The following is a 72,089-nucleotide window of genomic DNA, read 5'->3' on the forward strand; positions in this document are numbered from 1 at the left end:
TATGATCAAAGTCAAATAACAAATCGTTTGAAATGATTGGTTTTATCGAAATGACAACATCCTCGACTGGCTTCTGTACATCGCCTTAATTCTGGATATATTCATATTGGGTGGTATTCGGTCATTTTCAGCAGGTTTACTGGTATCAATCTGACACCGGAAATACCCATATTGGGAGGTATTTAGTTATTTTGGTTGTTTTCCAGAAGCTTGAAGTGATCGTCTTTAAATTCAAAATGGTGTCGAGGGTCAATGTTTGGTTTCTATGCATCATCTCGATTACGGAAATATCCATTTTTAGTATTATTCAGTCATTTTCGACTGTTTCCTAGAAGTTGCTACTAAGCCATTCAAAACGGTGCCTGAGGGTAATTGTTAGCTCATTGCATCATTCTGGTTACAGAGATACTCATATTATATGGTACTCGGTTATTTTAGGCTGATTTTCACAAACCGTAAATCGCCATCTTGGATTTCAAAATGGTATTTAAGATAATTTCTGGCCTCTGAGCGTCATTCTGGTTGAAGAAACACCCATATTGGGTGTTATTTGACCATTTTCGGCTGTTTCCCAGGAACCGGAAGTCGCCAACCTAGAATCTAAAATGGGGTCTGTGGTCGATTTCAGCTGCTGTGTATCATTCTAGATCCGGAGATACTCATGTTAGACGGAAATCGGCTATTTTTGGCTGTTTTCCAGAAACCAGAAGTTGCCATCCTACAATTCATAATGGTGTCTGAGCCTTAGTAACAATATTGGTTTTATCAAAGTTTTATAGCGCTTATTACAGCAAAAACAACGCTATAAAACTTTGATAAAACCAGTTTTGTTGCTTGGGAGGTCAATTGTTAGCTTCTTGCAACATTCTGGCTCCGGAGATACTCATATTGGGTGGTATTTGGTCACTTTCTGTCATGTTCTGTTCTGTCAATTAGGAAGAAAAAATTTGATAGTAGAAGCACAGACTAACAGACGTAACACTGGAACCTAGCTCCATCGCCACAAAAAACGTTCATTTCAAATTTTCAATCGAATAACAGTCATCGCGCGAAAACGTCGTCTGGGGCGCTGTTATGCAATCTCATACATATTTTGTAGTTCACCATTTGACACATGCAGTAGCGCTGGCGCTGATGTCGAAATACATGACGCAGCGCGAACACGACAGCAGATGGTGCTAGTGTTACTAACGTAAAGTACTGGAATCATCCAAACGATGATTTTATTGAATATTTGTTCGACGTGTTATGTCTGTTAGTCTGTGGTAGAAGTATGCTTTATTGAACATAAAATAATAAATAAGAATTGAGTGTTATTCGCCTATATATTGCAATTTTAATTTGTTTTATTTTCATTGACCTGCAGAAGTTGTTAAAAATAATCAGTCTGGCATCAACGGTATGGAACGTTCAAAAAAATTTCGACGGGGATGACGGCCGTTACGAAAAGAAAAATAAGAAGCCAGCTGTCGCGTCTTGTCTTAGGTCTTGGGTAAAGAGTTCTCCAGGTGCGTTTGTATTAGTGCGATGTTTACGATTTATTTTTTGTTAGCTGTAAGAATTTTTTGTCACCTGTGAGAGCGGTCATCTGAAAGAGAGCATAAAAAACTACCGAGTTTGATTCACACTCTCACAAATTTCAATATACAGTGTAAAGCGGGCCGTGTCGTAGTGTTTGTGTGTTTTCCCTTGGAGAACTCTATACAGGACAATTGCGGGGCTAACGCTGTGATTCTATTAATACTAACAGCACAGACTAACAGACGTAACGGAACTAGCTCCATCGCCACAAAAAACGTTCATTTCAAATTTTCAATCGAATAACAGTCGCCGCGCGAAAACGTCGTCTGGGGCGCTGTCATACAATCTCATACATATTTTGCTAAGACAAGACGCGACAGCTGGCTTATTTTTCTTTTCGTAACGGCCGGCATCCCCGTTGAAATTTTTTTGAACGTTCCACACCGTTGATGCCAGAATGATTATTTTTAACAACTTTTGCAGGTCAATGAAAATAAAACAAATTTAAAATGTAATATATATATAGGCGAATAATACTCAATTTTTATTTATTATTTTATGTTCAATAAAGCATACTTCTACTATCAATTTTTTTCTTCCTAAGTCTCTTGGTACCCAAATTTTTTCTTCCGAAGTTTCTTGGACTTCAACCGAAATAGTAAAGAACGATTAATCAATGTATTTTTAAAGTTATAACAGTGAAATACATTACTCGGTTATATCATGTACCTTGCATACTTTTGCATCATTATTTATGAACAATTATAATAGCTAAATTATGACTCTCCAGCAACACTGCTTTACAGTGAAAAGTAACCTCGTTTTATTTTCTACGTGACGATTGCGTTATCGGATTCAGCCAATCAGCAGCCGGTTCAAATTGGTTGAATGTAACGGTGACCAGCTGTCGCGTCTTGTCTTAGATATTTTGTAGTTCCCCATTTGACACATGCAGTAACGCTGCCGCTGATGTCTAAAAACATGACGCAGCGCGAACACGACAGCAGATGGTGCTAGTGTTACTAACGTAAAGTACTGGAATCGTCCGAACGATGATTTTATTAAAAATTTATTCGACGTGTTATTTTTGTTAGTCTGTGCTAACAGTCTCTTCCAGGTTGGGTTTTGAAGCTTTGACAACCTGCTTGTTAGGCCAGTATCGTACCTCGTGACAAGCTAGGAGATCTTAGGCTTAGATCAAATTTGTGCCGAAAAAGAATGTCCTGACTCTACCTTCGACCAGATGGTATCCCTGCTGATATGGCAGGATTCCTTCTAAAGTACTGTTTTTAAATCACTTTGATTGTAGCAAACTCCGATGATTTAGTTCCATTTTTTACATTGCTAGTTCTAAAAACGTTTAAGTAAATGAAACGTGATACAGAATGACAAATGGGATTTTCATTCCATCTCAAATTAAAATGGGTAATAATTGTTACATTTTTTCTAAATATTTGTATCGGATCTTAAATATTACACCATAACTAATTCAATGGTGAATCACTGAGTCGCAGAGACAGCTGTTGAAGACATATTCGCAGATGCCTGATCGTTCAGATGCTTTTCAACCTAGAAAAAAGGACATGTTTGATAACAATACAACTAATGTGTGACACTCACTATTTTTTTGACATATTTTAACTGTCTAGAATCAGGAGAACCGTTAACATTTTCTACAGCATATGGGGGTGTTATAGTGACATCTTGAAACACGACGATATTAGGTCCAGACCATGACACCTTAAGAGAAAAAAAATATTATAGTCAAGTAAAATTTTTTGGGATTTGAGCGTGAACCTGATTGATAGTTCGAGCTATTGCCAAGAAGAGTTTTTGTCCTTCTTGACTGACTCCAGCTGCTAGGGCTGACACTTGCCGTTTCTTTCTTTCCACTTGATTTCTAACTCGAGTACTTAGCTGTAATTAATCGCAACATTAACCATTCTAGCTCCAAAAGAATTACCGGATATTTACGCGCTGCAAATTAAGTGATTGAGGAGGTTCTGGTATCGAATTTACTTCTCTTTTAACTTGAACATCGCTACAGAGAGCTAGATTAACAATGTACACATCATTAAGTTTTGAGGTACTGCTAGCCGTATCGCATTCTGCGGAAATGTATGGGTTAAGGAAAATCATTTGATTTACGTAAACTTAGTAGTACAACGTTAAGTGAAGAATTTTATATTTATAAAACGGTGTCGTTCATATTTGTTTTCACTTTTGCTCCAATAAAAATTATAATTAGAGATTTGTTTGTTTGTAAGTAACCCGTTGTCTAAATGAATAAAACTAATAACTTTGCTATTGTTTATCACAAAATGAAAAATAAAATAAATAATAACGTACTTCTAGGAAACGGAGCACAAACAAACTCACGTAAAAAACAGTTGAAAATAGTTTATAAATTTTATTAAAGGATACTCAAAATCAACATTTTTGTTTGTTGGTCGAACGCAAGCACTTCTCCTTCAATGTTCTGATCGTAACATGTTATACATGCAACAGTACTTCCGATTGAAAAACAATCCTGCACTATACCAGCCATTTTCACTGCAATTTTTCCAGCGTAGAAACCAAACTTTAGAAAACCGTCTTATAGCGATTTTTTTTATTCTGCCCTAGGACAGGATGTGACAAGAGAAACCAAAAATCTCGCTGAACATGTGAAAAGGGCCCAAGTGCCATATGTAAACAAGCCACAATTTCACGTTTTTCAATGAATACAAGCTTAATCTACTCGTACAAATAAGATTGTTTGATTAAGAGTAAATTCTTTTATCAATAAATCTTATTGGTAAGAGCAGATTTCGCTTGTATTGATAAAAAAAACGAGAAAATTTGGCTTGTTTACATATGGCACATGGGCCCTTTTCACATGTTTGGCGAGAAATCACCAAAAGTTCTGTCAAAGTAAAAGCCCTCTCTGATTGGTCGATTTTATTTAGCGCACTGTTGAGTTTTAGTATTAGTCGGTATGGTTGGCCGCAGGGCTGCCAAGAAAACAGATTTTTCTGTATTACACAGATTTTTTGACCACGATACAGAAATGATACAGAATTCATACAGAATTTTGATTTTTAATACAGATTTGTACAGAATTTTAGCAATCGATTTTTTTTTTTATTCTTGCTTATTTTCCGTCGATCTGGTTTCGCCACTGGTGAAGGCGACTCCACCCAGGACCCTAACTTACGACCCGTTGTTCAACGTACCGGCGCCAACGGCTTTACTTCCTTATGCGATGGAATGCGTGATCCCAGAGATTTCTCGCCTCAGAAAATCTCCCGGTGTCGGCTAGGACTAAACCTAGACCAGTTGGGATGGTTATGGGTGTATATCGCCACCCCACAACCATCGACACTAGAGATCCTCAAGGAGAGATAAACGATGAAAACAGTTAAAGAGGTCGTTTATGAGACACGACCGCAGAATTAACGTAGAATACGACAGCCTGTCTTATGTCAATGTATTTCTTGGAATAGGTTTGGGAATATACTCAATTAGGGTTAACTAGATGAACGTTCCCGGCGATGCTCGGGATCAAAAGTTTAAAAATTCAGGAATCATTTTTTATAATTCATTGCATTATAAGCACAACTTCAAAAATATTTCCATCATCATTTTAAGTACTTTAACATTCTGAGAACGCACAGAATTGGATTCCATTTTGTAATTTGGGGATGTTTTACAAAAACTGGAAGTCGCCATTTTGGATTTCGGAAGTTTCGGAAGTATTGAAATGGTTGGCTACTTTAGATTATTTTCCTGAAACCAGAAGTCGTTATTTTAGGAAATGTTATGTGGGGTCATCCTAGTTCCGAATATACCACACTCGTGTGATAAGCGGACATTCGTCAATCGTTCACAGTAAAACCTCTTTTTATGTAACTTTCAGAAGAAATAAATCAAAGTAAGAAGAATTTAGCGTGACCATTCATGCTTAGTTCTCCTCTATAATCACATCTAAAAAGATAACATCTGAATTTTTATAACGAAAATGTTTGTTGGTGTCCAAGGAACACGTATGAGAAGAGTTAACGTTTTGATCCACATAACTACGTAGAAATTAAAAAAAAGATTAAACCAATTAAATGCGGCCTTTCCTCCAGCCAAATGTCCCAAGATCTAGTTTTGGTAAAAGTAAAAAAGTATTTCGAATCCCGTAATGTGTTACCACAGACTAACAGACGTAACACTGGAACCTAGCTCCATCACCACAAAAAACGTTCATTTCAAATTTTCAATCGAATAACAGTCATCGCGCGAAAACGTCGTCTGGAGCGCTGTCATGCAATCTTATACATATTTTGTAGTTCCTCATTTGACACATGCAGTAACGCTGGCGCTGATGTCGAAATACATGACGCAGCGCGAACACGACAGCAGATGGTGCTAGTGTTACTAACGTAAAGTACTGGAATCATCCAAACGATGATTTTATTGAAAATTTGTTCGACGTGTTATGTCTGTTAGTCTGTGGTAAAATGTAGATGTTGTGATTTCAGCCAACAAAGTAATGGGACATCTCTGACGAGTGCAATTTCCACTGTCGGAACCGCTGCAACGGCAACTTTCAACAGCAGCAGCAGTACCTAACAATATAACTACGGGAACTGGAACATAAGAGGCAATCAGTGTTTTCGCAATGGATTCCGCTGGTCGCTTTTGGAAGCGATTTCAACCGTAACAACGGTGGTGGACTCAAAGAATCGCTTCTTGCGTTATGGCACTTTCGGAAATAGTGGAAATAGTTATAGTGTTCTGCAATAAATCAGCCAGCTTCGGTGATTATAAAGACCTAAATAAATGTTTTAACGAATAGTTTATTTCATTAAACGAATTGTTTATTTTATTAAGTTTTTTCCTCTGGCTTTTCGAGTAGTGGTTCACATAGTTTTTCTCTATAATATCAAACTTTCGATTCATTCTCGGCTACGGCAAAATAGCTTAGCATATCGTAGCGGCCAAGATAACTGGCCAACGAATGTTAGCGATGATTTTGAGCTTTCCATACTTGTTCGTGTTTAGTCCCGATATACTTTCTCTGCATGTACTCTAATTAGATATTGTAACGGTCATTCATATTTACTCGATAGTGGCTGAAAAGACTTGAATTCCAGGATCAGGCTCGTTCCAGAGGTTCGGAGCAAGAACTGTGAATGCTTATGCAACCGATTTAACGGTGAACATAATTTCAGATGTTTTTTTCACTGAATGGTTTTATACTGCCCTTACGTTTGTTCAATTTGGCTATTATAGACGTAAAGAGGTACATTAGTGAGTAAAATGTTACTTAACAGAAAGGCACAATGTCCCAGTGAAAAAATGTTACATTCGTTTTTTCATATTTGTAAACCGGGGAACATTTCAAAGGCGTGCGAGATACTTTTGATAAATGTGGGACATTTCGTGGGACGTTTTTCTAAGTAGGACATTTTTTTAAGCAGCGGGACTGTCTCGCGAAATGCGGGACGTCCGGTCGTTTAATTTAACAACACATGCGCTTCGATTTTGATAATTTAGAGGAATTGGTACAGAAGGATCTGCAATTAAGGGCAACGAAAAAGCTTTTTAGTAGCAGTTGCATTATCTGGCCCGGGAACAACGAATGTGTACGGGTGATAAAATGATACGGATGAGTGTTAGATAGGATTCTCGGATTGGTATTCGAAAATCAGCGAGTGATGGTCACGGTCATAGTTTACTGTTTGCCCGAAAAGGGTTACAATCCAGATTATAGTGCGTTTTTATATTGGGAATTCTACTGATGGAGGAGTAGACTTAGTATCTCGAGGTTTTCATTAAATTCGTCCTAGTTTTAAGCTGAAAGAATTTAAGGATAGTTTGCCACTATTTCTGAAACATTTTCTGAAAAGAGGAAATACAGTCGCAGCAGCAACGAATCAGTCTTCCTGAACGGATGCTGGATACCTCCAAATCGAGAGTTAAGTTTTAGCAAAGATAACTCTAGTCATCTTTGGTTTTAGTCTCGTTATTTTACTTACTTATTCAGTAGACATATGTATTCCATGTGAGTTTCACGTAGAATTTAACTACCGGTAAAGTGAAAAGCATTTGATTGCCTGATAGGTTCTTCGTTTTATACAACGTATAATTTTCAATTGTGGTTTCCCAAATTCTTGAGAGACTAGGACAAGTTTTCAAAAATTATCCAAATATGTTGCTCTATAAGTCGAACGGGCATGCAAAATCGCCAATTCGTAAATGAATTAAACGACATACAAAATGGCAAAATGATATTGCAACATTCGCTGGCGATAATCACTGTTAGCTGCAACTGTTTATATTCAGGAAATTCCTCGCAATTTGAACTGAATCTGTGTAAAATCTCGATGTTGGATTCTTATGGTTTTTCTAAAGCTTATTGGTAAATCATCGAGGAATTCCTTTCATGTTCAAAGACAACATCAGACAACAGCTTCGCCATTTTGATTTCTGTGTATTTTTGCACGGAAAGTTCACGCGATACTTCATTCTGTTTGACGTTGCCAAGTTGACGTAGGGGTAAACAGGGTGAGACCGCCCTGCGGGGTAAGACCGCCCACCGTAGTTTTACTACCAAGTTATAAAATAATTGAAAAATTTCTTTAACGTGTCTATTACAGTATAATTACATAAAATTTTGCACGTTTTTCTGTTTTGATAGTGCACGAACGGTCGCAGAAATAATCAAAAACAACCTTTCAGCTGGCAACCAGTCAATGCGCTATTGTTTTGCGGCAACGGGACTTAAGGTTTTTCAGTCTAAAAATCTATTGTTTTGTTCGTGAATATACGTTTAATCGCTTGCCTGAATCCATCTTCTTTCGGAAATATCGAAGGCCGTGAGTAATCTTGTAATTTTGACTACTTTTTCGGTCAAATATGAAAATGTTCCACTGGGGGTAAAGTCGCCTACTATACAAGGGGTAAAACCGCCACGAATCCAACTGCTTGTTGTTTTACTTCAAGACCCAAATGCCACGACACTACAAAAGGAATATTTACAGGATCAGTAAAGCAACTTCAAGCCACATAAGACATCGATGTTAATCGACCATTTTCGATTTGGTTTAAGCTTTTCTAGTAATATATTTTAACAAGACTTATTTTTGAAAAAAGTATACCTGTGTGAAAATGGTGTTAATGAACCAAAAAAATTTTAGAGCCAGGACGGTGTGTTTGATAGGTATGACGTCTCAGGCAGAATTGAAAATAGTAGTTTTTTACTTTCGAAAAAAGTACACACTCTAAAAAAATTTAAAGAAAAAATATTGAAATAGAATTAAAAATATATTTTTTTCAAATTTTTTTGAAAAAAACATGTTTTTGCCTGTAAAATCTACAAAAGGTAAGCTAAAATTTTATGGTTGTTGGATCATGGAGTAATAGAAATATTAATAGCTCAATTTTTGGGAGATTTTTTTTTTACGGTTTATTTGGTGTATAAAGTCGTTGGTAATTTTGTTCTTAAAAAAAAACGTAGAAAATTGAAAAAAAAAAAAAAGAAATAATAATTATGAGTATTTTTCTATACATAATAAGTCTTCAAAAGAATCATACAGATAGGTTTAATGAGTTTTAATTTTTAGCTTAAAGTTAGGTATATTATGAATTCAATATCTTGAAAAACTAAGGAAAATCTATTTATTTTGAAAACCAAAAAAGTTACCTAAACATTGATTTGAACTTGAATAATCAGAAAACAAAATAAGTTAAAACTTAGAAAAAATTTTTTTTCAGATTTTTCACAGTGTATATTTTATTTAAAAAGAAAAATAAAAACCATCTACAACTTTGCCAGAGACACTATACCGATAGAATCAACCGTTTCGGCCCTAAAAATATTGTTTATCCTCAAAAAATGGTGGGCGATCTTACCCCGCTGGTGGGCGGGCTTACCCCGCATGAAAAAGATCTGCACATTTTCAATGAATTTTTAAAATTTACAAAAAAGCTGGAAAATAAACAAAAATATTTCAGTTCTTATTTTTTAAATGCGGGTATTGAATAGAAGAACCTCTTAGCGAAGAAAAAATGAAATTGCAGCCGCAACTTTTTTTTCTATAAACAGAATTGCTTAAGGGGGCGGTTTCACCCCGCTTACCCCTAGATGCTACGTGATAAAACATAGAATGCATGTGATTTTCACGTAGATTTTATGTTTGTCACATAAATCATGCAAAATGACAGAAAATTAATAAGTACGTAACAATGACGAAATAACGGGAATTTTTTTCTATTGTAAACTTATAAAACATACTTTCCTGATTTGTGAGAAATACATAAACATGCTGGAATTTAGGTAACATATGATGTTTCTCATCGTGTTGCCGGTAACCTTTTTACATTTATTGCACTTTTCGTTTTTTTCTTGTACTCTAATAGCGCTTCTAAATAGAGTCGCTTATGTTTCATACAGTAACAAAAGTCATGAGCTATGACAATGACTAAGACTAAGCTCCAACTATTAGAAATATAGCATTTTTATATATTTTATTTCGACATATTGTCGCAATTTTTCACACTAAATCTAAAATAATAACAATTTCTAGTGTGCTTCAACTGGAGATTCACTCTCCAACCAAAAAAAAACAAATATAAAACAATATAAAACGAGAAATTTCCAAAAATGTTCGAATTCCATACAAACCGCGAAAATTTTCATAACGAGATTTGTTTGTGTGCGTGGATAGACAAAAATGTAGCATACCTTTTAGAACTGTCATTTATACATTTATACCTGGGTATATTACTATCACTCACACACACGTACCTAGAGAGTTCTCCTGGGCGGATGTGCGGAGTATCCGCCGATCTCGCACTGGCGAGATGATACTTGAGCTCCGGAAGGACGCCAAGAACAAGGGGGCTACCTACAAAACGGTAGCTGAAAAGGTCCTAGGGGAGGAGGTGCAAGTGCGGGCACTCACCTCAGAAGTGACTCTCCAGCTTAAAAACCTGGACGAAATCACTGAGGGGTGCGACATTGCACAAGCCCTAAAAGCGAAGTGCGGGGTGGAGGTGGCTAAGGAGTCAATCCGCCTCCGCAAAGGTCCGGCGGGGACCCAGATAGCTACCTTCCGACTACCGTCGGCGGACGCTAACCTGGCCCTGAAAGAGGGCAAGTTGAAGGTCGGCTGGTCTGTATGTCCTCTGGGCATACTACAGCAACCAGACATTTGCTTCCGGTGCTTTGAGGGCGGACATAAGTCCTGGACCTGCAAGGGGCCCGATAGGAGCCAGCTGTGCAGGCGATGTGGAGGTGCAGGCCATAAAGCAAAGGACTGTGTGGAGTCTCCCAAGTGCATGGTATGTTCCGGGAAACGGGACGCCAAACACCTTATGGGAGGCCCCAGGTGCCCAGCCGGTAAGCCGGCTGCGAAACCACGGGCGTAAGGGTGACGCAACTGAACCTGAACCATTGCTTCGCGGCTCAGCAGCTGCTACACCAAGCAGCCACTGAGTCGTTGTCGGACATCGCCGTCATATCGGATCCCTACCGCATCCCTCCCGGAAACGGTAACTGGGTTGCGGATAAGTCCAGTTTGGCGGCCATATGTACGACGAGCAAGTTCCCGGTTCAGGAGGTTGTCTCAACCTCAGAAGAAGGGTACGTAGTTGCTAAGGTAAACGGAGTGTTCTACTGCAGTTGCTATGCTCCGCCACGTTGGTCTACCGAAAGGTTCACCCAGATGGTCGACCTCCTATCCATGGAGCTAACGGGCCTAACGCCGTTGGTGGTGGCGGGCGACTTCAACGCTTGGGCTGTTGAGTGGGGAAGTCGCTTCACGAACCAGAGGGGCCAGATCCTGTTGGGGGCTTTTGCAAAGCTCAACCTAGATCTGGCCAACGTTGGGAACAAAAGTACATTTAGCAGAAATGGTGCGGAGTCGATCATCGACGTGACGTTCTCCAGCCCAGGACTGATCAAGAACTGGAGGGTAGACGATGGCTACACTAATAGCGACCACCAGGCGGTCTGTTATAGTGTAGACAACAACGAGAGGCGGCAAGCGACGGGTAGAGCTAACACTCCGACCGTTCGCGGGTGGAAGACATCGCACTTTGATGCCGAGGTATTCGAAGAGGCAATGAGAAGGGAGCGCGAGGGGGGCAGTTGGATCCGCCCGACTGCTGACCAACTAGTTGCTATGCTATCGCGGGCGTGCGACGCCACCATGCCTAGGACTCGCCAACCTAGGAATGGAAAGCCACCGGTTTACTGGTGGACGGACGCGATAGCCGACCTTCGCAGTGCGTGCCTCCGTGCAAGACGGAGGATGCAGCGTGCGCGAAACGAAGAAGAGAGGACAGAGCGCCGCGCAGCATTCAGTTCGGCAAGATCGATGCTAAAGAGTGCGATAAAGGCCAGCAAGAGGGCCTGCTTCGATAGGCTATGTGCGAGTGCCAATACAAATCCGTGGGGTGACGCCTACAGGATCGTAATGGCCAAGACTAAAGGCGCGCTGGCGCCTGCAGAGCGATCACCAGTGATGCTGGAGCGTATCATCGAGGGACTCTTTCCACGCCACGAGCCAAGTCCTTGGCCTCCGGCAGTCGAGTCTCACGTCCGACGTTCCAGTATCTCAGACATAGACCAGAGATGGTCGGCCAACCTGCCGAGCATCCAATCCGTGAGCGACGACAGCCGTGTCGAGGCAGGGGAGGAGGCAAGGGTTACGAATGAGGAACTCATCGTGATCGCCAAATCCCTAAAGGTGAGCAAGGCACCGGGACCGGATGGTATCCCTAACCTGGCGATCAGGCTGGCGATAAAAACGGCCCCCGGGCTGTTCAGGGCAGTCATGCAGAGGTGCCTGGATGACTGTCTCTTTCCGGACAGGTGGAAGCGGCAGAGACTGGTCTTATTGCCGAAGGCTGGGAAACCGCCAGGGGACCCATCGGAATATAGGCCTATCTGCCTGCTGGACACCGCGGGCAAGGTGCTTGAGAGGATCATCCTCAACAGACTGGTGAGGTACACGGAGGGTGTACACGGTCTGGCAAGTAACCAGTTCGGCTTCCGGAAGGGCAGGTCCACGCTGGACGCAATCTCTTCCGTCATCAAGACGGCGGAGGTAGCAATCCAGCGCAAGAGAAGGGGAATACGCTACTGCGCAATCGTCACGCTCGACGTGAAGAATGCGTTCAATAGTGTCAGTTGGCACTCCATAGCGCTCGCGCTCAGGAGCATCCATGTACCGGTGTCGCTGTACAAGATTCTGGAAAATTATTTCCAGAATCGAGTACTTGTTTACGACACGGAGGAGGGTCAGAAGTGCGTCCCAATTACCGCAGGAGTTCCGCAAGGTTCTATCCTGGGCCCGGTGTTGTGGAATGTCATGTATGACGGAGTGTTGAAACTCAAGTTCCCTGTAGGGGTTGTGATCGTCGGCTTTGCAGACGACATAACGCTGGAGGTTTACGGCGAGTCTATCGAGGAGGTCGAGTTGACGGCCGCGCACTGTATACGCAAGGTCGAGGACTGGATGCGCTCCAGGAAACTGGAGCTCGCACATCATAAGACGGAGGTCACGGTTGTGAACAACCGTAAATCGGAGCAACAGGCGGTGGTCAGAGTCGGAGACTGCACCATCACCTCGAAGCGATCCCTGAAGCTCTTGGGGGTTATGGTGGACGACAAGCTCACGTTCGGGAGTCACGTCGACTATGCCTGTAAGAGGGCCTCATCGGCTATTGCAGCACTATCTCGTATGATGTCCAATAGCTCAGCAGTTTATGGCAGCAAGCGAAGACTTCTTGCCAGCGTGGTTTCGTCCATACTTAGGTATGGTGGGCCAGTGTGGTCCAGAGCGCTAGGTACTAACAGTTACCGTGGTAAACTGGAAAGTACCTACAGGCTCATGTGCATGAGAGTTGCGAGTGCGTATCGTACGGTGTCATACGATGCAATCTGTGTCTTGTCCGGCATGATGCCTATCAGCATCGCCATCAAGGAGGACAGAGAGTGTTTCGACCAACGTGACACAAGGGGCATACGAGGTACCAGAAGGTCATTCTCGATGCTCCGCTGGCAGCGGGAATGGTCCAACTCCACAAAGGGCAGATGGACGCACCGACTCATACCGGAGATATCCGGCTGGGTCGGGAGACGACATGGTGAAGTGAACTTCCACCTGACACAAATCCTGTCAGGCCATGGTTGTTTCAGGCAATATCTGCACAGGTTCGGACACGCGGTGTCCCCCATGTGTCCCGAGTGCGTGGAGGAGGAGGAGACTGCTGAGCATGTCTTCTTCGTATGCCCCCGTTTCGCAAGAGCGAGGAGCAACATGATGGCTGTGAGCGGGCCTGGCACTACTCCGGACAATCTAGTCCGGAGGATGTGCGACGACCCGGACATCTGGAACGCGGTCTGTGCGGCCGCCTCTCAGATTGTTCTGGAGCTGCAACGTGTGTGGCGGGTCAACCACCAACACGCCAGTGGTAGCTAATTACCAGTCTCCAGGTAGTTAGCTAGGAGGTTATAAGAGTAAAGAGGGTGCATCACGCACAAAAGCCACTCCCCGACGTAATACTTAACCGTCGTTCCGGGAAGACCAGGGCTGGAGACTGGAGGGGTTTTAGTGGGTCGGGACAGGGATCAGTAGGTGTCTGGGCGAGTGTAACTACCCCAGCATCTCTCCCCTAGTCTCATCCCCACACCCTGAGTTCTCTTCTCAGGTGTCTGTTTGCAGATTTCCCCGCCACCTTTAAAAAAAAAAAAAAAAAGAGAGTTCTCCTGGCGCGTTTGTAGGCATAGCAGCATGCCACCACGGGTTGACGTGTGGCGATCGTCGAGGACACACAATACATGTGCGACCACTGACAGTACCTAACAGTCCGGATCAGCAGCGGGAGGTAGCCTAGGGGTGGTGAGGGTCGAACCAGGGACAGTCGATTCCTCGCTAAAGCCACAAGTACCCGGAAGCACCTCTGACGGAACAAATAGAGCCGCTCTCATCACCCTAATGCACTCGCTCATTGGGACTGATACCAGTAAGGTCCCAATTATGGCAACTGGCAGCGTAGTTAATGTATATGAGTTGGATTTCGTAATGGTACCATGTCCTCGGGCTGGCACCTGCATCGAGCTCCCTTAGTAAAGTAGTGTGACACCAGCTTGAAACGGCGAGGTGGTACCCGGCGTAGGGGTCTCCGTCCCATAAAACTTGACAGGCCTTTCAGTACGTTCCGAGTCCATTGCCTGGTGGGAATCAGGCAGGAGTAGGATCAGATGGTTGTACCTGACTTACGCCGGTCGGTGGAGTCATAGTTGCCCATAAGGCGCTATGACTGCTTACCCTAGCCATGACCTCACTGCTTCGGCATAGCCCACCATGGGATCACTCCACCATGTACAAGGATAGCGGCTGGAAGGGGGACCCATTTAAACCAATAATGAATCCTAAAATAAAAGAGACGAGTGTGGAGGGACTACCAAATCCCTTCGCGCGAGGTGGCATCCAGCGGTCTCCGCAGAAAAAGGCGGACACGGATGCAATGAAACCTGGTGGCGCAAAGGCTAACACGCCAGTTTCCACACCGGATGGAACGGTCGATGGTCCTTCCGAAAAGAGCAGGGACAAGCGGCCTAGGGTGGCAGCGCTTTTCGAACAGCTCGATGATATGATAGAGTTCGCGGCGAATAGGAGCAATATGTCAAGGGATCTGAAGCAGGGCCTCCTGCTTCGGGCTACCATCGACGAAGCTCAAAAGGAGCACGCCGAACTTGTGGCTCGGGTTGAAGCCACCGAAAAGGGAGTGAGGACCAGAGGGCAACTGAATCTAAGCAGTTTCAGACTGATGCCCTCATTCGCCGCGATCTGCTCTACGGAGCTGGTCAGTAAGCGAACGAGGCAGTCCCCGGGGGAAGCGGCCCCCGATAATGTTAAGAAGCGGTTGGTAGAGCTAGCCTCACGATCTAGCACACCAACAGGCTCAAAGGCCGTCGACCGGAGCGGTGACTGCGCGAAATCCATGGGTTACCGTAGTATTATTATTATTATTTATTTTATTAAAGACACTTTACACTTATTGTGATCGGTCACCGTAGTAGGAAATAGGCGCAAGGAGGGTAAAAGTGCCAGGACGGAGCGGCGACAAAAAGTTCACCAAATGTCAAAAAGGCGAGGAGCAGGGGGGACGCCCTCATCCTCAAGACTGACGGGTCTAAGTACGCAGAAGTCTTGGAGAAAATGAAGAGTGAAACTCAGCTCAAGGATTAAGGGGCGGATGTGCGGACCATCCGTCGATCTCGCACTGGCGATGATTCTTGAGCTCCGAAAGAATGCGAAGAACAAGGGCGCATCCTACAAGGCGGTAGCCGAGCAGGTGCTTGGCAAAGAGGTGCAGATTCGGGCACTCACCTCGGAGGTGACTCTCCAGCTTGAAAACCTGGATGAAATCACCGAGGGGTGCGACGTTACACAAGCCCTCAAAGAGAAGTGCGGGGTGGAGGTGGTCACTGCGTCAACCCGCCTCCAAAAGGGTCCAGCAGGGACACAGGTGGCCACCTTCCGGTTAGCATCGGCAGATGCGAACCTAGCACCACAGACTAACATAGGTAACACTAGAACCTAGCTCCATCGTCACTAAAAAAAAACGATCATTTCAAATTCCCAATCCAATAACAGTCTTCGCGCGACAACGCTGCTTGGGGCGCTGTCATGCAATTCATACATATTTTGTGGTTCCCCATTTGACACATGCAGTAACGCTGATGTCGAAATACATGACGCAGTGCGAACACGACAGCAGATGACGCTAGTGTTACTAATGTAAAGTACTGGCATCATCCAAACGGTGATTTTATTGAAATTTTGTTCGACGTGTTTTTGTTCGACGACAGAGAACAGACGTTCATCTTCTTTTCAAAAGATGTGTAAAAAATTGCAACCGTCATTTACCACTAAGTGGTAATGCTCCCGCTATGTGGCGCTTTTGTCACTTACAAACCAAGCACTGATATCGATAAAATATCGATACAGCAATATTTATGCAGTGCAACTGGGGCACCACGAGACAGATTTCGTTAGTGTATTGACGTATTTTGATTCAAATTTTTACACACGATTTTCAAATTTCTTTATATGAACATGAATGTCTGTTCTCTGTGGTGTTATGTCTGTTAGTCTGTGCTAGCTCCATCGCCACAAAAAACGTTCATTTCAAATTTTCAATCGAATGACAGTCATCGCGCGAAAACGTCGTCTGGGGCGCTGTCAAGCAATCTCATACATATTTTGTAGTTCCCCATTTGACACATGCAGTAACGCTGGCGCTGATGTCGAAATACACGACGCAGCGCGAACACGAAAGCAGATGGTGCTAGTGTTACTAACGTAAAATACTGGGATCGTCCAAACGATGATTTTATTGAAAATTTGTTCGACGTGTTATGTCTGTTAGTCTGTGCTTATATGGTATGTAAATGGTTATGTTACTTTTTTATAAATGGTCAAGATACTATACGGGAAACAATTCGTGCATGGTATTTGTTTATGCGGGATGGAGCTAGGTTCCAGTGTTATGTCTGTTAGTCTATGCTAGCTCCATCGCCACAAAAAACGTTCATTTCAAACTTTCAATCGAATAACAGTCATCGCGCGAAATCGTCGCCTGGGGCGCTGTCATGCAATTTGTAGTTCCCCATTTGACACATGCAGTAACGCTGTCGCTGATGTCGAAATACATGACGCAGCGCGAACACGACAGCAGATGGTGCTAGTGTTACTAACGTAAACCAGACTCTATAGAGTTCTCCAAGCGAAAACACACGAACACTACGACACGTTCCGCTTTACACTAGAGATCCTCAGAGGGAGAGATAAACGATGAAAAAAACCCGCTGATTTGGCAACTAGGTTTCACATATTAGAGGTGCCAGATATCTTCTCAAAGCGCAATGTTCACTAACTTTTTATTCGGCTCGTATAACTGATGGTGACGGTGGAAGTCCTGGGGAATAATAAAGTGCATCCGTGAAAACCGTGAAGGTGTTAAATTTTATGTTTATGTTTAATTTTATATACTTTCATCATTATTCTGTAGACCATACAACGGGTTTGTGAACCACCAGGTAAAAATCACTGTGATGAAGCTACACACTCAATCAGATAATAAAAGCTCGGTAATTCTTATTACAATTTCGATCGGTAAGTTTGAGAAAATACAGAGTAGTTTGTAAAATTGTAATAACTTTACATATTTTCTGTATTCAGCAAATAATTTTACTGAATCCTGCTATACTTTCTGCTGAACTGTTCGGTAAATTAAACTTTTACCGAATATTGGTAAAAAACTACCGGACCAACCATAGAGCTGTCAAATTTTCTCCATTCGTTGTTCTCCTTCTGGTTGTCAGATCACATTCTCGGTTCGTTCGAACATTGAAGTTCCTGCAAAAAAAATGGAGGACGTTTTCCCACAACTTCAGCAAGAAGATGATCGCATAGAACAAATTTTTCGTAAGTATATGATGATAAAATTTGTAAATATTTTAGGCATCAAACCATCACATTATTTGTTTCTACTTCCGAGCATCTGTTGCATGCTAAGTAAATAGTTTACACCGCCATGTTAATGGACACATCTGGAAGATCCTCGGCACTCTGAGTACAACTGGCATGAAGTTCATGCACAGTCCACAGCAGTAAAAAACGTTTAATTGATTTTCACTCGCACAAATTTGGTGCGGCGAACGTCGATTTTTGATTTTTTTAGTTTTCAATAGTCAAATTTTTAATAATATTTGAATAAAAATATTAATATGAATTTACGTTAAATCATATTTCTGGTTTTCTTTAATAATTTATAGTGAACAAATAACAAACATCACAGATCTTTCGGTACTGTCTTACACATCTTACAGATTTGATCGGTGGTTTTGGCAACTAATTGCATTCGCCGTATTCACAAATTAGGTCGGTAATAATGACAGAAAGCAACAACAATTTGATTACTGATCGGTCGGTAGTGGTTTATATTACCGAACGTTTTACCGAGCGCTCAGCTGTTGAAAAGTCAGTGAAAAAAGAAACGAATTCGGTGATTGAATGTAAGTAAGTACTTTGGAGCATTCTCAATTCATGTTTTAGCAATAAAAGGTGAAAACGTGTAAAAATAAGTATACTCTTTATTGAACCTTATTGCAATACCTTTCAATGTGTTACCTTTCTTGTTCGTTTGGCTCGATTTTTGACATGTTCGTTTGGCTCACAACACTCTCTTCGCATATCTCTCCCTCTGAGTATTGCTACTTTACACTGTATATTGCAATTTGTGAGAGTGTGAATCAAGCTCGATAATTTTTTATTCTGTCTTTTAGATGACAGTTCTCACACCTGTGAGACAAAAAATTCTTACAGCTAACAAAGAAAAATCGAATACATCGCACTAATACAAACGCACCTGGAGAACGCTATGTGTATATAGAGTCGCGCAAAGAGAAAATCTATCGTTTCGGCAACACAGTTTTTGTGCCGTTTGTTGCCAAGAACTATACAGTTCTGTTTTTCCCCATGCATAAGCGAATATCATTTTTTGAAATTCTTCACAAATTACACAGTTTTGGTGATGCTTTGTTAAATTTAACTGAACCAGTGTACAGGTTTGATGTTGGATTAAAATGTGTAAGTAAAACTTCGGAAAAACACATATTCTTTATCACGCTTAATTAAAACACTTTTCATCCACTCCTAACATTATCACCTTGTTTATTTACATTGCTCGATTGGTACCCTCGTTTGACACTGATGCGGTTCCTTCGGTTTCAATTTTGCGCGACTCTATATTATAAACATAGACTCTGACGTAAAGTACTGAAATCATCCAAACGATGATTTTCTTGAAAATTTGTTCGACGTGTTATGTTTGTTAGTCTTTGCTATAACTATTAGTATAGAGCTAAGACAAGACGTGACAGCTGGTCACCGTTACATTCAACCAATTTGAACCGGCTGCTGATTGGCTGAGTTCGATAACGCAATCGTCACGTAGAAAATACAACGAGGTTACTTTTCACTGTAAAGCAGTGATGCTGGAGAGTCATAATTTAGCTATTATAATTGTTCATAAATAATGATGCAAAAGTATGCAAGGTACATGATATTACCGAGTAATGTATTTCACTGTTATAACTTTAAAAATGCATTGATTAATCGTATATTACTATTTCGGTTGAAGTCCAAGAAACTTAGAAAGAAAACACAATCGATGATTGGCGTCCGTCTGTCGATGTATTGCCTCCACAAGCTGCTTCTGTTGATGAAGCAGCTTCCGTACGTCAGCTTCCTTCCGGAGAATTTCTTGACATTCCGTACACAATGACGCCATATAAGATGTGATGAAAAGTTCGCGGTGTCGTTGTACGCCGATACACGCAGCATGGTAAGTTCTACTGCAGAACTCGCACTTCCAAAGAAAACGGTCGTCGTTTATGCTGCACGAATTTACACCGCACGGCATGGTTATTTACGTTAATACACTAAGCGGAAGAGTTACGACACGGATGGTCAGCAAAAACACGCGACGTTGTCGAGGTGTGAAAAAAAAAAACAAAAAAAAATGTATACTGTACAAGTTAATTACGGAGCGAAAAGCAAACGCCCGATGACTGTTCGAGGCGAAAAACTCCAACGATTGCTTCGAGTAGTGACACCAGATTGGGCCAGAGCACCACGTCTTCGCTCCTACGGTATTTCTTGATAAACGACGCAACTTTCGGCAGGCACTTCGTACTATAAATTTCCCCGTTCACGGCCAGTACGGAGCTTCTCGCTGATTGTCAGCCACAGCAGCACCTTCTTTGGGAACTTGGTGTTTGAAATGAATTTCACCTCGGAAGTCACTTCCTTCGTGGGAAAAGTAAAATATGGAGTGCCCTGCCAGTTGTTGTCATCCAGAGTGAGATAGGTCTCGGCGTGGACCACCATCATCTGACTCATGGGTTACTATGATTGATGCTTCATTGGTAGTTTCGTCAAAGCGTGTAAAGGTAAACTCATGAAAAATCGGCCTTTTTTGAGTATGTTTTTCAATGCTAACGTTAGGAATCAAAAATTTTGTCTTCTCGAAAAAGTTTCCATCGCAAAATTTGAGCTTCTGAGCGAACTTCTGAGAGGGTTTCACTTACAGTCGTGAAAGTCTTACATATTTGACCAACCTAAAAATGCACAAGAGTAGTTCTTGAAGTTTCAGAAATCGATTTTTTTATAGCAAATCTCTTAGAAATGCATGAAATGTCTAGAACTGATATTGTTTTATATAAGTTTGTTTTAAAAACAAAAATTTAATTTCAGGGACATGAAAACTTCTGCGTTGGGAGACTCAAGCTACACCAGAAAACACAAGAGACACTCCCAGCTCGAACATTTTCTTTATCGATCAAAAAACTGTAACTTTGACCGCTTGAGGCTCTACTTCCCAAAGTCCAATTGAGCTCAAATTTGGCATGGAAAATTTTTACGAGAAAACAAAACAAATCTATCGTATTTGAAATTTAGAACTCTATCGTAAATGAAACAATTAAAAAAATCCTTTTTTCTGAGTAACGTTACAACTGTACATAAGTCTGTAGATTTATAACCTCTCGCTCAACGATATCCATCGAAAAATTTGTCGCTCGCAACAGTACTTTTTTTTGGTTTTCTCCGATAGTTCCGTGTGGGTGAGTACCCACATAGATATTTTCCGAGTGGGTACTACTACCCATACTACCCACATGAAACGATTAACCTAATTCTTTATGAATCTTCGAGAAATTATTTTTCAGTTTCAATTACTTCTTCAGTTTTGCAATTGTGCATTCGTTTGCAAGTGATTTTGCTGTACGAAAAACTTTACACTAGATTTAAGTGATCGAATCCTATATCCTAAACATTAGGTAAACGATTCAATAAATAGGAACCACCATATAAATTTACTTGTTAAAGTTTGGAAAGCGAGAAAAGAAACATTTATTTCAAAAATGCTAAACATTCGAATGACAATGAATGGCGCTAGACACCCTGTGACGTGAGTAGGTGCCGTCAGTGGAACCATGCATCCTCTCCTATCGACTGTTAGATTAGGAACATTTCAAGGTGGGTTCTAGGGAGCCGATTTCGCAGTTTTGTAATCGTTTGACCGGCTTTGCTGAATAGACTTCTGAAGGAACGGGTGTTCCTAGAACTGGCATGTATTTCACCTCTGCGTGATGACAAAAGCAAAAATATTTCATTTCTTCATTTTCGCATGCAAAAACAAACAAAATATCAGCAACACCGTCAACGCGAATTCGTTCGGTTATTGCATGCGAAAAAGAGGGAAGGGAATATTTTAGCTCTGGCACTCACACATATTTTAACAATCGCTTATGTGAGTTCGCGTAAGTGCGAACAGCCCTTAAAAACTTTTTTAACTTCGTAGTCGCGACGCCGGTTGGCAAATGGCTGGACACGTGTAACTTGAGACCCTTATGCGGCCATTCACCTCTGTCCAGCAACTCCTATCCCAACCTACACGTGGTGCCGACCGGAATACGAGTAACCTTAGCGGAGATCGGGTAACCAACCCCGGTGGAAACTATGGTCGTATGCTGACTGGGAAGGGGGCCGTACGCGGCTGTATCCCCATAGGAGCGGCTTACAACAGCGTTTGACCCGGAGCGGGCGGCTGAATTATAGAATGCTGTACCCCGCCAGCTACACCTAAGATGGCAGCCCCATCAGCAGGATGTAGGTATCGCGACCCTGGTAAGGTAGCATACCGAAACCTTTCATCAACCACGAACAACGAATTTAGAAATACGGAACGGATCAATCGGCAAAGACCTAGGCTACGAACATGGAAAAAGATTAAGGTAAACGATTGGAAATTGGGTACTTGGAACGTCTGATCTCTCAATGAACCGGCGCGGGCTGGCTTGCTTGCTCGAGAACTACAGCGGCAGGGAGTCGAAATCGCAGCGATTCAAGAGGTTCGGTGGCCAAATTCCGGAGAAAGGGAATTCCGTGCAGTAAACCCTATTGCACGCACTTTTTTCAAGTACCACATCTACTACAGTGGCGACAAAGCAGCGGAACGGGGCGTCGGTTTCGTAGTGCTGGGAAATCAAAAAACAAGAGTCATCCGGTGGAGGCCCGTAGATGACCGTATATGCGTGTTGAGGATTAAGGGCAAAATCTTCAACTACAGTTCAATCAACACCTACGCACTGACAAACGACAAATCCGATGAAGTCAAAGATGAGTTCTATGACAAGCTTGAGCGAATCTATGACGAGTGCCCAAAACACGACGTAAAAGTCGTCATCGGAGACGCAAACGCACAGGTTGGGAGGGAGGAATTCTTCCGTCCGGTCATTGGAAGGCATAGCCTCCATTCTTCAACCAATGAAAACGGCCTGAGGCTGATAAACTTTGCCGCGGCCAGAAGAATGGCCATATGTAGGTCCTATTTTCCACGTTTGAATATTCGGAAACACACCTGGAGGCATCCAAATGGAGAAGCCTGCTCCCAGATCGATCACGTACTGATTGACGGTCGGCACTTTTCGGATGTTACTGATGTTAGGTCTTTTCGGGGACCAAACATTGACTCTGACCATTATCTCGTCGTTTGTAAGATCCATGCACGATTGTCGAACGTGCTGAAATCTCGCACAGAGAGGACGACACATTTCAACATTCAGCGGTTGAAAGCTGATGGCGTGGCAGCAGAATACGCCAGAGAGCTGGATCACCGGATCGCAGAACAGCAGGAGGAAGGAGTGGAAGACATAAATAGGCTGTGGAGCAGTATTCACGGCGCCATCGAAACGACTGCGAGAGAGGTGGTAGGACGACGCGTGGAAGACAGCCTAACGGCTGATTCGATGCCGAGTGCCAGAGAGCGACAGATGAGAAGAACCGTGCCAGGAGCCGCATGCTCACTGCGGCTACGCGTCAGAACAGAGAGAGGTACAGGGTGGCAAGAGCTGCCGAAAATAGAACCCACCGTCGGAAGAACGAGAGTACGAGGAACAGGTGCAGAGGACCTTGACCTTAGATGGCCGTACGTCCTAAGACATGGCCTGCATAACGTGGTTCCGCCCATTCACTCGGTCCATGGCTGCCTGCCTCCAGTTCCGCGGGCACCTGGTACTTTGCAGATCGTGCTCCATCTGGTCCACCCATCTCGCTCGTTGCGCCCCTCGCCTCCTCGTTCCCGCCGGATTTGAAGCGAACACCAATTTTGCAGGGTGGCTATCCGGCATTCTAGCTACATGCCCTGCCCAGCGTATCCTTCCAGCTCTAGCCACTTTCTGAATACTGGGTTCACCGTAGAGGCGCGCAAGCTCGTGGTTCATCCTACGCCTCCACACTCAGTTCTCCTGCACACCGCCAAAGATGGTTCTTAGCACCCGACGTTCAAAAACTCCGAGTGCTCGCAAGTCCTCCTCGAGCATTGTCCACGTCTCATGCCCGTAGAGAACGACTGGCCTCATTAGCGTTTTGTACAGGATACACTTGGTGCGAAGACTCAGATTATGCGACCTTCAGTCCGATCCTATCTGCTTCACGTTTCAGTCGGGTATACTGGTCTGCCACCGTCTCAAATTTTCTGCCGACAATATCCACGTCGTCCGCAAAGCAAATAAATTGACCTGATCTGTTGAAAATCGTGCCCCGCATGTCAAACCCCGCTCGTCTCATAACACCCTCTAGCGCGACGTTAAACAATAAGCAGGAGAGACCATCACCTTGTCGGAGCCCCCTGTGAGACTCGAATGGGTCCGACGTTCCACCCGAAATTCTCACACAACACTCCACATCCTCCATCGTAGCCTTAATCAGTCTTGTCAGCTTCCCCGGGAAGCCGTTTTCGTCTAGAAGTTTCCATAGCTCTTGTCGGTTTATTGAATCGTATGCGGCTTTAAAATCGACGAAAAGATGGTGTGTAGGGACTCTAAACTCACGGCACTTTTGGAGGATCTGCCGTAGTGTAAAGATTTGGTCAGTTGTAGACCGTCCTTCCATGAAGCCGGCCTGATAGCTTCCTACAAACCTGCTGGCTAATGGTGACAGGCGTTGGAAGATGACCTGGGAAAACACTTTGTAGGCGGCATTCAGGACTGTGATCGCTCGATAGTTCTCGCAGTCCAGTTTGTCGCCCTTTTTGTATATGGGGAAGATAACCTCTTCTTTCCACTCCTCCGGTAGCTGTTCTGTTTCCCAGATCTCGACGATCAGCCGATGCAGCGAGCTAGCCAGTTTGTCGGGGCCCAACTTAAAAAGCTCAGCTCCGATGCCGTCTTTTCCGGCCGCTTTGTTGTTCTTGAGCTGCCGGATTGCATCCTTAACTTCGCTTATTGTTGGGGGTGGCACATCTTCGTCGTTCGTTGCACCTACCACGTCTTCTCCGCTCCTGTTGTGGTCTCCTGCTTGCACGCCATTCAGGTGTTCATCGTAGTGCTGCTTCCACCTTTCGATCACCTCACGATCGTCCGTCAAAATGTCTCCATTCTTATCCCTACACATTTCGGCTCGTGGGACAAAGCCTCTGCGGGATCCGTTGAGTTTTTGGTAGAACTTTCGTGTTTCGTGTGTGCGGTGCAGCTGCTCGAGTTCTTCACATTCCTCCTCTTCTTGGCGACGCTTTTTTTCCTTGAAGAGTTGGACTTGCTGCCTCCGTTTCAGTCTATATCGCTCCACATTCTGACGGGTGGCTCTACGCAGCATTGTTGCCTGCGCTGCGTTCTTCTCGTCCAAAATCTGCCGACATTCTTCGTCAAACCACTCGTTACGTCGATTCGGTTGCACGTGTCCCAGGACTTCCACCGCAGCACTGCTGATAGCTGTTTTCACGGCATTCCAGCGATCCCCTAGAGGGGCTTCTTCAAGCTCTCCCTCTTCTGGCAGTGCAGCTTCGAGCGATGACGCGTACTGTGTTGCGATGTCGTGTTGCTTCAGTTGCGCGAGATTATACCGTGGCGGGTGACGATACCGTATGTTATTCACAACGGATAGTTTTTGGCGTATCTTAACCATCACTAGGTAGTGATCCGAATCGATGTTAGCGCCTCGATGTGATCTGACATCGATAATGTCCGAGAAGTGCCGACCATCTATCAAAACGTGGTCGATTTGTGTTTCTGTTCTATTCGGTGATCTCCAGGTGGGTCTATGGTGGAGGCTATGCTGAAAGAAGGTGCTACGTATGGCCATGTTCTTGGAGGTGGCGAAGTCGATTAGTCTGAGGCTATTTTCATTCATCAGCTGGTGTGCACTGAATCGTCCAATCACCGGTCTGTACTCCTCCTCCTGGCCAACCTGAGCGTTGTAATCCCCAACGATGATCTTGACATCATGTTTTGGGCAGCGGTCATATTCACTCTCCAACTGCGCGTAGAATTCGTCCTTGTCGTCATCGGTACTTCCGAGGTGTGGGCTATGCACGTTGATAATACTAATGTTGAAGAAACGGACTTTGATCCTCAACCTGCACATTCTAGGGCTGATTGGCCACCACCCGATCACCCGCTTCTGCATCTCTCCCATCACTATAAAAGCTGTTCCCAGCTCATGTGTGCTTCCACAGCTCTGGTAGATGGTGTGACCATCCCTGTACGTACGCACCATCGTCCCCTTCCAGCATACCTCCTGCAGCGCTACGATTTTGAACTTGCGGGCCTTCAGTTCCTCGGAAAGCACGCGGGTACTTCCTAGGAAGTAGAGAGGTCGGCAGTTCCATGTTCCGAGAATCCAATCGTTAGTCCGTTTTCGTTGCCTAGGTCCTAGCCGATTGTTCCGGTCCGTACTTAACGTTATTGCGTTCGTTGCTGTTGTTTTTTAATGGTGCGGGCTTGCAAGGCCAGCGACCAACCCCACTATGTCGCAGGAGGGCCATCGTAGTGCCATTGTTTAGAGTCCCGGGCACTACCAGGACTTGAGAAGGGCACTGCGTTACTTAGAACGCTTCTGTTGGTGTCGATCTCAGGAAACTCCCTTCTGAGGAAGGTAGCCCCGCCCCCTGTCAACATGCGAGCAGCAGTCCCACCAGGGTTGGTTACCCGATCTTTCCACTGGTTACTCGCACATCAGTTGGTACCACGAGAAGGTAGGGGTACGGTAGCTGGAAGGCTGAGGTTCACTAGTGGGAACTGTTATGCGCCTTTGGTCCAGTCATTAACCAACCAAGGTGCAGAGGACAGCTATGCTCAAAACGACGTGCGGAGATTCTATAGAACTGTCAACAGAGTCAGAAGCAGAAGCAGGAATTTCCCTGTGCCGGTCATGTGTAATGACAAGGACGGCAACCTGCTTACTGATAAACCGACGGTTGCAGCCAGGTGGAAGGAGCATTTACAGGCGCTATTGAACGGTGAGGAGCCGGATGAGCAGAGCAGGAACAGGATGACGATTATGAGTGACGAACAAGCTGTGGAGCCACCAACACAGGAGGAGGTGAAAAAGGCGATTAGTGAGCTGAAAAACGACAAGGCCGCTGGGAAGGACGGTATCCTAGTTTTCAGAGTGTTCGTGTCATCAGGAAAATTGTGGGAGAGTAAAATATCAAGTGATTATACATCACAAAAAAGAAAGCAAAATATACTTGAAAAATAAATATAATTTGACACCGTTCAGATAGAATGTAACCAAAGTTTTGTTTTGTTTCGACTGTTACCGGCACAAACATCCTCCTCTGCGCTAACATCGCATTTAAAACTGAGTGGTTTTCAATTCTTAAACTGAGTACTTTTGAATTTTGAAAATGGTTAGTTTTAAATTCAAAAATGAATATTCTTCTTTTCAAAAACTTGATAGTTTCAAAATCTAAAACTGTGTAGGTTTTAATTGTAAAACTGAGTAGTTTTAAATTCAATAAATACACACTTAAAACTGGATCTCGAGCTCGGCAAAAAAACATCCGAGTTCACTCGGCAACTTTGGATTCAACCGGTATTTCAGCAAAAAAATGCCGGTTGCCGACAGTTGTCAAATCATTTTGCCGAGACTTCGTCCAAAAAACTAAGCTTGACGAATCTCGTCTCTATTTTTTGCCGAATTTATCGTTAAACACTGTTGATGCCGAGGTCAGCAAAAACATTACTGGTATCTTGGCACAAATTTTACTCGTTGCCGTGTTTCGGCAATACAGCTGTCATTCTCATGAACGAGTTGCCGCCATTTTTCTTAGTGCAAATTTATGCGTGTTACGGGTGAGTAAACAGGAATCGGATACAAGTTTGGCTGAAATTTGTGCAAATAACAAGTGTTTACAATCCGGTAGCCGAAAAAAATGTAGTACAGTTTGGTGGGAAGTGGCTGGAACTCAAAAAGTGTTATTTCAAATCGTGTGAATACAATATTTTATTTGTTTTAGGGATAGGCATTAGACGTAATTTTAGATTAGATGTTTAGCTCAATGCCCTACTGGCGAGCAAGACAAAGATAAGTATTCAAGATTTAGTATGAATAAATTTCTTTACTTACTCAAACTCATCGAGCTTATAATTTATCTTTTGAAAGAAAACTACCTGATTCACAGCAAAACTATTTTCTGCGATTGGATTCCACTGAAAAAACGGCTCTTTACTGTGCCGAACATTCAGCTTATAAAACCGAAAGGTCGTTAGACTGGTTGCCGCTTCTCGGCTGGATTTGCCGAGAGCACAGTTAACTGTGTACCGCGATTCTCGGAATGAAATGACATCTGTCAAATATTGGTTTTCCGAGATTCTCGGCAAAAGAGATTCAGCCGAGATGGTTGCCGAGCACTCGGCTGTCCAAATCTCGGCACAAACAATGCCGAGATTCGGCGAAAATTTTTAAGTGTGTAGATAATTTTGTACACATAAACTGTTATTAAATGATACTAAATGAAATGATACTAAATGAGTTTTATTAAACACAAAAAAATGAGTCCAATTGTATACATCATTCTGAATAATAAATACACAGTATTTGCTTATGCTATGGTCACACATTTTGAATAACTACGGAGTTACTCAATTTTCGTGTTGGTCCACTTTTTATGGAAATGAATTGCTTTCTAATCGAATTTGAATTCATTTTAGGGAGCGTGAAGGACAGGACGTGACAAGTGATTTTTCGGCACGACGCTTGCCAGTGTTCCCAAAAATGTTAATTAAAGAAAATATCAATATCAAGGATTTCCCCCTTTCTGGATTTCAATTTTAATTAATTCATTTGATGATGCTAGTTCATTAAATCTTCAATTGATTTAAATATATATGTTAAATTTATTTGAACTAGCCATAATTTCAACTCATTTCGGATTCCTCTTGCTTTTCATGAAATGAATCTGCTATTGTTCATCATACGTAGTTTCAAAACATGAATAACATTCCGAATGTTGATTTTTATAGACATTACACAGTCTAGTGTATAAAAAAGTTTCAAAAAATTGTTAAACCAAAAGCTGTTTATTCACTTGGTAAGCAAAAACTGTGTAAACAAAAAATATCGATAGTTTTCGCAGCACGGCCAACCGTACCGACTAATAATAAAATTTAACGGTGCGCCTAATATAATCGACCAATCAGAGAGGGCTTTCGCTTAAACAGAACTTTGGGTGATTTTTGGTTTCTCTTGTCACGTCCTGTCCTACACTTAAAATAATTTTCACGTTATGATTACCGGAAAAGGTATGTGAATATTTTCCACTGTCATTTTCACGTAGATTTTACGTGATTGTCATTTGAGTTCATCATGATCTAGTGAGATGATTTATCCTGTGAATATTATTCAGTACACTTAAAATAATTTTCACGTTATGATTACCGGAAAAGGTATGTGAATATTTTCCACTGTCATTTTCACGTAGATTTTACGTGATTGTCATTTGAGTTCATCATGATCTAGTGAGATGATTTATCCTTTGAATATTATTCAGTAGACATATGCGTTTCATGTGATTTTCACGTAGAATTTAACTACCGGTAAAGTGAAAAGCATTTGAATAACGGATAGCTACTACGTTTTATTGAACGTATAAATTTCGATTGTGGTTTCCCAAATTCTTAAGAGAGAAATTAGATTTCAGAATTTTTTGAAATATGTTGCTAGATAAATCGCACGGGGATGCAAAATTTCCAATTTTATTACGTAGATACTACGTAATAAAACATAGTATGCATGTGATTTTCACGTAGATGTTATGTTTGTCACATAAATCATGAAAACTGACAGAAAATGAATAAGTACAGGAAATTTCACGTAACAATAACGTGAAAAATATTTTGAGTGTAGACATATGCGTTTCATGTGATTTTCACGTAGAATTTAACTACCGGTAAAGTGAAAAGCATTTGAATAACGGATAGCTACTACGTTTTATTGAACGTATAAATTTCGATTGTGGTTTCTCAAATTCTTAAGAGAGAAATTAGATTTCAGAATTTTTTGAAATATGTTGCTAGATAAATCGCACGGGAATGCAAAATTTCCAATTTTATTACGTAGATACTACGTAATAAAACATAGTATGCATGTGATTTTCACGTAGATGTTATGTTTGTCACATAAATCATGAAAAATGACAGAAAATGAATAAGTACAGGAAATTTCACGTAACAATAACGTGAAAAATATTTTGAGTGTAGGTGGCTTTTAGTTATTCTTCTTTTCGTTCAAATAATAGCCCTCATAAAACATACTATTATAATTTTTCGTCGCGACGCTCGTCAGTGTCGCCAAAAATATTTAAAAAGGGAAATTTCGATACCTACACGCTGCTTTATTTTAACTCTAATCTGATTAGGATCTACTCAGTTTGGTATTCTTATGCAAAATGTCAAAAAGTGAGTAATCGAGTACTGGACAATTTTCATAATTACCATGTTTACTCAGTTTTGAGTTATTATCCATGATGTTTACTCACCCTGAGTATATGTATATGTCAAAAGTTTTCAACAGCAATATTATCGGTTTCCGAAGAACAATTGGTGTCGCTTTTTATTCGTTGGCTAGCAGTAAGTATCTGATCTGTCATCAAATCAATAATTTCTTAATCAATTAATAATTTCAGCCCAACATCAGTATTGCAGAGGATTTGAAAACACCTAAAAGATCTCTTCAAAATGAACAACCGCAGGTTGTATGTTCTACGATGCCGTTTAAAGCCGGACTTTTATTCGTGATAACAAACGGAAACATTTGTATTGATGTACACTGCCGCTGTCCGCATATGAGTCCCATGTCGATTTTTGGCGTTTTCGTGATAAATATACGAATGGTCCTCATTTATAACGTACTTCGTAAAACTACATTAAAAATACTGGGTTTGTTTCTATAAAGTACAACAAAAAATACCAAGTCATGTTGGTCCCATATCGCATATACTCGCATAACAGTCCCATTTCTCGTACTTAAACAAATTAAGGCCTATTATTTATTATGTATGACACTTTTAATTTAGATTGTTTACATTCAGTTTATTATCAAATAGAGCCCACAGGGAGTACATATCAAATATTACTTATAATAAAAGCCTAAGTCAACGAGTTTGACTTGGTAGGCAAGTTCAGCCAAAACAGTTTCTGCTCTTCATCAATGAGTGGCAAAATTATACCTAATATGGTCTCCTTCCGGCTAACATCGATACCAGTTGGGTGCTATTGGTTCTTTAATGAGCTTACTAGATCGAATTCATCAGTAGTAACTAGTTTTAGCTGTTTTTTTGAGAACAAAGAAAAGCTTTGAACTCCTACTCCATTAGCGACAGAATCGCTAAATAGTAAGTCCAGACAACCTTTACGCACAATGATCCGTCTAATATTTTCAATGTAGGGCCGATTCTTACACTTGTTTAAAGTATATTGGCTTACGCTGAAACCAGGTTGTACGAAACTAGTTGCATCCATTTCCAACACGTTAACCCTTTTCTTTGCTTTAGTAACAACTTCCACAAACTCAGGGAATGTTACCGGTGGGTTTTTGCGCATGGATTTTTCCACCGCAGCATGGAAAGAATCTGCCGCCATAAAAGTGTGGCCAGACTCGAAGAACTTGAGAACGATTTCTTCAATCTGGTTTGCTGAAGAATTTACAAGCAAAACCAAATGAAGAAAAAGTCCACAGTTTTTGTTCTGCGCCGCGCAGTTGTCGAGCCAGAAAGTGATCCTACGAAAGTTTTCAAGATGCTGAATGACTTGGTGAAAGCAACTAATTATGTCATTCGCGGATCTACCAGCAACCGCTTCGTGCCACAAACAAGCTATCACTGAATGGGATTTCGCGTAGTTTCCGACTGGTGCGAAAGTTTCATTAAACGCCAAGAGACGCTGCGAAAAAACAATCGTTTTGAAACCGTCGAGGCGGGGCAGCTGAATGACCTATTGAAAAAATATATGGACAATTGTTTGTAAATGCATAGTGCCGTGTCAAATAAGTTAATTGAAAAAAAAAATTGAAAATTTCTAATTTAAAAATATCTTCTGCAGATCCACAGCTAATACAATTTCATTCGATTTAACTTCTTCGCAATCTGCGCGGTAGGCCTCACGTGATTGCTTCGCAAAATTCAAGTGATTTTCAGCTTTTTCACAATTGGGGCAATTATGCATTACGTTGTTATTCATGTGACCAAGCAAATTTCTATGCTTAGTAGCTGCAACGCAAGTTTCACATTCTTCATGACCGAGCTTTACCAGAGAAATGTTAAGCTCCCTTATCATTCTACAATAGAACGTATAGCTAACTTTCAGTTCCGGATGCATTTCTTGATACTGCTCGTGCATTCGCTTCTCGGTAAGATCCGACGGTAGATACAATCGATTCGGAGCGTGTTCACGACGGTAGTCTGAAATGGTTGGATTATAAAGGGCGATGTGAGCTTTTAAGGCATTTCTTTGGTCAGAGCTTCGATCATATTTTCCGCGTTTTTTTAGTTTCTCGTTGTTATTAAGACATCTATATATGATATTGCTGTGAACAAATGATATTATAATCATGTATCAACATATATTATCAGGAGCTAGTATTTCTTACCCACAGTGCTCCCCGTAGCCTATGGTGTTAAGGAAAAACTTCCGGCAAACCCGCACAACTCGTTTGTCGGTCATTTCAAATGAAAAATGGTATGAGTGAAGTTTACTTGGGTCTTTGAGTTCATGTCGATGGGTTTTTCTGAAGTTAATTGGCACCCGGCTAACTCTTTCACGGTAAAAAGCAGACTGGCCACTGACATCAAGCTTCCAAAATGACCGATGTATCAGTATACGGTCGTTTTTTGCGACTTTGTTGGAGCAATTTCTGCGACAGCAACAAGGGACGAGTTTCGGTGGATGGGAGATAAGACGATTTCTGGCCACAACACCTCTGCGCTGTTCCTTTTTTGTCTTCGTTTTACGTTTTGCTCGGTGCTCCATTTCGAAGTAGTTTCCTTCTGAATCAATAACCTGGTCTACACTACTGAACTCATCAGCGGAATTTTTACCATCAACGAAATACGGTTGCATTGCGCTGTCATCGGATTGTCCAAAAGTTTCTTTTCTTTCGAAATTCACGGGGCTAGATTCCGTACGGAATCTTTCCCAAGTATCACCTCCAAAACCGTAAAACTCGTCATCCGAACTTTCATCACTGCCGTAAACCTTAATTGCATCTAATGCTGACATATTTGCCTAAAAACCTTACAACTTTTCAACAAAACGACTTTACAACGCTCCGATTTACTTTAGATGACGATTAAACAAAAGTATACGTCAACAAACGAAAACAACGACGCGTGCGATGCTAATAAATGGGACTGGCAAGCGGGTATATGTGTGATTTTTCAGAATGTGTTCGCAAATGAGTCCCATTTTCTTCTGTCGTAATTTTCTTTGCCAAAACATAAAAATATGATCAAAATATTTTCACAACAGTATAATTATACTGCAATGAGTATATTTCGCCGAACTACGTGAGATATAATAGTGATAAACGTGAGAAATCATAAAATAATGTTAGAAACTTCAATCGTCTTTTTCTCAACATGTCAGTTTTCGTTATGGGACTGATATGCGGGCAGCGGCAGTACAGTGCTCAACAATCGATGCAATTTAAATCCTTCGCAGTATTAGGTGACGAATGATGACGGATTTTCTGGCACAAAAATGTAAATCACAGTTCACGGGCAACTGTCAATCGGTTGGGTGCCGTATTCAATGAAGACACAATAATTTTCACAGATCCGGTGTATGAAAATGTTTCGAAAAGTTGTTGAACGAAACACCCCGAAAAAAAATAACATCAAAAAAACCTTAAAAGTTGCTGTAATTGTACATAATTTTACCATAATTTAACTATGTTTTTCATTATCAATACATCATTTTTACATTAAATATGAACAATAAAAAACATTGTTTTCGAATTTTTTACCATGAAAAAAGGGGGTTGTTATATATCTTAACAGCATTTTTCCAGGCACTTTTCCCATACATTTAGAAGTCACTGACAATGTTTTTTATGGCAAAATTATTGTCGGTGGTGAATTCAACAACAAAAAACATTGTTAAAAGATGGTAATAACAAAAATCGTTTGCAAGGTTACAGTGAAAATACCACGTTTCTTATGGTTACAATAACAAATATGGTCTAGTTACTGTTCTCACCACAACATACATCGTAAATTTTTTTTCGGGACAGTTCATCCACTTGGTATGCAAAAACAGTGTAAACCAAAAATATCGAAAGTTTTTGCAGCACGGCCAACCAGAGCTGCCAAATTTTATTTTGAAAAATCTGTATGCACCCGTAAAAAAATCTGTATTTTTCTGTATTTTGTTCGTGTGCCTACAAGTGCTCTGGTTTTGGGGTAACTGGGCGTAGCATCCAACCTTAAACTTCGCCTGGAACCGTAAAAAGGTTGGGTAAAATTCCTGAAAGAAAACTCAGGTCTATAACCATGTTTTTTTTTTTGCTAGAGAGGCAATAGAATTCGGTATTTTTGTTTCAAAGCTTCCCCGCTTAGCCGAATAGAGCTTTCTACGCCAGATCTCACCAATACAGGCTTAGTCTGTATCCTAATAAAATCGATTTGTTTTCAACCAAAAAATCAGCTGATATTCAATTTCGAAAAATATTGCACTTATGAATCCTAGTTCATTAGTGTTACCTGTTTTAACAAACTTTGTTTTAGTGGAAAACCAGATGAAATAAAACTAAATATTGGCTTACAACTTGAATAAAAGCTCGGGGCAGCAGGAAATTTTTTGTTACTACCAGCGTGTTGATTATTTGCAACCAAAATTAAACTTGTATTAGTGAAATCGACCACTAATACTAGCGCAGATAGAAAGGTCTATGTCGAAAGTCCAGAAGAAATCAAACAGAAGGAATTTCTCGCTTAGTAAATGCCAGACGCCCAGCAGAACTCGAACAACCACGCTCGACGCCTGGGTTAGAATCCCAACGCCGACATAGGTGCCGATTAGCAATACTCAGAGGGAGAGATATGCGAAGAGAGTGTTGTGAGCCAAACGAACATGTCAAAATTCGAGCCAAACGAACAAGAAAGGTAACAAATTGCAATAAGGGTCGATAAAGAATATATTTATTTTTACACGTTTTTCATGTTTTATTGCTAAAACATGAATTGAGAATGCTCCAAATTTGCTTGATCACAGTGATTTTTAACTGGTGGTTCACAAACCCTTTGTATAGTCTACAAAATAATGCTGAAAGTATATAAAATAAACATAAACATAAAATTTAACACCTTCACGGTTTTTGTGATGCACTTTATTATTCCCCAGGACTTCCACCGTCACCATCAGTTAAGCCTGTAGTACACTTTTTGACTAATGGTCAAATATTTGACCTTCTGACATAATGGTCAAATTTTTTTGACATCATGGTTGTTGTTTGCCCGTGTTAAAATCGGAGAGTGACAAATAATTATCTTTGACCAAATTTTTATCTGTCAAAAAGAGACAAATATTTGACGCTCGGTCAAAGAGTGTACTACAGGCTTTATACGAGCCGAATAAAAAAGTTAGTGAACATTGCGCTCTGAGAAGAGATCTGGCACCTCTGATATGTGAAACCTTGTTGCCAAATCAGCGTTTTTTTTGACGTAGAATACGTCTTACGGCAACATATACAGGGACCAGGGTTGATATTTGTTGACACTCTTGAGTGAAAGTGAAAAAAAGCATCCATAAACGTTATTTTTTTAGAATCCTTTCAGAGTTCTTCCTTTCCGCTTTTTGCATGGAAGTGAACTGTCAAAACACCTTATTATATTTCATGCGATGGAAGCAAGACAACAAAATCAGTTTATCAGTTAACGAAGATTGTCAAGGCATCGGTCAGTGTCAGTGAAAAAGTGTTTTGGTGAGATTTATTTTGGTTGAGTGGGCTGTTTGTTTTTCTTTTTCGCTTTGAAATGAAGATCATTTGTTTGGATTTGTCGTCAAATTTTATTCCGTAACCGTGAACAATACGCGCGATCTATTTCATCTGAGTATAACAGCACGTTACTAGGACGAAAATCTAGTGTATCTGAGAGAGTGCTGCGATAATTGGAAGTGAAAATTGAAAATGATTGGCTGTAATTTTCGAAGAATTTTGCTGGGGAAAATGACTTTTATCAGCACTGACAGGGACCCAACTCCAATGCAGGGATCCAATTTCAAAACCGAAAACATCGAGAGCGTCACGAAAATTGTCCAATTTCAAATGTTTTAAACTCAGTCAGTTCTCAACCGATTTCTGTCATTTTTGCAGCAATCGATTGCAAAATCATTTAAGCACCCGTCCAAATGCAGAAAATTATAATCTGATTGTTCGAACTATGACATGTACTATTGAAAATTGTTGAACAATGTCGAAACGCAATTGTCGACTTTTGGTTGGTCGCTTGCTGCCTTTCCCTAAAAAGGACGACAGAATGGAGTACCTAGTTAGCCGGGAATGCACTCTTTGGGCTATATAAGAGACTGTTTCTCCCCAAGCAAATCAGTTTACTAGCAGCGGGCAGCAGCATCGGACAGAAGCAGTAATGGCAGTGCAGTGGGCGAAGACGGCGTGGAGCAGCAGCGGGGAACAGCGACGGTGATTCCTACTTCTTTCAGTTCGGCTTCTCTTCGATTTGAGTTGGACCTCACCAGCGGTAATCCAATTCAGATATCGTTGGGTGAATACAACCCGAAACTGGGAGAGACTCGCACCACCAGTTGGTTCGAGAAGCAACTATCAACCAGCGTATGTATATAGGGTGTGTGCACATAACGTGTGTGAATATCTATAGCGTGTGTCGCTAGCTGTATAAGGTGTGTGAATTGCTATATAGCGTGTGGCTCGCATGCGTGGCTTGCTATATAGCGTGTGTGGCTAACATGCGTGGCTTGCTATATAGCGTATGTGGCTAGCGTGTGTGTATGTTTATAGCGTATATGCATGTCTGTACCGAGTGTGTGCATGTTTATAGCGTGGGTGGCTTACTATATAGCATGTGTGGCTAGTAGTATAGAGATTAAAATTTTCATAAATAATTGCAAATGAATCACCTCATATTGAATTCAATTATCATTGTTAATTATTCAGAACTAAATAAAAAATTTGCCATGTTGAAAAACATTATTCAGTTGTCAATAATTGGCATTGAAAAACTCAATTAACTTGTTTTGACTTCAGCTAAGCCTCAAAGTTTATCTGAAAAATTTTTGAGCTAGTGAACCTGAATCACATAATTTGTTGCTCAAGTCTTACTATTTGCAGCAATCAGTTATAAAATTATTTACGCTATCGTAAAATGCAAAAAATTGTTATTTGATCTGTTATACTATAGAATGCACTATTGGTCCTCGTCTATAACCTCTTCGTAGCCACTGCCCAAATTAAGCTATCTCAGTGCAACTTGATACAAAAGACAGCCTCAAAACAATTCAATTTCTTTCTTGTTTTGAATACGGCAGCCTGTAAATCCGCATAGCTGCACATAACTTCTGCTGTTGTTCATTGTTGTTACCGGTACCGGCTATAGAAGTAAACGTCATCTGGAGCAGAGAGACCATTTAATTAATCTACTATATAAAAATGGACTTCCGTAACGCTTGATCTTATTGATATTATTCCCTCCGTCTCTGTGGTGTACAGTAATCATCATTTAAAATCGTTTAAATCAGAAAAATAAGCGGTGACATAAAGGTTTTTTAACCGGAGAATGTTCGCTGATGTTCAGGAGACATTTGGATCACTACAATTTGAGATATTATTCACAAAACTACGTAAAACATGCAAAATTATGACTTTTCAAGCTGAATTTGCCTCTAAATCAAAATTCAAAGCGGTGACATGTGATTCTTTTCTCATTAAAATGTTTGTTACGTTCAGGAAAGACATTCGAGGAAAAATAACGAGTATCTGATTGCTAAAACTTGAGATATTAATCACAAAACTACGTAAAACATGCAAAATTATGACTTTTCAAGCTGAATTTGCCTCCAAATCTAAATTCAAAGCGATGACATGTGTTTCTTTTTTCATTAAAATGTTTGTTAATGTTCAGGAAAGACATTTGAGGAAAAATAATTGGTATCTGATTTGACAATTTGACAATTTGAGATATTATTCACAAAACTACGAAGCAAAATTATGACTTTTTAAGCTGAATTTGCGTCTAAATAAAAATTCAAAGCAATGACATGTGATTTTTTATTCATTAAAATGTTTGTAATGTTAAGGGAAGACATTCGAGGAAAAAAAATTAGTATCTTATTACTAAAACTTGAGATATTATTTACAAAACTACGTAACACATGCAAAATTGTGACTTTTTGTGCTAAATTTACCTCTAAACCAAAAATCAAAGCGATGACATGAGATCCTTTTTTCATTAAAATATTTGTTAATGTTCAGAAAAGACATTTGAGGAAAAAAAATTAATAGCTAATAACTAAAACTTGAAATATAATTCACAAAACTATGTAAGACATGCAAAATTATGACTTTTTATACTCAATTCGTCTCCAAATCAAAACTCAAAGAGATGACATGTGTTGTTTTTTTATTTTTTCATTAAAAAGTTCGTTGATGTTCAAGAAAGACATTCGAGTAAAAATAACATGTATTTGATTACTAAAACTCGAGAAAATAATCACAAAACTACGTGAAACATGCGAAATCATGACTTTTCATACAGAATTTGCCTCTAAATCAAAATTCGAATCTATGATCTGTGATTTTTTTTAAGATGAAATTAAGGGAAAATAATAAGTACCTGATCATTTGAAATTTAAATAATTTTAATGAAACTACGTGAAAAATGCAAAACCAAGATTTTCAGGCTTAATTTGTCTCTAAATTATAATTCAAAGCGATGACTTGTGATTTTTTTCAATGAAATGTTCGTTCATGTTCAGGAATGACATTTTACATAGAAGAAATGATAGGTATCTGATTACTGAAAATGTAGATATTATTCACAAAACAAAGCTATGATATATGATTTTTTCCATTGAAATGTTTGTTTATGTTCAGGAAAGGCTTTTGAGTAAAAATAACAGATTTTTGATTACTGAAAATTGACAACAAATTCACAACATTACGTTAAACAAGTAAAATCATGAGTATTTTAACTCAATTTGCCTCTAAATCGAAATTCAAAGCTATGACATGTAATTGTTCTTCATTGAAATGTTTGTTAATGTTCAGGAAAGACATTTGAGGGAAAATAATAGGTATCCTATTGCTAAAAGTTGATAAAAGATGATTTTCTGCATACAGAAAAACACATCAAAATATTTTTTTTGAAATTTATATATATTATACATATAATACATGCAAAATTTTGACTTTTTGAGCATGAGCTCAATTCGCCTGTTAATTAATTATTTTTTTTCAATAAAATGTTCGTTGTTCCTTCAACATCTGCAAATATTTTCTTGCAGAAGAATTTATGTTTTAATTTGGTGTGAGTCGAGCAGAAAAAATTACATTTCTGATGGTTTCGTAGTTTCGTGAATAGTAACACCACAGACTAACAGACATAACACGTCGAACAAATTTTCAATAAAATCATCGTTTGGATGATTCCAGTACTTTACGATAGTAACACTAGCACCATCTGCTGTCGTGTTCGCGCTGCGTCATGTATTTCGACATCAGTGCCAGCGTTACTGCATGTGTCAAATGAGGAACTACAAAATATGTATGAGATTGCATGACAGCACTCCAGACGACGTTTTCGCGCGATGACTGTTATTCGATTGAAAATTTGAAATGAACGTTTTTTGTGGTGATGGAGCTAGGTTCCAGTGTTACGTCTGTTAGTCTGTGGTAACACATTACGGGATTCGAAATACTTTTTCACTTTTACCAAAACTAGATCTTGGGACATTTGGCTGGAGGAAAGGCCGCATTTAATTGGTTTAATCTTTTTTTTAATTTCTACGTAGTTATGTGGATCAAAACGTTAACTCTTCTCATACGTGTTCCTTGGACACCAACAAACATTTTCGTTTTAAAAATTCAGATGTTATCTTTTTAGATGTGATTATAGAGGAGAACTAAGCATGAATGGTCACGCTAAATTCTTCTTACTTTGATTTATTTCTTCTGAAAGTTACATAAAAAGAGGTTTTACTGTGAACGATTGACGAATGTCCGCTTATCACACGAGTGTGGTATATTCGGAACTGGGCTGACCCCACATAACATTTCCTAAAATAACGAGTTCTGGTTTCAGGAAAATAATCTAAAGTAGCCAACCATTTCAATACTTCCGAAACTTCCGAAATCCAAAATGGCGACTTCCAGTTTTTGTAAAACATCCCCAAATTACAAAATGGAATCCAATTCTGTGCGTTCTCAGAATGTTAAAGTACTTAAAATGATGATGGAAATATTTTTGAAGTTGTGCTTATAATGCAATGAATTATAAAAAATGATTCCTGAATTTTTAAACTTTTGATCCCGAGCACCGCCGGGAACGTTCATCTAGTTAACCCTAATTGAGTATATTCCCAAACCTATTCCAAGAAATACATTGACATAAGACAGGCTGTCGTATTCTACGTTAATTCTGCGGTCGTGTCTCATAAACGACCTCTTTAACTGTTTTCATCGTTTATCTCTCCTTGAGGATCTCTAGTGTCGATGGTTGTGGGGTGGCGATATACACCCATAACCATCCCAACTGGTCTAGGTTTAGTCCTAGCCAACACCGGGAGATTTTCTGAGGCGAGAAATCTCTGGGATCACGCATTCCATCGCATAAGGAAGTAAAGCCGTTGGCGCCGGTACGTTGAACAACGGGTCGTAAGTTAGGGTCCTGGGTGGAGTCGCCTTCACCAGTGGCGAAACCAGATCGACGGAAAATAGGCAAGAATAAAAAAAAAATCGATTGCTAAAATTCTGTACAAATCTGTATTAAAAATCAAAATTCTGTATGAATTCTGTATCATTTCTGTATCGTGGTCAAAAAATCTGTGTAATACAGAAAAATCTGTTTTCTTGGCAGCCCTGCGGCCAACCATACCGACTAATACTAAAACTCAACAGTGCGCTAAATAAAATCGACCAATCAGAGAGGGCTTTTACTTTGACAGAACTTTTGGTGATTTCTCGCCAAACATGTGAAAAGGGCCCATGTGCCATATGTAAACAAGCCAAATTTTCTCGTTTTTTGATCAATACAAGCGAAATCTGCTCTTACCAATAAGATTTATTGATAAAAGAATTTACTCTTAATCAAACAATCTTATTTGTACGAGTAGATTAAGCTTGTATTCATTGAAAAACGTGAAATTGTGGCTTGTTTACATATGGCACTTGGGCCCTTTTCACATGTTCAGCGAGATTTTTGGTTTCTCTTGTCACATCCTGTCCTAGGGCAGAATAAAAAAAATCGCTATAAGACGGTTTTCTAAAGTTTGGTTTCTACGCTGGAAAAATTGCAGTGAAAATGGCTGGTATAGTGCAGGATTGTTTTTCAATCGGAAGTACTGTTGCATATATAACATGTTACGATCAGAACATTGAAGGAGAAGTGCTTGCGTTCGACCAACAAACAAAAATGTTGATTTTGAGTATCCTTTAATAAAATTTATAAACTATTTTCAACTGTTCTTTACGTGAGTTTGTTTGTGCTCCGTTTCCTAGAAGTACGTTATTATTTATTTTATTTTTCATTTTGTGATAAACAATAGCAAAGTTATTAGTTTAATTCATTTAGACAACGGGTTACTTACAAACAAACAAATCTCTAATTATAATTTTTATTGGAGCAAAAGTGAAAACAAATATGAACGACACCGTTTTATAAATATAAAATTCTTAACTTAACGTTGTACTACTAAGTTTACGTAAATCAAATGATTTTCCTTAACCCATACATTTCCGCAGAATGCGATACGGCTAGCAGTACCTCAAAACTTAATGATGTGTACATTGTTAATCTAGCTCTCTGTAGCGATGTTCAAGTTAAAAGAGAAGTAAATTCGATACCAGAACCTCCTCAATCACTTAATTTGCAGCGCGTAAATATCCGGTAATTCTTTTGGAGCTAGAATGGTTAATGTTGCGATTAATTACAGCTAAGTACTCGAGTTAGAAATCAAGTGGAAAGAAAGAAACGGCAAGTGTCAGCCCTAGCAGCTGGAGTCAGTCAAGAAGGACAAAAACTCTTCTTGGCAATAGCTCGAACTATCAATCAGGTTCACGCTCAACTCCCAAAAAATTTTACTTGACTATAATATTTTTTTTCTCTTAAGGTGTCATGGTCTGGACCTAATATCGTCGTGTTTCAAGATGTCACTATAACACCCCCATATGCTGTAGAAAATGTTAACGGTTCTCCTGATTCTAGACAGTTAAAATATGTCAAAAAAATAGTGAGTGTCACACATTAGTTGTATTGTTATCAAACATGTCCTTTTTTCTAGGTTGAAAAGCATCTGAACGATCAGGCATCTGCGAATATGTCTTCAACAGCTGTCTCTGCGACTCAGTGATTCACCATTGAATTAGTTATGGTGTAATATTTAAGATCCGATACAAATATTTAGAAAAAATGTAACAATTATTACCCATTTTAATTTGAGATGGAATGAAAATCCCATTTGTCATTCTGTATCACGTTTCATTTACTTAAACGTTTTTAGAACTAGCAATGTAAAAAATGGAACTAAATCATCGGAGTTTGCTACAATCAAAGTGATTTAAAAACAGTACTTTAGAAGGAATCCTGCCATATCAGCAGGGATACCATCTGGTCGAAGGTAGAGTCAGGACATTCTTTTTCGGCACAAATTTGATCTAAGCCTAAGACCTCCTAGCTTGTCACGAGGTACGATACTGGCCTAACAAGCAGGTTGTCAAAGCTTCAAAACCCAACCTGGAAGAGACTGTTAGCACAGACTAACAAAAATAACACGTCGAATAAATTTTTAATAAAATCATCGTTCGGACGATTCCAGTACTTTACGTTAGTAACACTAGCACCATCTGCTGTCGTGTTCGCGCTGCGTCATGTTTTTAGACATCAGCGGCAGCGTTACTGCATGTGTCAAATGGGGAACTACAAAATATCTAAGACAAGACGCGACAGCTGGTCACCGTTACATTCAACCAATTTGAACCGGCTGCTGATTGGCTGAATCCGATAACGCAATCGTCACGTAGAAAATAAAACGAGGTTACTTTTCACTGTAAAGCAGTGTTGCTGGAGAGTCATAATTTAGCTATTATAATTGTTCATAAATAATGATGCAAAAGTATGCAAGGTACATGATATAACCGAGTAATGTATTTCACTGTTATAACTTTAAAAATGCATTGATTAATCGTTCTTTACTATTTCGGTTGAAGTCCAAGAAACTTCGGAAGAAAAAATTTGGGTACCAAGAGACTTAGGAAGAAAAAAATTGATAGTAGAAGTATGCTTTATTGAACATAAAATAATAAATAAAAATTGAGTATTATTCGCCTATATATATATTACATTTTAAATTTGTTTTATTTTCATTGACCTGCAAAAGTTGTTAAAAATAATCATTCTGGCATTAACGGTGTGGAACGTTCAAAAAAATTTCAACGGGGATGCCGGCCGTTACGAAAAGAAAAATAAGCCAGCTGTCGCGTCTTGTCTTAGCAAAATATGTATGAGATTGTATGACAGCGCCCCAGGCGACGATTTCGCGCGATGACTGTTATTCGATTGAAAGTTTGAAATGAACGTTTTTTGTGGCGATGGAGCTAGCATAGACTAACAGACATAGCACTGGAACCTAGCTCCATCCCGCATAAACAAATACCATGCACGAATTGTTTCCCGTATAGTATCTTGACCATTTATAAAAAAGTAACATAACCATTTACATACCATATAAGCACAGACTAACAGACATAACACGTCGAACAAAATTTCAATAAAATCACCGTTTGGATGATGCCAGTACTTTACATTAGTAACACTAGCGTCATCTGCTGTCGTGTTCGCGCTGCGTCATGTATTTCGACATCAGCGTTACTGCATGTGTCAAATGGGGAACCACAAAATATGTATGAATTGCATGACAGCGCCCCAAGCAGCGTTGTCGCGCGAAGACTGTTATTGGATTGGGAATTTGAAATGATCGTTTTTTTTAGTGACGATGGAGCTAGGTTCTAGTGTTACCTATGTTAGTCTGTGGTGCCAGGTTCGCATCTGCCGATGCTAACCGGAAGGTGGCCACCTGGGTCCCTGCTGGACCCTTTTGGAGGCGGGTTGACGCAGTGACCACCTCCACCCCGCACTTCTCTTTGAGGGCTTGTGTAACGTCGCACCCCTCGGTGATTTCATCCAGGTTTTCAAGCTGGAGAGTCACCTCCGAGGTGAGTGCCCGAATCTGCACCTCTTTGCCAAGCACCTGCTCGGCTACCGCCTTGTAGGATGCGCCCTTGTTCTTCGCATTCTTTCGGAGCTCAAGAATCATCGCCAGTGCGAGATCGACGGATGGTCCGCACATCCGCCCCTTAATCCTTGAGCTGAGTTTCACTCTTCATTTTCTCCAAGACTTCTGCGTACTTAGACCCGTCAGTCTTGAGGATGAGGGCGTCCCCCCTGCTCCTCGCCTTTTTGACATTTGGTGAACTTTTTGTCGCCGCTCCGTCCTGGCACTTTTACCCTCCTTGCGCCTATTTCCTACTACGGTGACCGATCACAATAAGTGTAAAGTGTCTTTAATAAAATAAATAATAATAATAATACTACGGTAACCCATGGATTTCGCGCAGTCACCGCTCCGGTCGACGGTCTTTGAGCCTGTTGGTGTGCTAGATCGTGAGGCTAGCTCTACCAACCGCTTCTTAACATTATCGGGGGCCGCTTCCCCCGGGGACTGCCTCGTTCGCTTACTGACCAGCTCCGTAGAGCAGATCGCGGCGAATGAGGGCATCAGTCTGAAACTGCTTAGATTCAGTTGCCCTCTGGTTCTCACTCCCTTTTCGGTGGCTTCAACCCGAGCCACAAGTTCGGCGTGCTCCTTTTGAGCTTCGTCGATGGTAGCCCGAAGCAGGAGGCCCTGCTTCAGATCCCTTGACATATTGCTCCTATTCGCCGCGAACTCTATCATATCATCGAGCTGTTCGAAAAGCGCTGCCACCCTAGGCCGCTTGTCCCTGCTCTTTTCGGAAGGACCATCGACCGTTCCATCCGGTGTGGAAACTGGCGTGTTAGCCTTTGCGCCACCAGGTTTCATTGCATCCGTGTCCGCCTTTTTCTGCGGAGACCGCTGGATGCCACCTCGCGCGAAGGGATTTGGTAGTCCCTCCACACTCGTCTCTTTTATTTTAGGATTCATTATTGGTTTAAATGGGTCCCCCTTCCAGCCGCTATCCTTGTACATGGTGGAGTGATCCCATGGTGGGCTATGCCGAAGCAGTGAGGTCATGGCTAGGGTAAGCAGTCATAGCGCCTTATGGGCAACTATGACTCCACCGACCGGCGTAAGTCAGGTACAACCATCTGATCCTACTCCTGCCTGATTCCCACCAGGCAATGGACTCGGAACGTACTGAAAGGCCTGTCAAGTTTTATGGGACGGAGACCCCTACGCCGGGTACCACCTCGCCGTTTCAAGCTGGTGTCACACTACTTTACTAAGGGAGCTCGATGCAGGTGCCAGCCCGAGGACATGGTACCATTACGAAATCCAACTCATATCCATTAACTACGCTGCCAGTTGCCATAATTGGGACCTTACTGGTATCAGTCCCAATGAGCGAGTGCATTAGGGTGATGAGAGCGGCTCTATTTGTTCCTTCAGAGGTGCTTCCGGGTACTTGTGGCTTTGGCGAGGAATCGACTGTCCCTGGTTCGACCCTCACCACCCCTAGGCTACCTCCCGCTGCTGATCCGGACTGTTAGGTACTGTCAGTGGTCGCACATGTATTGTGTGTCCTCGACGATCGCCACACGTCAACCCGTGGTGGCATGCAGCTATGCCTACAAACGCGCCAGGAGAACTCTCTTTTTTTTTTTTTTTTTTTTAAAGGTGGCGGGGAAATCTGCAAACAGACACCTGAGAAGAGAACTCAGGGTGTGGGGATGAGACTAGGGGAGAGATGCTGGGGTAGTTACACTCGCCCAGACACCTACTGATCCCTGTCCCGACCCACTAAAACCCCTCCAGTCTCCAGCCCTGGTCTTCCCGGAACGACGGTTAAGTATTACGTCGGGGAGTGGCTTTTGTGCGTGATGCACCCTCTTTACTCTTATAACCTCCTAGCTAACTACCTGGAGACTGGTAATTAGCTACCACTGGCGTGTTGGTGGTTGACCCGCCACACACGTTGCAGCTCCAGAACAATCTGAGAGGTGGCCGCACAGACCGCGTTCCAGATGTCCGGGTCGTCGCACATCCTCCGGACTAGATTGTCCGGAGTAGTGCCAGGCCCGCTCACAGCCATCATGTTGCTCCTCGCTCTTGCGAAACGGGGGCATACGAAGAAGACATGCTCAGCAGTGTCCTCCTCCTCCACGCACTCGGGACACATGGGGGACACCGCGTGTCCGAACCTGTGCAGATATTGTCTGAAACAACCATGGCCTGACAGGATTTGTGTCAGGTGGAAGTTCACTTCACCATGTCGTCTCCCGACCCAGCCGGATATCTCCGGTATGAGTCGGTGCGTCCATCTGCCCTTTGTGGAGTTGGACCATTCCCGCTGCCAGCGGAGCATCGAGAATGACCTTCTGGTACCTCGTATGCCCCTTGTGTCACGTTGGTCGAAACACTCTCTGTCCTCCTTGATGGCGATGCTGATAGGCATCATGCCGGACAAGACACAGATTGCATCGTATGACACCGTACGATACGCACTCGCAACTCTCATGCACATGAGCCTGTAGGTACTTTCCAGTTTACCACGGTAACTGTTAGTACCTAGCGCTCTGGACCACACTGGCCCACCATACCTAAGTATGGACGAAACCACGCTGGCAAGAAGTCTTCGCTTGCTGCCATAAACCGCTGAGCTATTGGACATCATACGAGATAGTGCTGCAATAGCCGATGAGGCCCTCTTACAGGCATAGTCGACGTGACTCCCGAACGTGAGCTTGTCGTCCACCATAACCCCCAAGAGCTTCAGGGATCGCTTCGAGGTGATGGTGCAGTCTCCGACTCTGACCACCGCCTGTTGCTCCGATTTACGGTTGTTCACAACCGTGACCTCCGTCTTATGATGCGCGAGCTCCAGTTTCCTGGAGCGCATCCAGTCCTCGACCTTGCGTATACAGTGCGCGGCCGTCAACTCGACCTCCTCGATAGACTCGCCGTAAACCTCCAGCGTTATGTCGTCTGCAAAGCCGACGATCACAACCCCTACAGGGAACTTGAGTTTCAACACTCCGTCATACATGACATTCCACAACACCGGGCCCAGGATAGAACCTTGCGGAACTCCTGCGGTAATTGGGACGCACTTCTGACCCTCCTCCGTGTCGTAAACAAGTACTCGATTCTGGAAATAATTTTCCAGAATCTTGTACAGCGACACCGGTACATGGATGCTCCTGAGCGCGAGCGCTATGGAGTCCCAACTGGCACTATTGAACGCATTCTTCACGTCGAGCGTGACGATTGCGCAGTAGCTTATTCCCCTTCTCTTGCGCTGGATTGCTACCTCCGCCGTCTTGATGACGGAAGAGATTGCGTCCAGCGTGGACCTGCCCTTCCGGAAGCCGAACTGGTTACTTGCCAGACCGTGTACACCCTCCGTGTACCTCACCAGTCTGTTGAGGATGATCCTCTCAAGCACCTTGCCCGCGGTGTCCAGCAGGCAGATAGGCCTATATGCCGATGGGTCCCCTGGCGGTTTCCCAGCCTTCGGCAATAAGACCAGTCTCTGCCGCTTCCACCTGTCCGGAAAGAGACAGTCATCCAGGCACCTCTGCATGACTGCCCTGAACAGCCCGGGGGCCGTTTTTATCGCCAGCCTGATCGCCAGGTTAGGGATACCATCCGGTCCCGGTGCCTTGCTCACCTTTAGGGATTTGGCGATCACGATGAGTTCCTCATTCGTAACCCTTGCCTCCTCCCCTGCCTCGACACGGCTGTCGTCGCTCACGGATTGGATGCTCGGCAGGTTGGCCGACCATCTCTGGTCTATGTCTGAGATACTGGAACGTCGGACGTGAGACTCGACTGCCGGAGGCCAAGGACTTGGCTCGTGGCGTGGAAAGAGTCCCTCGATGATACGCTCCAGTATCGCTGGTGATCGCTCTGCAGGCGCCAGCGCGCCTTTAGTCTTGGCCATTACGATCCTGTAGGCGTCACCCCACGGATTTGTATTGGCACTCGCACATAGCCTATCGAAGCAGGCCCTCTTGCTGGCCTTTATCGCACTCTTTAGCATCGATCTTGCCGAACTGAATGCTGCGCGGCGCTCTGTCCTCTCTTCTTCGTTTCGCGCACGCTGCATCCTCCGTCTTGCACGGAGGCACGCACTGCGAAGGTCGGCTATCGCGTCCGTCCACCAGTAAACCGGTGGCTTTCCATTCCTAGGTTGGCGAGTCCTAGGCATGGTGGCGTCGCACGCCCGCGATAGCATAGCAACTAGTTGGTCAGCAGTCGGGCGGATCCAACTGCCCCCCTCGCGCTCCCTTCTCATTGCCTCTTCGAATACCTCGGCATCAAAGTGCGATGTCTTCCTTCCGCGAACGGTCGGAGTGTTAGCTCTACCCGTCGCTTGCCGCCTCTCGTTGTTGTCTACACTATAACAGACCGCCTGGTGGTCGCTATTAGTGTAGCCATCGTCTACCCTCCAGTTCTTGATCAGTCCTGGGCTGGAGAACGTCACGTCGATGATCGACTCCGCACCATTTCTGCTAAATGTACTTTTGTTCCCAACGTTGGCCAGATCTAGGTTGAGCTTTGCAAAAGCCCCCAACAGGATCTGGCCCCTCTGGTTCGTGAAGCGACTTCCCCACTCAACAGCCCAAGCGTTGAAGTCGCCCGCCACCACCAACGGCGTTAGGCCCGTTAGCTCCATGGATAGGAGGTCGACCATCTGGGTGAACCTTTCGGTAGACCAACGTGGCGGAGCATAGCAACTGCAGTAGAACACTCCGTTTACCTTAGCAACTACGTACCCTTCTTCTGAGGTTGAGACAACCTCCTGAACCGGGAACTTGCTCGTCGTACATATGGCCGCCAAACTGGACTTATCCGCAACCCAGTTACCGTTTCCGGGAGGGATGCGGTAGGGATCCGATATGACGGCGATGTCCGACAACGACTCAGTGGCTGCTTGGTGTAGCAGCTGCTGAGCCGCGAAGCAATGGTTCAGGTTCAGTTGCGTCACCCTTACGCCCGTGGTTTCGCAGCCGGCTTACCGGCTGGGCACCTGGGGCTTCCCATAAAGTGTTTGGCGTCCCGTTTCCCGGAACATACCATGCACTTGGGAGACTCCACATAGTCCTTTGCTTTATGGCCTGCACCTCCACATCGCCTGCACAGCTGGCTCCTATCGGGCCCCTTGCAGGTCCAGGACTTATGTACGCCCTCAAAGCACCGGAAGCAAATGTCTGGTTGCTGTAGTATGCCCAGAGGACATACAGACCAGCCGACCTTCAACTTGCCCTCTTTCAGGGCCAGGTTAGCGTCCGCCGACGGTAGTCGGAAGGTAGCTATCTGGGTCCCCGCCGGACCTTTGCGGAGGCGGATTGACTCCTTAGCCACCTCCACCCCGCACTTCGCTTTTAGGGCTTGTGCAATGTCGCACCCCTCAGTGATTTCGTCCAGGTTTTTAAGCTGGAGAGTCACTTCTGAGGTGAGTGCCCGCACTTGCACCTCCTTCCCTAGGACCTTTTCAGCTACCGTTTTGTAGGTAGCCCCCTTGTTCTTGGCGTCCTTCCGGAGCTCAAGTATCATCTCGCCAGTGCGAGATCGGCGGATACTCCGCACATCCGCCCAGGAGAACTCTCTAGGTACGTGTGTGTGAGTGATAGTAATATACCCAGGTATAAATGTATAAATGACAGTTCTAAAAGGTATGCTACATTTTTGTCTATCCACGCACACAAACAAATCTCGTTATGAAAATTTTCGCGGTTTGTATGGAATTCGAACATTTTTGGAAATTTCTCGTTTTATATTGTTTTATATTTGTTTTTTTTTGGTTGGAGAGTGAATCTCCAGTTGAAGCACACTAGAAATTGTTATTATTTTAGATTTAGTGTGAAAAATTGCGACAATATGTCGAAATAAAATATATAAAAATGCTATATTTCTAATAGTTGGAGCTTAGTCTTAGTCATTGTCATAGCTCATGACTTTTGTTACTGTATGAAACATAAGCGACTCTATTTAGAAGCGCTATTAGAGTACAAGAAAAAAACGAAAAGTGCAATAAATGTAAAAAGGTTACCGGCAACACGATGAGAAACATCATATGTTACCTAAATTCCAGCATGTTTATGTATTTCTCACAAATCAGGAAAGTATGTTTTATAAGTTTACAATAAAAAAAAATTCCCGTTATTTCGTCATTGTTACGTACTTATTAATTTTCTGTCATTTTGCATGATTTATGTGACAAACATAAAATCTACGTGAAAATCACATGCATTCTATGTTTTATCACGTAGCATCTAGGGGTAAGCGGGGTGAAACCGCCCCCTTAAGCAATTCTGTTTATAGAAAAAAAAGTTGCGGCTGCAATTTCATTTTTTCTTCGCTAAGAGGTTCTTCTATTCAATACCCGCATTTAAAAAATAAGAACTGAAATATTTTTGTTTATTTTCCAGCTTTTTTGTAAATTTTAAAAATTCATTGAAAATGTGCAGATCTTTTTAATGCGGGGTAAGCCCGCCCACCAGCGGGGTAAGATCGCCCACCATTTTTTGAGGATAAACAATATTTTTAGGGCCGAAACGGTTGATTCTATCGGTATAGTGTCTCTGGCAAAGTTGTAGATGGTATTTTTTTTCTTTTTAAATAAAATATACACTATGAAAAATCTGAAAAAATTTTTTTTTCTGAGTTTTAACTTATTTTGTTTTCTGATTATTCAAGTTAAAATCAATGTTTAGGTAACTTTTTTGGTTTTCAAAATAAATAGATTTTCCTTAGTTTTTCAAGATATTGAATTCATAATATACCTAACTTTAAGCTAAAAATTAAAACTCATTAAACCTATCTGTATGATTCTTTTGAAGACTTATTATGTATAGAAAAATACTAATAATTATTATTTCTTTTATTTATATTTTCAATTTTCTATGTTTTTTTTTTGAAGAACAAAATTACCAACGACTTTATACACCAAATAAACCGTAAAAAAAAATCTCCCAAAAATTGAGCTATTAATATTTCTATTACTCCATGATCCAACAACCATAAAATTTTAGCTTACCTTTTGTAGATTTTACAGGCAAAAACATGTTTTTTTCAAAAAAAATTGAAAAAAAATATATTTTTAATTCTATTTCAATATTTTTTCTTTAAATTTTTTTTTTTCGAAAGTAAAAAACTACTATTTTCAATTCTGCCGGAGACGTCATACCTATCAAACACACCGTCCTGGCTCTAAAATTTTTTTGGTTCATTAACACCATTTTCACACAGGTTTACTTTTTTCAAAAATAAGTCTTGTTAAAATATATTACTAGAAAAGCTTAAACCAAATCGAAAATGGTCGATTAACATCGATGTCTTATGTGGCTTGAAGTTGCTTTACTGATCCTGTAAATATTCCCTTTGTAGTGTCGAGGCATTTGGGTCTTGAAGTAAAACAACAAGCAGTTGGATTCGTGGCGGTTTTACCCCTTGTATAGTAGGCGACTTTACCCCCAGTGGAACATTTTCATATTTGACCGAAAAAGTAGTCAAAATTACAAGATTACTCACGGCCTTCGATATTTCCGAAAGAAGATGGATTCAGGCAAGCGATTAAACGTATATTCACGAACAAAACAATAGATTTTTAGACTGAAAAACCTTAAGTCCCGTTGCCGCAAAACAATAGCGCATTGACTGGTTGCCAGCTGAAAGGTTGTTTTTGATTATTTCTGCGACCGTTCGTGCACTATCAAAACAGAAAAACGTGCAAAATGTTATGTAATTATACTGTAATAGACACGTTAAAGAAATTTTTCAATTATTTTATAACTTGGTAGTAAAACTACGGTGGGCGGTCTTACCCCGCAGGGCGGTCTTACCCTGTTTACCCCTACGTCAACTTGGCAACGTCAAACAGAATGAAGTATCGCGTGAACTTTCCGTGCAAAAATACACAGAAATCAAAATGGCGAAGCTGTTGTCTGATGTTGTCTTTGAACATGAAAGGAATTCCTCGATGATTTACCAATAAGCTTTAGAAAAACCATAAGAATCCAACATCGAGATTTTACACAGATTCAGTTCAAATTGCGAGGAATTTCCTGAATATAAACAGTTGCAGCTAACAGTGATTATCGCCAGCGAATGTTGCAATATCATTTTGCCATTTTGTATGTCGTTTAATTCATTTACGAATTGGCGATTTTGCATGCCCGTTCGACTTATAGAGCAACATATTTGGATAATTTTTGAAAACTTGTCCTAGTCTCTCAAGAATTTGGGAAACCACAATTGAAAATTATACGTTGTATAAAACGAAGAACCTATCAGACAATCAAATGCTTTTCACTTTACCGGTAGTTAAATTCTACGTGAAACTCACATGGAATGCATATGTCTACTGAATAAGTAAGTAAAATAACGAGACTAAAACCAAAGATGACTAGAGTTATCTTTGCTAAAACTTAACTCTCGATTTGGAGGTATCCAGCATCCGTTCAGGAAGACTGATTCGTTGCTGCTGCGACTGTATTTCCTCTTTTCAGAAAATGTTTCAGAAATAGTGGCAAACTATCCTTAAATTCTTTCAGCTTAAAACTAGGACGAATTTAATGAAAACCTCGAGATACTAAGTCTACTCCTCCATCAGTAGAATTCCCAATATAAAAACGCACTATAATCTGGATTGTAACCCTTTTCGGGCAAACAGTAAACTATGACCGTGACCATCACTCGCTGATTTTCGAATACCAATCCGAGAATCCTATCTAACACTCATCCGTATCATTTTATCACCCGTACACATTCGTTGTTCCCGGGCCAGATAATGCAACTGCTACTAAAAAGCTTTTTCGTTGCCCTTAATTGCAGATCCTTCTGTACCAATTCCTCTAAATTATCAAAATCGAAGCGCATGTGTTGTTAAATTAAACGACCGGACGTCCCGCATTTCGCGAGACAGTCCCGCTGCTTAAAAAAATGTCCTACTTAGAAAAACGTCCCACGAAATGTCCCACATTTATCAAAAGTATCTCGCACGCCTTTGAAATGTTCCCCGGTTTACAAATATGAAAAAACGAATGTAACATTTTTTCACTGGGACATTGTGCCTTTCTGTTAAGTAACATTTTACTCACTAATGTACCTCTTTACGTCTATAATAGCCAAATTGAACAAACGTAAGGGCAGTATAAAACCATTCAGTGAAAAAAACATCTGAAATTATGTTCACCGTTAAATCGGTTGCATAAGCATTCACAGTTCTTGCTTCGAACCTCTGGAACGAGCCTGATCCTGGAATTCAAGTCTTTTCAGCCACTATCGAGTAAATATGAATGACCGTTACAATATCTAATTAGAGTACATGCAGAGAAAGTATATCGGGACTAAACACGAACAAGTATGGAAAGCTCAAAATCATCGCTAACATTCGTTGGCCAGTTATCTTGGCCGCTACGATATGCTAAGCTATTTTGCCGTAGCCGAGAATGAATCGAAAGTTTGATATTATAGAGAAAAACTATGTGAACCACTACTCGAAAAGCCAGAGGAAAAAACTTAATAAAATAAACAATTCGTTTAATGAAATAAACTATTCGTTAAAACATTTATTTAGGTCTTCATAATCACCGAAGCTGACTGATTTATTGCAGAACACTATAACTATTTCCACTATTTCCGAAAGTGCCATAACGCAAGAAGCGATTCTTTGAGTCCACCACCGTTGTTACGGTTGAAATCGCTTCCAAAAGCGACCAGCGGAATCCATTGCGAAAACACTGATTGCCTCTTATGTTCCAGTTCCCGTAGTTATATTGTTAGGTACTGCTGCTGCTGTTGAAAGTTGCCGTTGCAGCGGTTCCGACAGTGGAAATTGCACTCGTCAGAGATGTCCCATTACTTTGTTGGCTGAAATCACAACATCTACATTTTACCACAGACTAACAGACATAACACGTCGAACAAATTTTCAATAAAATCATCGTTTGGATGATTCCAGTACTTTACGTTAGTAACACTAGCACCATCTGCTGTCGTGTTCGCGCTGCGTCATGTATTTCGACATCAGCGCCAGCGTTACTGCATTTGTCAAATGAGGAACTACAAAATATGTATAAGATTGCATGACAGCGCTCCAGACGACGTTTTCGCGCGATGACTGTTATTCGATTGAAAATTTGAAATGAACGTTTTTTGTGGTGATGGAGCTAGGTTCCAGTGTTACGTCTGTTAGTCTGTGATTTTACTAACTTGAGAGTTTTAGATAATCGTAAAATTCTTAGAATGTTTTCGAATTTCTTTATCCTTGCAGCTGCATTTCCTGTCGTGGGTGGGATCAAGGTTTATCACACAGCTTTTTCGAAGTATTTGTTTTATTACCTATTTAGTTGAGATTATTTACATCGAAAACAGCTGTCAGAAAATTGATACCAACATTATTTGATGAGATACCTATACATGAAGGTGCGAAAAAAAATGCGTCAACAAAAGACAGTAAATCCTAAAAAATGGTATACTTGTAGCACATCTGTTCAAATGAAGAACCAAAAACGAGACAACATCTCTTTATTTTAAGTATCGACATCTAGCGGTGGAGAGAACGCATTTTACACTCGAAATTTCATTACGCTTATATTCCATTCATTCAACAAAAGGACTGTATGAGCTCTCGCCGCTTTTTAGTCGAGAGATTCCTTTGTTCTCTTCGGTACTGGTGTAGCGAGGGTGCCTTTTCATGATAAACGTACAGTACCACCCGCATACGTGCAACGGTTTTTATGTAGATATATTTTTAATGAATTTCATTGTTTCCCAAGTTGAAAACTGGATATCTTGACTAACGACAATCATTTTTTTACATTGTACCTAATGTCGTAAGCAGTGCTGGTACAGCGCGTCTGATATGCATTTCTAGCAATGTTAGGTATAAAAAACGGTATGAGAAAAACGGTACGAGAAAAAAAATATTGTCTTTGGTCGAGAAATTCGGTTTCCAAGTCCTACGAAAATATTCAAACAAATCAACTAACAGGTTAGAATAGTTTCAACAGTCGTGAGGTGTACGATCCAAGAAAAATTTTTAGGCAATGTTTGAATGTTTGAAAGATTTTTAGTTTAATTTGATCTATTGAAGTTGATTGTGAATTGTTACTGAATTTCCGCTTTAAAGATCTCTTGAATGCGGTCCAGTCTTAATTTGATTTTGATAGATTCAACTATTCGAAATCACTTTTTGCCTGGTCATTAAAGCAAAGAAAAATAGTTTTTTGGTGCATGTTAAAACTATTGGAGCGAACTGTTCGAACGATGCACTGTAAAATCAATGTAGGATGGAACAGCAAAAAATGAATGCGAAAGCTTGGGCACCGATTTGCTGCAGAGTTTTGTTCGAAGTTGCATATCTGTTCTGTGCTTGTAGCATAAGCATTCTTCTCCCGCTATCTCCCCACCCTTATTTGCCTCTTTGAATGAAATTCACCACTAATCTCGGAGGAAAAAGGGTGAAACGCATTTTTCGGTTTTTTATTTTTTTTAATAGTTACAACCCCCAAAGAAAAAAAATTATATGAGGATCGGTTTTAAAAATAAAAGACATCGTTTGAGCGACTAAAAATTTTTGACGAGAAACCTCTATTGCACATCGTGTACTGGAATCTCAGCTCCATTTTTCTGACACGCTGGATGAAGAATTGCCTTACCACAAGCTTCAATTTTCATCGTTTCCTTGTTGGCAGCAACGACAACCTCATTTTCGGTTCGTACGTCTTCCAGCAGTTCCTGATCCCAGCCAGTAGGATAATGTCGAGTATTATAAAGGTGAAAAGGGACATTTATTTTTCGCGAAGTTCATGAATGCGTGCTGACACCGGTAAGGAACAGGAAATTCGAGGTGATCTAGATACTGGAATCAACGTGATAGGAGTGTGAGGTTATAAACCGAGTGTAAAAAAAGGAAAACAGCATTGAACATGTTGAACGTGGATTGAAAATGAATCCGAACATGTGTTTGTGGCGCCAAAATAGAGGGCGAGTCCGGGAATCCCATAGTGGATGGACCCGAAGCGCAGTTTGAAGGTGAGGCCTGAAACGCTTAAAGCGCAATGGCGGGAGTGGAAAAAAAATAAATAATTCGCTAAAACTGAAGCGAGTCCGAAGAAATCTGAAGCGCTGTATTCAGGGCAAGCCCGGAGAAATCCGAACTGCCAAAGCTGAAGCGAGTCCGGAGAAATCAGAAGCGCTGTATTCGAGGCAAGCCCAGAGAAACCCTAAGTGCCAAACCTGAAGTGAGTCTCCGGAGAAATCCGAAGTGCTGTATTCTGAGAAATTCAGAGTGAGTCCGAAAAAAAAATTAGTGAGCGGCTGTGAAATTTCGCAGTATTGAAGAGCGACTGTGAAAATTCGCAGTATTGAAGTAAAGTTGGTTGAAGGCAGCGAGTGCAATTTAGCAATACTCAGAGGGAGAGATATGCGAAGAGAATGTTGTGAGCCAAACGAACATGTCAAAATCCGAGCCAAACGAACAAGAAAGCTAATACATTGAGAGGTATTGCAACCAGGTACAATAAATAAAAATTTTCTCTTCACACGTTTTCCGCATTCTATTACTAAACAATGAATTGAGAATGCTCCAAAATTGCTTTATAACCAAGGATGGTTAAAATCGTATCAATGAATTCTCATGAGAGAATCCTATTGGATTCAAATCACGCTTCCAACGCAATATTTTTTGTCGTCTCTCGAGCAGAAAACTGATGTGACAAATGAATCGCTGGAAAAATACACAGTGAACATTGTCGCCTGTCAACTGTTTGCGATTTTATTGCAGCTTGTTCATGCACTGTTCTGATTCACTCATCGGCTTCAGTCGGTGATTCATTATCGTTTGCCGATCCGAATGAGCGTTCGAGCGTAAATCCTTCGATTCAATCATTTGGTGAGTGTTAAGTGCCGTGATAACCGGAAAAATGTATCGCAAGGCGAAAACTCAAAAGGAAAAAATTCTTCAGGCGGTAGAAAAAGTAAAAGACGGAGAAAGCATTGTTTTTCGATGTGCAGTAGATGTCGATACTGATCGGAAGTGCGATTATGCGCAGCGTACATTTGTAGCTGGTAATTTTAAAAGGCACTTCCAGAATGTACATCCAGGTGTCTCAAAACAAATGGAATTAGACAAAAAAGATGAAGAAGAGTTTAGGCAGAAGAAGGAAACCGAGCCTATTCTGAAAAAGCAGAAAACGTCCAAGATGCTGGTGGACATGGAAAAGAAGAATGCCCTACTAGGTCTGCTACAGTTTTTAACCATCAATAATTTGCCGTTTAATTTCATTGAATGGACCGGCTCTAAAACGGTAATCCACCCCATATTGAAAACATGTGGAATACACATGTCACGTCATCGTATTGCAGAATTCGTACGAATTTCTGCAGCTACAATACGAGAAATAATGCGCGCACATTTTAAAACACAAATTATTTGTATTAAAATAGATTCTGCTTCCATGCGAGGCCGATCGGTATTGGGTATAAACGCTCAATATGCGGACACAGATGACGAAGTGCAAATAAGACATTTCGGTAAGTTCTTTTGGAATAGAAATTTCAAGAGTAACAAAATTTTGGAAATGTAGGTACTTTATGTCTTACCCTATCTAGATTTTTATATATCAGCAGTCAAGAAAATTAAATTTTTTGGGTTTTATTTTTAATTTTTTTTTTTTATTCCTGTTTGAAATAGAGAATAATCATTTCGGAAGAAGTGTTTTTTCATCAATGAAACATGAGCACCGCCAATTCAGTTGTCAAGATAAAATTTAAAAGCGGCTAACTTTGATAGCTTTTCATAGTATAACTTGACTACAGCAAGGCCTGTTTTACACGTTTTTTACGTCAATTTTCTAAATAACGCGGATTTTTGTTTTGAACTCAAAAGAAATAATTATCGGTTTCCGTTAGACTCTACTAGAAATTTGGGAAATAAATATTGAAATTCAGTCCGCGCAAATATATATTTCGACTGTGACATACAGTCATCCTCAGTGCTTATGTGGACTGGTCCAGTCGGAAACCGATAATTATTTCTGTTGATTTCTTAAATCACTCTGCTAAGACGCTCGGTATAGATTTTCCGGATTTTTTTTCGTTTTCCAAATAACGCAGTTTTTTACATGTTATTTTTTTAACGATTTTTCGTCCTCGTGTAAAACAGCCTAACAAACAATTTGGTTGATTTAAAAAAGGAAAACTGGCCAAGGTGGTATTGGAAGAATTGCATGAGTTCGGCATAACGATAGAACAAATTTTCGCCGTTACTCATGATAATGGCGCTAATGTTTGTGCAAGTGTACCGTTTTTATTAAGTTTGGCAAATCCAGCTTCTCAAGAAGAAATTCCATTAGGCACAATGCTTCCTGCTGAGTGATGGACGAGTTTAAAAACGAAAACTTCGATGAAAGTGATGGTTACCAAGAAACAGTCGAAGAAAATGATGTCGCAGCCTCAGCAGACCCCGAAAATGAAACAGATTATTTTGAGAACAGAAAAGATACTGACACACTGGTTGAAGACGACAGTATGGAGGAGTACGAAATACTAAATAGTGTAAGATGTGGTGCTCATACTGCACAATTGGTTGCTTATGATGTCATAAGACAGTACAAAATAGAACTGGCACGGATAAATCGGATATGCTTAGCTATGCATCACAGAACAAATAGAGAACTTTTTGTTTTACACAAAATTGCATTGCCACCGAAGGTAAACGAGAGTGGAATGTTTGGTTCATTCTTTTGCGTTATTTACAAGTGTTAAGAACTAAACATTTTTTAACAACTTTGCAGAGCCACGACTCAGCGCTGGGTGAGTAATCCTTCAAAAAAGTTTTCTTTTCCTCATGAGCAATTCCACAAAAACGGGCAACCAATTGAATCGGCCGTTTTTGATACGGCTGAAATAATAATAATAATAGTAATAATAATAATAAAAATAATAATAATTAAAATAATAATAAAAATAATAATAATAAAAATAATAATTAAAATAATAATAATAGAGATAATAATAATAGAAATAACAATAATAAAAATAATAATAAAAATAATAATAATAATAAAAATAATAATAATAAAAATAATAATAATGAAAAAAATAATAACAGAAACAATAATAATAGAAATAATAATAATAGAAATAATAATAATGAAAATAATAATAAAAGATAAATAATAATATTAAAAATATTAATAAAAGAAATAATTATAATAAAAATAATAATAATAAAAATACTAATAATAGTAATAATAATAATAATAATAATAATAATAATAATAATAATAATAATAATAATAAAAATAATAATAACAGAAAAAATAATAATAGAAATAATAATAATGGAAATAATAATAATAGAAATAATAATAATAAAAATAATAATAATAAAAATAATAATATTAACAATAATAGAAATAATAATAATAATAATAATAATAATGATAATAGAAATAATAATAATAATAATAAAAATAATAATAATATTAACAGAAATAATAAAAATAATAATAATAATAATAATAATAATAATAGAAATAATAATAATAAAAATAATAATAATAAAAATACTAAAAATAATAATAATAATAATAATAATAATAATAATAATAATAATAATAATAATAATAATAATAATAAGAATAAGAATAATAATAATAATAATAATAATAATAATAATAATAATAATAATAATAATAATAATAATAATAATAATAATAATAATAATAATAATAATAATAATAATAATAATAATAATAATAATAATAATAATAATAATAATAATAATAATAATAATAATAATAATAATATTAATATTAATATTAATGTAAAACATTTATGAAGTTAATTTTTATTTATTACGATTTTTCAGATTTGAACAAACATTGGCAATTCATCGACCTGTTTAGTGAAGCATTCAAACCGATTTATCTTCTTACATTGAAACTACAGAAGGACCATGTCCCCTTATCTCAGTTTTATGCTGATTGGCTGATATGCCAGGCGAAATTACACGAAATATCAGCAAAGGGAAAGACGATGTCAACAAAACTATTGGCATCAATGGAGAGAAGAATTTGAAAAAATTGAAGTTGATTGTGGATTGTTACTGAATTTTCGCTTTAAAGATCTCTTGAATGCGGTCCTGTCTTAATTTGATTTTGATAGATTCAACTATTCAAAATCACATTTTTGCCTGGTCATTAAAGCAAAGAAAAAATAGTTTTTTGGTGCATGTTCAAACTATTGGAGCGAACTGTTCGAACGATGCACTGTAAAATCAATGTAGGATGGAACAGCAAAAAATGAATGCGAAAGCTTGGGCACCGATTTGCTGCAGAGTTTTGTTCGAAGTTGCATATCTGTTCTGTGCTTGTAGCATAAGCATTCTTCTCCCGCTATCTCTCCACCTTTATTTGCCTCTTTGAATGAAATTCACCACTAATCTCGGAGGAAGAAGGGTGAAACGCATTTTTCGGTTTTTTATTTTTTTTTAGTAGTTACAACCCCCAAAGAAAAAAAATTATATGAGGATCGGTCTTAAAAATAAAAGACATCGTTCGAGCGACTAAAAATTTTTGACGAGAAACCTCTATTGCACATCGTGTACTGGAATCTCAGCTCCATTTTTCTGACACGCTGCATGAAGAATTGCCTTACCACAAGCTTCAATTTTCATCGTTTCCTTGTTGGCAGCAACGACAACCTCATTTTCGGTTCGTACGTCTTCCAGCAGTTCCTGATCCCAGCCAGTAGGATAATGGCGAGTATTATAAAGGTGAAAAGGGACATTTATTTTTCGCGAAGTTCATGAATGCGTGCTGACACCGGTAAGGAAAAGGGAGGGTAGGTGATTGAATTTTTATAGTGATCCGTAAATTCGAGGTGATCTAGATACTGGAATAAACGTGATAGGAGTGTGAGGTTATAAACCGAGTGTAAAAAAGGAAAACAGGATTGAACATGTTGAACGTGGATTGAAAATGAATCCGAACATGTGTTTGTGGCGCCAAAATAGAGGGCGAGTCCGGGAATCCCATAGTGGATGGACCCGAAGCGCAGTTTGAAGGTGAGGCCTGAAACGCTTAAAGCGCAATGGCGGGAGTGGAAAAAAAAATAATTCGCTAAAACTGAAGCGAGTCCGAAGAAATCTGAAGCGCTGTATTCAGGGCAAGCCCGGAGAAATCCGAACTGCCAAAGCTGAAGCGAGTCCGGAGAAACCAGAAGCGCTGTATTCGAGGCAAGCCCAGAGAAACCCTAAGTGCCAAACCTGAAGTGAGTCTCCGGAGAAATCCGAAGTGCTGTATTCTGAGAAATTCAGAGTGAGTCCAAAAAAAAAAAATTAGTGAGCGGCTGTGAAATTTCGCAGTATTGAAGAGCGACTGTGAAAATTCGCAGTATTGAAGTAAAGTTGGTTGAAGGCAGCGAGTGCAATTTAGCAATACTCAGAGGGAGAGATATGCGAAGAGAATGTTGTGAGCCAAACAAACATGTCAAAATCCGAGCCAAACGAACAAGAAAGCTAATACATTGAGAGGTATTGCAACCAGGTACAATAAATAAAAATTTTCTTTTCACACGTTTTCCGCATTCTATTACTAAACAATGAATTGAGAATGCTCCAAAATTGCTTTATCACCAAGGATGGTTAAAATCGTATCAATGAATTCTCATGAGAGAATCCTATTGGATTCAAATCACGCTTCCAACGCAATACTTTTTGTCGTCTCTCGAGCAGAAAACTGATGTGACAAATGAATCGCTGGAAAAATACACAGTGAACATTGTCGCCTGTCAACTGTTTGCGATTTTATTGCAGCTTGTTCATGCACTGTTCTGATTCACTCATCGGCTTCAGTCGGTGATTCATTATCGTTTGCCGATCCGAATGAGCGTTCGAGCGTAAATCCTTCGATTCAATCATTTGGTGAGTGTTAAGTGCCGTGATAACCGGAAAAATGTATCGCAAGGCGAAAACTCAAAAGGAAAAAATTCTTCAGGTGGTAGAAAAAGTAAAAGACGGAGAAAGCATTGTTTTTCGATGTGCAGTAGATGTCGATACTGATCGGAAGTGCGATTATGCGCAGCGTACATTTGTAGCTGGTAATTTTTAAAAGGCACTTCCAGAATGTACATCCAGGTGTCTCAAAACAAATGAAACTAGACAAAAAAGCTGAAGAAGAGTTTACGCAGAAGAAGGAAACCGAGCCTATTCCGAAAAAGCAGAAAACGTCCAAGATGCTGGTAGACATGGAAAAGAAGAATGCTCTACTTGGTCTGCTACAGTTTTTAACCATCAATAATTTGCCGTTTAATTTCATTGAATGGACCGGCTCTAAATGTGGAATACACATGTCACGTCATCGTATTGCAGAATTCGTACGAATTGCTGCAGCTACAATACGAGAAATAATGCGCGCACATTTTAAAACACAAATTATTTGTATTAAAATAGATTCTGCTTCCCGGCGAGGCCGATCGGTATTGGGTATAAACGCTCAATATGCGGACACAGATGACGAAGTGCAAATAAGACATTTCGGTAAGTTCTTTTGGAATAGAAATTTCAAGAGTAACAAATTTTTGGAAATGTAGGTACTTTATGTCTTACCCTATCTAGATTTTTATATATCAGCAGTCAAGAAAATTAAATTTTTTGGGTTTTATTTTTAATTTTTTTTTATTCCTGTTTGAAATAGAGAACAATCATTTCGGAAGAAGTGTTTTTTCATCAATTCAACATGAGCACCGCCAACTCAGTTGTCAAGATAAATTTAAAAGCGGCTAACTTTGATAGCTTTTCATAGTATAACTTGACTACAGCAAGGCCTGTTTTACACGTTTTTTACGTCAATTTTCTAAATAACGTGGATTTTTGTTTTGAACTCAAATGAAATAATTATCGGTTTCCGTTAGACTCTACTAGAAATTTGGGAAATAAATATTGAAATTCAGTCCGCGCTAATATATATTTCAACTGTGACATACAGTCATCCTCAGTGCTTATGTGGACTGGTCCAGTCCTTTGTGGACGCCTTATTTTTTCCTTTTGAGTTTTCGCCTTGCGATACATTTTTCCGGTTATCACGGCACTTAACACTCACCAAATGATTGAATCGAAGGATTTACGCTCGAACGCTCATTCGGATCGGCAAACGATAATGAATCACCGACTGAAGCCGATGAGTGAATCAGAACAGTGCATGAACAAGCTGCAATAAAATCGCAAACAGTTGACAGGCGACAATGTTCTTTGTGTATTTTTCCAGCGATTCATTTGTCACATCAGTTTTCTGCTCGAGAGACGACAAAAAGTATTGCGTTGGAAGCGTGATTTGAATCCAATAGGATTCTCTCATGAGAATTCATTGATACGATTTTAACCATCCTTGGTTATAAAGCAATTTTGGAGCATTCTCAATTCATTGTTTAGTAATAGAATGCGGAAAACGTGTGAAGAGAAAATTTTTATTTATTGTACCTGGTTGCAATACCTCTCAATGTATTAGCTTTCTTGTTCGTTTGGCTCGGATTTTGACATGTTTGTTTGGCTCACAACATTCTCTTCGCATATCTCTCCCTCTGAGTATTGCTAAATTGCACTCGCTGCCTTCAACCAACTTTACTTCAATACTGCGAATTTTCACAGTCGCTCTTCCAATACTGCGAAATTTCACAGCCGCTAACTAATTTTTTTTTTCGGACTCACTCTGAATTTCTCAGAATACAGCACTTCGGATTTCTCCGGAGACTCACTTCAGGTTTGGCACTTAGGGTTTCTCTGGGCTTGCCTCGAATACAGCGCTTCTGATTTCTCCGGACTCGCTTCAGCTTTGGCAGTTCGGATTTCTCCGGGCTTGCCCTGAATACAGCGCTTCAGATTTCTTCGGACTCGCTTCAGTTTTAGCGAATTATTTTTTTTTTTCCACTCCCGCCATTGCGCTTTAAGCGTTTCAGGCCTCACCTTCAAACTGCGCTTCGGGTCCATCCACTATGGGATTCCCGGACTCGCCCTCTATTTTGGCGCCACAAACACATGTTCGGATTCATTTTCAATCCACGTTCAACATGTTCAATCCTGTTTTCCTTTTTTTACACTCGGTTTATAACCTCACACTCCTATCACGTTTATTTCAGTATCTAGATCACCTCGAATTTACGGATCACTATAAAAATTCAATCACCTACCCTCCCTTTTCCTTACCGGTGTCAGCACGCATTCATGAACTTCGCGAAAAATAAATGTCCCTTTTCACCTTTATAATACTCGCCATTATCCTACTGGCTGGGATCAGGAACTGCTGGAAGACGTACGAACCGAAAATAAGGTTGTCGTTGCTGCCAACAAGGAAACGATGAAAATTGAAGCTTGTGGTAAGGCAATTCTTCATCCAGCGTGTCAGAAAAATGGAGCTGAGATTCCAGTACACGATGTGCAATAGAGGTTTCTCGTCAAAAATTTTTAGTCGCTCAAACGATGTCTTATATTTTTAAGACCTGGACCAGTCCACATAAGCACTGAGGATGACTGTATGTCACAGTTGAAATATATATTAGCGCGGACTGAATTTCAATATTTATTTCCCAAATTTCTAGTAGAGTCTAACGGAAACCGATAATTATTTCTTTTGATTTCTTAAATCACTCTGCTAAGACGCTCGGTATAGATTTTCCGGATTTTTTTTTCGTTTTACAAATAACGCAGTTTTTTACATGTTATTTTTTTTAACGATTTTTCGTCCTCGTGTAAAAAAGCCCAACAAACAATTTGGTTGATTTACAGCCTAATAATCTATTATTCAGTGGATTTCTGTTGAACTAAAGCTTAACAAGCCGTTATCCAACAAAATTGTTTGTTGGGAGTTACAGTAAGTAACAGTAACGCTATCAGACCATATGGGATGTTTAGATGTATATGGATGCATAGGATGTTTTTTTTTTTCAAATAACGCATTTTTATGTCGTTTTTTTTTTTAAATAACGTGGTTTTTTGCCCGGTACGTATCCATCGTGCAACAACATATTTTACTGTATATGGTTTTTTAGTGATTATGCTTTTGTAAAATAATGAGACAAATTTATCGGATTGTTATGTGCAAGTAATGATGCTCTATTAATTTACCGCGTTTACGGTAAATAAAAATAATATCAGAAAATTCTATGACAGAAAAATAATCTCTTACTTCGTTGAAATTTTTGAACATTAACTAGTTGAAAATCTAAGCCACCAATGGAGTAAATCTACATTGAATTTTTTTTTTTCAAATTAGCTGTACACGAAATGAACGAGCGACAAACAAAAGAAAATCTGGCCAAGGTGGTATTGGAAGAATTGCATGAGTTCGGCATAACGATAGAACAAATTTTCGCCGTTACTCATGATAATGGCGCTAACGTTTGTGCAAGTGTACCGTTTTTATTAAGTTTGGCAAATCCAGCTTCTCAAGAAGAAATTCCATTAAGCACAATGCTTCCTGCTGAGTGATGGACGAGTTTAAAAACGAAAACTTCGATGAAAGTGATGGTTACCAAGAAACAGTCGAGGAAAATGATGTCGCAGCCTCAGCAGACCCCGAAAATGAAACAGATTATTTTGAGAACAGAAAAGATACTGACACACTGGTTGAAGACGACAGTATGGAGGAGTACGAAATACTAAATAGTGTAAGATGTGGTGCTCATACTGCACAATTGGTTGCTTATGATGTCATAATGAAACTAGACAAAAAAGATGAAGAAGAGTTTACGCAGAAGAAGGAAACCGAGCCTATTCCGAAAAAGCAGAAAACGTCCAAGATGCTGGTAGACATGGAAAAGAAGAATGCTCTACTTGGTCTGCTACAGTTTTTAACCATCAATAATTTGCCGTTTAATTTCATTGAATGGACCGGCTCTAAATGTGGAATACACATGTCACGTCATCGTATTGCAGAATTCGTACGAATTGCTGCAGCTACAATACGAGAAATAATGCGCGCACATTTTAAAACACAAATTATTTGTATTAAAATAGATTCTGCTTCCCGGCAGGCCGATCGGTATTGGGTATAAACGCTCAATATGCGGACACAGATGACGAAGTGCAAATAAGACATTTCGGTAAGTTCTTTTGGAATAGAAATTTCAAGAGTAACAAATTTTTGGAAATTTAGGTACTTTATGTCTTACCCTATCTAGATTTTTATATATCAGCAGTCAAGAAAATTAAATTTTTTGGGTTTTATTTTTAATTTTTTTTTATTCCTGTTTGAAATAGAGAACAATCATTTCGGAAGAAGTGTTTTTTCATCAATTCAACATGAGCACCGCCAACTCAGTTGTCAAGATAAAATTTAAAAGCGGCTAACTTTGATAGCTTTTCATAGTATAACTTGACTACAGCAAGGCCTGTTTTACACGTTTTTTACGTCAATTTTCTAAATAACGTGGATTTTTGTTTTGAACTCAAATGAAATAATTATCGGTTTCCGTTAGACCTTCAAACTGCGCTTCGGGTCCATCCACTATGGGATTCCCGGACTCGCCCTCTATTTTGGTGCCACAAACACATGTTCGGATTCATTTTCAATCCACGTTCAACATGTTCAATCCTGTTTTCCTTTTTTTACACTCGGTTTATAACCTCACACTCCTATCACGTTTATTTCAGTATCTAGATCACCTCGAATTTACGGATCACTATAAAAATTCAATCACCTACCCTCCTTTTTCCTTACCGGTGTCAGCACGCATTCATGAACTTCGCGAAAAATAAATGTCCCTTTTCACCTTTATAATACTCGCCATTATCCTACTGGCTGGGATCAGGAACTGCTGGAAGACGTACGAACCGAAAATAAGGTTGTCTTTGCTGCCAACAAGGAAACGATGAAAATTGAAGCTTGTGGTAAGGCAATTCTTCATCCAGCGTGTCAGAAAAATGGAGCTGAGATTCCAGTACACGATGTGCAATAGAAGTTTCTCGTCAAAAATTTTTAGTCGCTCAAACGATGTCTTTTATTTTTAAGACCTGGACCAGTCCACATAAGCACTGAGGATGACTGTATGTCACAGTTGAAATATATATTAGCGCGGACTGAATTTCAATATTTATTTCCCAAATTTCTAGTAGAGTCTAACGGAAACCGATAATTATTTCTTTTGATTTCTTAAATCACTCTGCTAAGACGCTCGGTATAGATTTTCCGGATTTTTTTTTCGTTTTCCAAATAACGCAGCTTTTTACATGTTATTTTTTTTAACGATTTTTCGTCCTCGTGTAAAACAGCCCAACAAACAATTTGGTTGATTTACAGCCTAATAATCTATTATTCAGTGGATTTCTGTTGAACTAAAGCTTAACAAGCCGTTATCCAACAAAATTGTTTGTTGGGAGTTACAGTAAGTAACAGTAAGTTTTTATGTCGTTTTTTTTTAAATAACGTGGTTTTTTGCCCGGTACGTATCCATCGTGCAACAACATATTTTACTGTATATGGTTTTTTAGTGATTATGCTTTTGTAAAATAATGAGACAAATTTATCGGATTGTTATGTGCAAGTAATGATGCTCTATTAATTTACCGCGTTTACGGTAAATAAAAATAATATCAGAAAATTCTATGACAGAAAAATAATCTCTTACTCCGTTGAAATTTTTGAACATTAACTAGTTGAAAATCTAAGCCACCAATGGAGTAAATCTACATTGAATTTTTTTTTTTCAAATTAGCTGTACACGAAATGAACGAGCGACAAACAAAAGAAAATCTGGCCAAGGTGGTATTGGAAGAATTGCATGAGTTCGGCATAACGATAGAACAAATTTTCGCCGTTACTCATGATAATGGCGCTAACGTTTGTGCAAGTGTACCGTTTTTATTAAGTTTGGCAAATCCAGCTTCTCAAGAAGAAATTCCATTAAGCACAATGCTTCCTGCTGAGTGATGGACGAGTTTAAAAACGAAAACTTCGATGAAAGTGATGGTTACCAAGAAACAGTCGAGGAAAATGATGTCGCAGCCTCAGCAGACCCCGAAAATGAAACAGATTATTTTGAGAACAGAAAAGATACTGACACACTGGTTGAAGACGACAGTATGGAGGAGTACGAAATACTAAATAGTGTAAGATGTGGTGCTCATACTGCACAATTGGTTGCTTATGATGTCATAAGACAGTACAAAATAGAACTGGCACAGATAAATCGGATATGTTTAGCTATGCATCACAGAACAAATAGAGAACTTTTTGTTTTACACAAAATTGCATTGCCACCGAAGGTAAACGAGACTCGGTGGAATGTTTGGTTCACTCTTTTGCGTTATTTACAAGTGTTAAGAACTAAACATTTTTTAACAACTTTGCAGAGCCTCGACTCAGCGCTGGGTGAGTAATCCTTTAAAAAAGTTTTTTTTTCCTCATGAGCAATTCCACAAAAACGGGCAACCAATTGAAGCGGCCGTTTTTGATACGGCTGAAATAATAATAATAATAATAGTAATAATAATAATAGTAATAATAATAAAAAAATAATAATAATTAAAATAATAATAATGAAAATAATAATAATGAAAATAATAATAATAAAAATAATGAAAATAATAATAATAAAAATAATATTAACAGAATTAATAATAATAGAAATAATAATAATGGAAATAATAATAATAGAAATAATAATAATAAAAATAATAATAATAGAAATAATAATAATAAAAATAATAATAATAAAAATACTCAAAATAATAATAATAATAATATTAACAATAATAATAATAATAATAATAATAATAAAAATAATAATAACAGAAATAGCAATAATAGAAATAATAATAATAGAGATAATAATAATAGAAATAATAATAATAGATATAATAATAATAAAAATAATAATAATAGAAATAATAATAATAAAAATAATAATAATAAAAATACTAAAAATACTAAAAATAATAATAATAATAATAATAATAATAATAATAATAATAATAATAATGATAATAATAATAATTATAATAATAATAATAATAATAATAATAATAATAATAATAATAATAATAATAATAATAATTATAATAATAATAAAAATAAAAATAATAATAATAATAATAATAATAATAATAATAATAATAATAATAATAATAATAATAATAATAGTAATAATAATAATAATAATAATAATAATAATAATATTAATATCAATGTAAAACATTTATGAAGTTAATTTTTATTTATTACGATTTTTCAATTTTGAACAAACATTGGCAATTCATCGACCTGTTTAGTGAAGCATTCAAACCGATTTATCTTCTTACATTGAAACTACAGAAGGACCATGTCCCCTTATCTCAGTTTTATGCTGATTGGCTGATATGCCAGGCGGAATTACACGAAATATCAGCAAAGGGAAACACGATGTCAACAAAACTATTGGCATCAATGGAGAGAAGAATCCATAAGCTGAAAGCAAGCATGGCTTTCAAAGCCTGTCTATACATCGATCCCCGCTTCAACTTTGCTGGATCCGGTCGACTAAGTCAAAGCGACAAAAAAGAAGCACAGGTGATAGCTTTAATATCGAAGTCCGATGAAAATAAAAGTTAAAAACTAATCTCTTTCATCCTTTAGGAATATCTCATCGCATTAAACGATCGGCTAGATAACTTAGAAGGCTCACGAGAGGCACCAAAAACAAACGTTGAAACAATTGCCAACAGAGGATTTTTTGAAGATTACCTGGTGGACTTCTTCAATGAAGAAAGCCAAGATACGGTTTCATCTAGTTCAATGAGTAACTCATCGACTGAACCTTTGTTGTTTAATCTGTTGAAATTAGAAAATAGAGAGAAAGTTAACATCACAGTCGGCGACCCATTACCATCATCCAGTAGCTCCAACAATTCTGACCAAAACAACACATGTATAACAAATAAATCCCAACATGGTACATCTGCAGTTCAACCAGCAATTAGCATTTCTACATCATCCCGTTTCGATATTATTCAGTATTGGGAAAAAGGAAATATTCAAACCCCCGCATATATCGTTTGGAAATGGTAGTACTATCGACACCGTCTACACAAGTAACTGTTGAACGATTGTTCAGTCAGGTAAAATATGTCCTAACTGATTCTCGTATGCGGCTCAACGATGTGTCGATTAAGGACATAATGGTACTCAAAATCAATGCAGATTTGTTGGGGGAAGTAGTGGATACAATGCTAGAACGAAATATTATCTGATCATGTGAAGTGACTCTTTGAACGTTATTTGAAACTTTTATTTTACAATGAACAATACTTAGAATAACAAATAAACCTGCTGCGAACATGGAATAGCATTTTCCACTGCACTATGCATTGAAAACATAAAATAAACAGAACGATTTCGTAACATCACAATCTTCACTGTATATTTATTCCTTGTTGTAGAAGAAATCATACTGCATATATCTACTAAGGTATTCACCATTTACAGCTCACTAAAACCAAATTAAGTTTTTTTATGTCTATCTATATAACTCATTCTGAAAATAAATTAGATGACCGATTCATTCAATATCACTTTTTGGTTTTGAAAAAAAAAACTATGTAGAGTTCTAAATCTATTTTGTTTTTTCAACATATTCAAATGATGAAAGCTGTTGGACAGCGGAAGATCTACCAGCCGACCGTCTTGCAGTACCTTCGCGAGAAATACTCCCAGGAACCAAAAGTAGCTAGACACAAAATTCAAATTTCTCACTCCTGTGGGAGGGGTGCCGGAAAGAGACCCGTTGAACGTCTCACGTGGTAACCGTTCGGCTCACTTTCTTCACCCAGATCGATTTCGTCTTCAATCAATTTCGGTTCATCATCGCACAGCCACATACCAAGATCGCTTCGCTGCAGCTCGGCTGCTACCAAAGCGTAAAATTCCCAAACCGGTTTCTTCCTCACCAACGAAATCCACCTCAAGTACGGATTTACGGTTACAATGCACCTTCATAACCTAAAAATAAAAAATAAATAAAAATCGAATCACTTTACACTTAACTTTAGCTTACCTGTTGGGCCCACTCGAGCAGATTTTCCCCACGCGGCACTTTAACACGTTCGTGCTTCAGTCGTCCAACCAGGAACTGCAGTTTGTTGGTGATTTTTTTGCTCATGGAAATGTCCGCATTCAAATTGCTGCTTTCCACGTCCGGAATGAGATTCTTGTCGTTGTTTGATGGCGAAGATGTCAGCGTCTGATTGATGGTGTTCAGCTGACCCAGAAGGTGTACCGGGAATGGGGGAACTAGGGGAAAGAGTCGAGCCACCGCTTCGCTGGAAAAACATCGAAACCACCGGAGGACACGAGGAGTTGCCTGCCCCAGCTTCCCGATAGACGATGGTATAAGTTGGTTGCCATATTTTGCGGAATTTGTCCTGCTTGGTCATGTTGGTTTGAAGTATCAGTTCCTGGACGGCACGGAAAATTGTCCAATTCGGTTGAGAGAGAGGAATTTCCACATCGGTTACACCGTTGATATTCGGTCCGCGAACAGCAAAGCAAGTGATGGTTGCGGTAGCGGTGCATGCTCTGAATGACCACTTGCGTTACCTCCGTCAGCTGATGCACCAGGAGCCGGTATATCCAAATTACTAGTTTGGTTGACGTTTGTTCGTCCAGGGCGTGGATCGAATGCCGGAATCAGCGCTGAGAATTGCCGCTTTAGCACAAAGTTCCCTTTTTGGTTTTTTTGAAGACTTTCAGACAACTCATACAAAGTTCCAATTATGTAATGAGATCTCATACAGATTTCACTATTGTTATTT

At 40.0% G+C, this 72,089-nt stretch overlaps 2 protein-coding genes across 2 annotated transcripts; one reads left to right on the plus strand and one right to left on the minus strand.

Moving 5' to 3' along the window:
- Positions 1 to 2,900: 2,900 nt before the first annotated feature.
- On the minus strand, positions 2,901 to 4,172 carry LOC129728010 (LSM12 homolog A-like). The gene is made up of 5 exons (XM_055686368.1): positions 3,946 to 4,172; positions 3,496 to 3,629; positions 3,319 to 3,438; positions 3,142 to 3,261; positions 2,901 to 3,090 (listed from the first exon to the last, which is right to left on the minus strand). The coding sequence occupies exons 1-5, from the start codon at positions 4,067 to 4,069 to the stop codon at positions 3,022 to 3,024; spliced, it is 567 nt and encodes a 188-aa protein (XP_055542343.1). The 5' UTR covers positions 4,070 to 4,172; the 3' UTR covers positions 2,901 to 3,021.
- A 14,969-nt stretch (positions 4,173 to 19,141) lies between these two features.
- On the plus strand, positions 19,142 to 42,572 carry LOC129718242 (LSM12 homolog A-like). Its single transcript, XM_055668817.1, has 6 exons — positions 19,142 to 19,160; positions 41,399 to 41,527; positions 41,844 to 41,977; positions 42,035 to 42,154; positions 42,212 to 42,331; positions 42,383 to 42,572. Exons 1-6 carry the CDS (start codon positions 19,157 to 19,159, stop codon positions 42,449 to 42,451), a joined length of 576 nt encoding a protein of 191 aa, XP_055524792.1. The 5' UTR covers positions 19,142 to 19,156; the 3' UTR covers positions 42,452 to 42,572.
- Positions 42,573 to 72,089: the final 29,517 nt, after the last annotated feature.

The sequence above is a fragment of the Wyeomyia smithii genome, chromosome 1 (assembly GCF_029784165.1).
Source record: "Wyeomyia smithii strain HCP4-BCI-WySm-NY-G18 chromosome 1, ASM2978416v1, whole genome shotgun sequence".
Classification (NCBI taxonomy): domain Eukaryota; kingdom Metazoa; phylum Arthropoda; class Insecta; order Diptera; family Culicidae; genus Wyeomyia; species Wyeomyia smithii.

Coding starts and splice junctions, on each gene's coding strand:
- LOC129718242 (XM_055668817.1), top strand. Junction 41,528..41,843: donor AACAAAAATGTTGATTTTGA/GTATCCTTTAAT, acceptor ACATTTCCGCAG/AATGCGATACGGCTAGCAGT. Junction 42,155..42,211: donor TAGCTCGAACTATCAATCAG/GTTCACGCTCAA, acceptor TTTTCTCTTAAG/GTGTCATGGTCTGGACCTAA.
- LOC129728010 (XM_055686368.1), bottom strand. CDS start 4,069: ATGGCTGGTATAGTGCAGGATTGTTTTTCAATCGGAAGTACTGTTGCA. Junction 3,630..3,945: donor AACAAAAATGTTGATTTTGA/GTATCCTTTAAT, acceptor ACATTTCCGCAG/AATGCGATACGGCTAGCAGT. Junction 3,262..3,318: donor TAGCTCGAACTATCAATCAG/GTTCACGCTCAA, acceptor TTTTCTCTTAAG/GTGTCATGGTCTGGACCTAA.